The sequence below is a fragment of the Falco cherrug genome, chromosome 14 (genome assembly GCF_023634085.1).
Source record: "Falco cherrug isolate bFalChe1 chromosome 14, bFalChe1.pri, whole genome shotgun sequence".
Classification (NCBI taxonomy): Eukaryota; Metazoa; Chordata; class Aves; order Falconiformes; family Falconidae; genus Falco; species Falco cherrug.
In genome coordinates, this window is record NC_073710.1 from 17,576,372 (window position 1) to 17,638,417 (window position 62,046).

A 62,046-nucleotide genomic window follows, 5' to 3' on the forward strand; every position below is an offset into this window, starting at 1 on the left:
CACCCAACATGTCCCCTAATCAACTCACTTTAGGAAACAAAGAAACCCCACATTTACCATTTCATTCTTACCCTCTTTCTCCATCAGATAAATCATATTATTACACTAGTGCGTCTCAGCTTCAAGATTAAGTTAGCAACATAACTCCTAAAAAAAAAGGGGGGGGGGGGGGGGAGGGGCTGAGGAGTAAAACCACAGGACTCGATGGGTCATCTCGTATGACACTACTAGTGGGCAATCAACAGAGAAACAGAAGGATGAACGTGATCAAACTTCCACCAAGTAAACAAAGTTTATCTGTAAAATAGATTTATTGCTAAATGTAGTTCAAAGTATCAACAGAAATTGCACATGCCATTTGATACCTCATTCATTAAGCACATTGATCTTTGAAAACATGATTCTGACTAATAAGCTGTGGTAAGTGGCTCTTGGATTCTTTGTTGCTATTCTAGTGAAAGACCTGGACTCAAAAGCTGAAGAAAGAAAAAGCTTCAGTGCTTCTGCACTCATATCAGCTTCTCAACCTAATCACTAGGACAATTCTCTATTTATTTATTTATTCAAAGATTACAAGTATCACCACATCCTATTTATGAGCTTGACTGAAGTAGATTTTGTCATCACAAATGGAAGAAGGATCAAGGATGCAAAGTTCCCGTTTAAGGAACTTCACTATAAAGTGCTCTTCAAAAGTATTCTGAAGGGTACCAATAAAAAGACTGCACCGCTCCCAACCGCTCAATTATTTATCTCGAGTAACGCATCGTATACTTGTTCTAAGAGAGCAGACAGCATGCCAAAAATGCAGAAACAATTGCTTCAGTTTTTCTTGGAATTTTGACTGAAAAAGTTTGCAGTTAAGTTCTAGCAATTTCACTGGATCCATCCAGGTATTGAAAAATAAGTAAAATTACTCTAATTAGTCTTTCAAAATAGATCACAAAATACAGCTTTCTTCCAAAAATAGGTGCATGTACTAATTTCAAGATTGAGTGTCAACTATGGTTCGTGCAATGTACTGTAGAATAAATTGTAGAATAGGCATCTTTTTTTCAAAAGGTTTCAAGACAGTATATCTGGCTGAAATTATTTCTTTTAAGTCTTTTGTTGCTAGGTAGAACAGAAAAGTAATTTAAAAATAAGGTGAATCCAGCAGACACCCACAGAAGCAGCTCCACCACTGCACAAACCAACACACATATGTTTTAATATCAAATCTTGTGAATTTAGACACTTGTTGAGGACTTTCTGCAGTTTGATAGCAAATAAACAGCTCTTGTAGGCTAACGAGACGACTTGGTTAACACAATACTACTTGACTTACCTAACTGAAAGGCAAGTTACTTTCTTTCACTTCAATGTGAGTTTTCTTTCAACAGCAATAGGCATAGCTTGACTTCATGGTTGTATCAGAGTATGTGGAAGAACTACTTAGCTTATATTTTTGGCAGCACTCCTCTTCAAAAATTACTCAGCACACATTAATTGTACTCCACAAAAATCAAGCCAAAGCTTTGTAAATCCCTGGAAATGTTCCATTCAGAGTTTCTAAAGCTGCTTGCTCTGGGTATGACGAACAAATTGTCTTACAACAGTCTACTCTGTACATACGGCTGGCAGGAAGGATTTTTAATCTTCTCAGTGGAAGACTGTAGTTTCATAATTCTAGCTCCAATAAAAATACTAGAGTTCCAATTATTAATTGATAGGCAATTTGCAATTTCAAGCCACATCTGTTTAAAATTTCTTTTTACTAATTCGTTTAAACGGCGTTATCACAACACTACAAAGAGTGATGGGAAAAAGTCATTCAGTTTTGCAAGGAAAAAGAAAAAAAAAAAAAAAACAAAAACCAAGATACAGAAGAGAAACTGCTAAGCACAAAGAAATAAATGCAACTATACACAAGGTAGGGAATATAGCAGCTGTGAATACATAATACTCCACACACATTGATTCCTCATTACTTAACAATCATAACAAAACTATGCCTGAACAAAGACTTGCCACAAGAGGGGTATTTTAGAGGTCAAAAATTAAGTTAACTTCTGAGTGGCCTTTTCTTACATATTTTTTTTCCCACATTTTTTGCCTTGTTAAGAATGAGTATGTATTAGGTGCGTTTATTTTTTCACCATTTCACAAACCACAGGCTGAGCATAGGTGATGGGAAAGAAGTATTCTGTCAGCTTCCAACAGAGTCCCTATCGAGATGCAGCTGTCCAACTACAGTACAGCTCAATTCTCTGAGTTTTTGTGAGCATTAATTAGTCTTCGTCGCATCTCCTGGTTCCTGACCCTGTTTTCTTCATACTGGAAGACAGATAAGGAAATTAATAGATCAGCTGTTATCATTAAACAGGTAAGTTAAATTTAAAAGTGTAGAGAGCATTTATTACTGAGGAACAGGAACTATCTTTGACTGTTGCATTACAAATTCAGTTCTTGTTAGTACCTATATATTGGTTCCTTTTTCCTTTGAAATTAACGTTGATTTGATTAAAATACATGTTTCTAAGTTTGAGGTTATTAAGCTAAAGAGTATTAGAACATTCTAGTAAAGAAAATTCCATTAATATTATGGAGTAACTTAATTATACAGCCATCTTATGTATGACAGCTACACTTCACACATGAACTAGGAAAAACGTTGCACTGGTGCTATTCTAGAGCACAGGTCAGGCTCTTTTCCTTTTAAAAGATACTGATTTATGTAAGGGTCTCTGCCTTCTGAGGCATTAATTTGTCATCACAGACTTGGTCTATTTTTGATCCTGGTCATTAATTACACACAGATAAAGTAGTATACCAAGATGAAAGGAACAAAGGGAAATCCGGATTGAATGAGGGTAAGGCTTTTTTGCATTTTTTATGGTTTAGAGAAGAAACACAACAGACAGGAGTCCAGTGTAAAACGGAACCAAGAAAGCCTTCACAGTTTAGACACATGCAGAAGACTACCATGCTTTCAAGTATGCTCCTGCACTAGCAAAAGCCTGAAAAGCCTAACTTTCCTTCACTGCAGCCGAAAAGGAAACCTTTTCATAGCTAAAAAGTGAAAAATTAAAAATCAATGCATGATTTTATATATATTTCATGAGAAGCAAATTATTCTTGGCCTTCAGTTAGAACATATATTTGTTCAATTTTTTAATAACTGGCATCAAGAATAAAACCCAAGTAACCCACAAATACTCAATTCTCTATATAATGTAATAAACTGCTAAGGAGATTGATTTTTTAAAGGATTTGCAATTTTTCACTTATTATACTGACTGGCTTGTAACTGAAATAATTGCCCAAAACATTACTTAACATTTATAGAATGCTTAACTTTTTCCCATGCTAATATTTAATTTTTCAATAACCCATCCATGTTTTTACATAAAGAACAACGGACCTTTAAAAGCTACATCTTTACTTATTCTATACTTCTGAACAGCCTTTCAGGGGCTTCCTAGTAATGGCATATCAATGCAGCCATATATTAAGAAGGCAGACAAACACAGACATCAAGAACTCCTTTTAACATAGGGGCTTCAATGGAACAAAGGAAAACAAGATTACATGGAAAGAAACTTCATTATTTTACACATCTGTGCTACAGTTTTCACGGGGCAGAGGGTGGTATTTGACACAAGCAGATTAAATAATTTCCACAGACTGACAGAGGAAGAAGAGCGGTCCCAAACTGTTTGGCTATCATCCCCTAGAAGTTTCCCTTTTTAGACATGATTGTGAAATTTATGTCAAAATTGCTAAGTACAATTTCAAGTTAAAAGGAGTGTGAGCAGTTCATTTACGTGTTCTGTCACGTAGGCATGACAACCACAAACATAAAGATCAGTTGTTAGTGTTCTGAAAATGTGCCCATTAGCTACCTAATCTATTTAAACTCCTACAGTCTTCCATTCTTTCTATGCAGATGTAGTATGGCAATGAGTTAGGTTCTAAGCATCAATATTTTCATTTTGGACCTAACTCAGCAACTCCTCAAGCAGTTTCAGTCAGTATAACTGACTTCAGAAACAAGTGTTACTCACACAGAAGTGAACTGTTACTGCTTTATATTCTATTCTGTGTGAATAGTACTACAAAAGAAAAAAAAAAAAAGAAAAAATCAAAAGCAATCTGTGAAGTGTCAGTTCCTATTTGCCATATTTGTTTGTTAGAATGAGTATTCGCCTATTTTTGTACATCCAAAAATAGATCATGGTATTTGTTAAAGCCAGACTTTACCTAACAAATTTATAAAAAAAAGTTTAAATTGGGTCTCAAATGCCCACTCCAGAATGTGCTTACATTTATTCCTTTGTACTACTTAGTAAAAAGCAACTATTTCTATCCCATGGACTACTTTTTTTATTAAGCATTTAATCATAGTAAATTTGTTTCTTACCTCTTTCTTTAAGCACTTCCGCATCTCACGGTCAATATCATTGCAATGGCCAAAAAATTTCAAAATGTTGTGCTGATAAGTTAGGGAGAGAAAAAAAACTTTTACAATTCACATGCTTTTTCCTCTGACGCTCTAAATTTCTTAGAAGTCACTTGCATTGTGCAACATATCCCAGTCATCTTCTCCTTTTCTTTTTGAGAAAAACAATGCTTTATAACTTTTTTACTTAGCAGCTAGAGAGAAGTTAAAGCTACTCCCAAGCCTCCTTTGAGCCACCCCCACCTTGCTGAAAATTGAAGGTACTCACCATGTTGTACAACCAGACTAAAATAGGATACCTAAGCTGAAGCTATAAAGTCTAAATGTAGAACATATTTTACTGATCTAGGAATCAGTCTTGCAACTTTCACTCACGCTAGCTTCAATAATGTAAAAAAAAAATAAAATTAAATATTCTGAACTCCAGTTTGTGATACAGAAAGATATAGGGAGATCTACAGGCATCCTGTAGGTAATGTCCTCCATGCTTCATTTTCATTATTTCTTCATGACCTAGAGAGGCAAAGGACTTGATGCTCCATCATCCCAACCACATGATGAATGTGGTGTTGGTCCAGAGATGCAGGCACTAGGCTTAGATGACGGAAATGTTAGAACCAGTATAAAAAACAGGGGATTAAATTTCTCCAGATCTTGAGGTTAGTAATTAAGATGCATTTACCATCTTTATGACACAGCTTAACTGTGGGCCTTGTATGCATACATAAGTGTTACTTAGTTTCTGAAAACCTGCAGGCATTGTCCTTACAAAGGCATTCCCCAGTTAACCTGATGATATTCGCCACAAAAATCTGTCCTCTTAGCCAGGATTTCCTGAAGCGATTTCATATTATCAGCCACCAAATCGCTCTCAGAATGCATTCTTCTAAAAGTACTACTTTCTCAGAGATGCTTGCTGCCATGCCAGAGTCTCATAGTAGAATCTAGTAGCAGAGCATCCAAGCAATTCAGAAGATTTGAGGGAGTCAAGGTTTTAGTAGATATTTACAACTATACAATCAACAGAGACAATTCCACCAATCTTTTAGAGAACTAATTAATTAAAAAATAAAGAGACCATGAAGAACAAAGCAGAGGAGAATGAAGGCACTTCCATATTTCAGAGGGAAACCTATGCACACTTCTGTAGCTGATGAACTAGCTAGATGGGTTTATACATGTAATACAGGAACACTATCAAGAATTCAAACAGTGGACAAGATTTCAGCCAATAGAACATGGCTGAAAGTTGGAGCGGGTTAATAAAGATTATGACAAACACTTAACTATAGCAGTGCTATAATTAGCTTGTTTATTCGTCTTTGCTTTATAAAGGGCATCAGATGACACTCTGAAGCAGTTGCATGTGATAAATGGTCACTTTACTGCAAGCTGATCTTGCTTTTACAGCATTTTCATTTTAGCTAATACAGACTTAATTTTGTATTCTATTCTCATACCTCATGTTAAGTTTCAAGGTGAGTGCTCACATTTCAAGCTAACCTCACTCTTACTAGTGCATACAGTAAGTTGAATCTACGTTTATTTAGCCAGATTCCTAAGCTGTCAACTTTTTGGCTCAGATGATGAGGAAAAAAGAATCCGTTTCCCAAAAATAATTATTACACCCGTTACAGTAATAGGATTGCAAGACAATACGCACTTCTTTTAGCTGCCACCTATACAAATAAGTCTCTTTAAAGCACGTACTTGGCACCAGAATGGAGTTGTTAAAAAAAATTTTAAAAATCAAAATGATGTCAAATAGGAATCCTGTTAACGTCTCCTCACTAGATGGAAATCTTGATGTAATGGGCAGGTTCTGCATTAGAAATAAATTAAATCAAACATTTGTGAAAATGCACACACAGGATACCCAATTAAAAAATAATGCTTTTCATCCCTCAGGAATATTAATTTAAATTGTAGATGAAGGTTCTTAGGACACTTTGGCATAATAACAAAACAGCAGGTAGTCACTGATAACTGATTAAGATCACCGACTTCAGATTTCAGTTACTTCCATTTTAAAAGGGTATTTCAGCACATTGCCCTTGCATTTTAAATTAAAAGGTATTGCTTCCTTTCAACCGAGTGTGAAAGAAGCCATCTTCACCCATTTTGTTTTGAGACTGCTAGCACAGATACCCTCTTACACATAGTTCAGCACAAGGCTGACAAAAGTAACTCCTTTTCATGTAAAGATCAACTTCAAACAAAACCAAGAGAATATAATTGCTGCTCCTAGTCCCTTCGTAAGTCAAACTGGCAACAGATTCCTCTGAATCACTTGCTGCCAAGGAATTCAAGTACACCTTTTAGCTCCAGTTCCCTCCTAAACTCAAGGCAGTCTAAAAAGCTACATTAAACAAAAAGCCTTGTATAGTAACATTGTTATTAAAAAACCAAAACACACAAAACCCCAGTCAACCATTACTTTCAAGTAGTAAATGAGTCTGTCTGGATTCTCTAGTCAAATCGTTGAAAGCCCAACTATATATGTACCAAAAAGCAGGACAAATCCAAGTGTATTTTCTTTCCTGATTGGATTTTTTTTTCACAATTATGTGAAATTAATGCCAAGATTTTAATTTTATATTGCCTATAGAAGTTTTATTCTCCTCTTAACTGACAGTCATTTTAGTTCACAACCCTTTTGATACTACCGTAGTTAATGTACAAGGAGAGTCTTCTCACCTCAATTCTAGCTACTGAACACAACATTAAAGTTGTTTCAAAAAAAAAATCAACTAAGGAAAATATAAAAGTCCCTACAATTTCTCAAACTACGTAAAGCATTTTTAGGCAAATTAAAATCTTAGAACTCAGAAGAAAAGCATAACTCTTACACTGAATACATCTTTTAGTTTTAAAGCTTGTGGATGTTCTCTGTAAGAACCTCTGTAAGAACTCTGTATCTTAGGTTTAAAAAAATCTAGACAGTACATAGGAACAGACAGGCAACGGTATTGGGAGCCCCACCTATGAGGTGGCATCAACAGGTTCCAGCGTGCTTACATTTCAATGTACTGCTCTACAAGTGCCAACGAAAAACAATTAAATGTTGCTGACATACCCAGTACAGCATACTCATTGTAAGTGAATTCTAGTATTAAAACTCTGCTCCCCTCTTTGTTGTAATTTAGAAATCATAAGAAAGTGTGGTACCACAAGATTTTTTATGTTAATTTAGCTACTTTAAAATCTGCAAAAATATTGTTATCCTCCTTTCACGCAAAACATCTTCTCTCACATTTTGTGTCCTATAAGCATTGTTTTTCTTTCTGTAGTACTTTTGCAAAGAAAAATCTAGATTTTTCCTCAACATGGTAAAGCTAACATATGTTTTGTCTTTGAATTTATGGATAACTGCATTACAAAAAAAGTATAAGCATCACATCTGAACATGGATGTGAAAATATTGTAGACTGCATGAAATTATGTAAACCATTGCTTTCCCATTCATACCCAACATCTAAATAATTTTTTGTCTCAGCGAAAACTATCCAATTGAACTTTTTATGCACTTACACAGACATGTATCTGTACAGAACATCTGTTTAGAGTATACAAGAGAACTGAGAAAATAACTGAAAATATTGCAACAATGCTGCAGATACCTTTCCTTGCAGGGGCTGATTCTTCTACATCTACAAGTTTACTACACAAATTAAAAAAAAAGGTCTTCCAAATGAGTGGTGAAATTTCTGTCTTCTTGAAGCAAGAGCCTCAAGAAGCCCAAAGACAATTTGGCATTTTATATCCTTGGGTAGGTGCCTATTAAGAAGATGGAAGTCAAATAGGAATTTAGCTCTCCAAGCATTCAATGTAAGGCATGCTGCATACCCAGACCCCCATCAACACACCTGCTTGTAACACCAGTGGACAGCTGGAATATGACAATGCTGTCAGCATACAAAAAGAAGACTTTTGAAGTTGCATTTTGTTGTTTTTTGCAGGGCACACAGTACTAAAAGGTACAGAAGTTACTTCAGTTCTTAAAATAGGTCTATACTTGCCAAGCTGCAACACAGGAAATTTTAAGACATGTTTTATTTCCTAAAGAAATCACTGGCTAAATTTTACACAAAGTCATCAGATACCTCCTTCAGTGAAAACGTACTAGCTACGTTTCATGGCTGTTCAGCCTAGAGGAGGTTTTCCTCTAAGATCATATAATATTCTCACTAATTCATCTGACACTCATTTCCCCAACCCACCCACTCTTTTCTCTGCTTAAAACTGCTTACCTCTTTGTGACACTTCTTGAGCAGACTGATAACTCGGTTACATTCTTCAGTGTGCAGATGAGGAGACAGGTCTGGATGCATCTTTAGTTAGGGATAATTTTAGTAGTATAAGAACAAGAATCTGACAAAACTTCCACCTGCCAACATTAAAATATGAAAACATAATTAGAAATTTCAAGTTAACCATTTCAGATATTATCACACAGTATTATTTTAACAAAAAATACTTTAGATCAAAACACAGCTTAATATGTGTAATTTATATTTGTACAGTTAAAGTAAATAAAACCAGCGTATGTCTGTTCTCCTACACAGCCCAAATGTTAAAAGTTAACTATAAATTTATATTCTTCACTATCATGAACATAAGCATGTATTTGGGATTTTAATTTTCAGGGACTTTCTAGTAACATTAATCTTTTTTGAACTGCAGATTATCTTTTCACCTCCCTACTTCAGTTTTCTTCTTTCTAGCTTTAAATAAAGCTAAGCATATGTAATTTTTTTTATGCCTTCCACAAAGATGTATCAGAACAAGAAGCACAATATTTCATTACAGCACTCCAGAAACTGGCATCTACATGCTGTTTAAAAACCTCCTCATCCAAAGCATTGATGATGCTTTAAAAACCAGTACTTAATCACTTAAAGCAGCAATGATATTTTTCAATTATGCCAAATTGGAATGTCCCTTCTTGCAACTTCACATTGTTGTCTCTTGCCCTTCCACTGTGCTCCTCTAAAAAGCATGTGGACCTGTCTTCTACATGAATTCCCCCCTCCTTCAGGTAGTGGAAGACAGCATTTAGGTTTGCCTTGAGTCTTCTCTTTTGAACGCTAAAGCAGCCTAGCTCCCTTAACCTTGCTGCATATGCCAGATGTTCCACCCTCCTGACCCTCTTAGTTTCCCTTTTGCTGGACTCTTTTTATCATCTCTGTTAGGCTGTAGGACCCAAAGATGAACACAGTATTTCAGATGTGGCCTCAAAACTGCCAAGAAGAGGATAATAATAACTTCCCCGTATCTGCTACCTACACTCCCAAGGCAGCCCAGTGTGCTGTTAGCCTTTGGTACCGCAAGGGTGCACTGCTAAATCACGTTTTAACTTCATGTCCACCAGTACACCCAGGTCCTTTTCTGCAGGGTTCTCTGGGGCAGGAGCAAACGTCACTCTAGAAATACTTTTTTTATATTATCCCCCATTTAAAAAAAAAAAAAATATTCCCAGAAGTAATTTTCAAGATCTTTTGTTGAAAAGGATGAAAGTGTCATATGATAGTGGCTGAAACAAGATGACATCTTTGTTGTGGAAGATCACCAGGGAGGGAAGAAGAAAAGTCAAGTTCATACCAGGACAAACGGACTCATCTTGACAAAATTCTACTTGCATGACTCATACTGCCACTGAATTAAAGAGATGCTTTTTTGTGTTTGTTTACTTAGTATTTTGTCATTCCCCCTCCTCCCAAAGAGATCCTAGCTGCAGTACATCAGGCAAATACCTCTACAACTTGTACTAAGTAACCATCACTGACTCAATGCTTCAGCTAAATACTAATAGCCAGTGGTGAGATTTTACAATTGCAAAATCCCAATATTCAGGCTGCAGTGCCGACAGCTATAATCTATACTGCTATTCCTAGAATACTCAAATAATATATTTGGCTCGAAGAAGTATGTACACTAATTTACCCAGTATTTTCCACCATGTGTTCAGCTTAACAAGAGTTACATTCCCACAAGCAAACTAAATTTTAAAAATCCAAACAGATTTAAAAGCCTCTTGAGACGCATAAGAATATGTTCCACACAGTGTTACAAACACACGTAGGAATTTCTTTCAAAAATCTCGAAGTCTAATATTACACTACATATACCCTTAGCACAGCAGAAGTTGGAAACTGTACAAGTTGCTTAAGCATTCCATTCAACAAATTAACAAATGAACCTTTAGAAATATGACAGCAGGAGCACGACTGTAACAGCAAAGTGATTAAGAACCCTGCTGTGTTATTGCCATCAGCTTTTGATTGCATGCCACACAAAGTCAATATGTTTTAAATTTATCAGATTTTTTTTGATAGCACTAGAGTTAGCATTCCCTTGAGAAGGTGACACGCTCAATGACTGCACATTACTTTAACATGTGTGAACCCAGCTGATTATTAAACCTCTTCATCATTCAGCCTCTGACCGCTCTTCCTAAAACTGTCATCTGAACTGGCTGTCACAGAAAAAGGCAAGACCAGTGCCCTAGTGGAACAGGTAGCACGCACACCAATACAGGCCAAAAAGTCAAATGGAGCATTTCAAGCAAAGAATCACTATTTCTAAACTAAGTTTAGTAATCACTGCCATTGTTTACAAAATTATTATCAGATAAAGTGGATGAAAGTTATCAATGCCCCAAATAAATCGGTGACAGTGCATTTCATCAATTAAAAGCCTAACAACTCAAATGAACTTTCCAACCAGCAGTCCTAACAGTCACACCAGTTCATAGATCAGTACTCCTGAAATTCATTTTCAAATAACATTCGATATTAAAATCTTTCAAGTTCAGTAATAGATACAATACTCAGTTCATGTAGGTTATGATGGATTAAAGTAACAAAACATCTTCCAGTGGTCATGGAAGGCTTAACTAGAGCCTTTAAGAATTTCATGAAGTTCACGACTGAACAGTGTTATCAGTGCTCAATATTATATTAATGTTTAGGAGGGTCAGATTAGACAGTGATCTATGATCACAGAAGGCTAAAATATTTTTGTGGGAGGGAAATGACTGATAGACAAAAGAGTTCCAAAATTAACAAAAACACATATGAAAAAAGGACAGCATGAGCTATTGGTTTCCTTAGTTTCTTTTTAATAATATTCTAACCTAAAATAAAGATAGCAGGTTGCCATCTTACCAGAAGTTAAATCAACATGGACATAATTTTATATAGGTGGTAGCTCATAAGGAATTGAAGTATGAAAAAACACCGGGGGGGGGGGGGGGGGGGGGGGGGGCGGGAATGCTCAAAAACATTGGGAATAAGCAATATAAATTGCTCTGAGAAAACTACTAACAGAAACGCTGTATCAAGAATGTCAAGGTAAGCATACAATTTCTGTAGAAGAAATACTAGCAAGTAAAGCAGAAGAACAATATTAATAAAGTACAGGAATTGCTTTAGGAAGAAAATGGACCACAAAATGCTAAGCAAACTTTAGTTTCTGAAGCAAATATTTGGAAAGAAGCATTTAGAGGAACTCTTGACATAAAGGCACTGACTGATTTCACTGGGTTGCACAAAAATGGTCTGCCCTTTAATGTGTTTTATATGAGATTTTGAATTCTGTGCTGTTTTTCCTTCCTGGTTAAAAATTATACTACATGTGTATCTAAATGAATTGGTTGAAATGCCTTAAGAAGTAACTGCAAAATTCTATAAACCATTAGCCTCTGAAGGTCGAAGACATGAATAAAGATGATTGATCTTTTGACTTCCTTAACCAGTTTCTAAATCTACGATATCCTTCAGGGGAAAAAAAAGAATTATGAAATTGTCTCGTTCCAGTATCATGTTCTGTGTAGTTTATCTTAAAGTGGGAAAAATAGGGGGTGTTCTACCTTTACAGTTTACAACACAAACCATTAAAAAAAAAAAAAAAAAGAAATCAAAACCTAAACTTAGAAATTACCTGACAATGATAGTAATTTTCCAATACTAATATTTTTGTTTAGAAAAATAACACTTAGAGGATAATTCCTTGCATAAGCAATCCTAGACACTATGCATATCAAATTACTAGATTTCACAACAGGTATCAGCATACAAGTTATCAAGAAGCGATACTCATTCCTAATCTAAAAGGTGATTTATACACATGTTCAATACATTAAATATTTAATTTTAATGTACAAAAGGAACCTGCATGTATTATGGAATTCACAATAAAACTGCAGCTACCTAGCAAGTAGGCAGAAACCAAAAGGCTGCCCAAAACAGCAGGCAAGAACACTGGATGCATTTCATTCACATTCCTGTTAGACACCAAAATTTGGGATAAAGTGCTTGTTTCTCTCCTGACCTCCTTATGGCAAACAGCAACAAAAAGACCTAGCCGCGTGGAAAAGTCAAGGGTTTGGTACATTCCCACTTCTTTCTCAAATGAAGCACGAGATCAGCATGTCAGGAATCTAGGAAAGTTCCTTCTTCTCTCAGAATCTCCCATAAACATGAAATAACCAGTTTGGTGATGCAGAAGGAAAACTAAATTAGGTTGCTTTAGTCTCACTGATTACCTTAATGCTTAGTATTTCCATGTTTGGGGGACAACAACGAAAGAAAGGTTTAAATCTAGATAATTGTTTTCCTAATATGCTTTTTTCCATATTTCGTTAAAACATGTTAGAAGACTATTCTTTAAACCAAGTTTTGCTAATTTTTCCATTTAAAACATTGCACACAGACGTCTTTTTCCCCCCCCCAAGTTTCCAAAGTCAATGGTAAAAAAGAAAACCACATGAATTCACACATTGCTCAGAAAAATTACTTCTTAAAGCAAAACGCAAATCCTCTTCTACCAACCCTGAAGATGAAAAATTGCATCTGAGCATCTACATTGCTAATCATTAAGCTCCTTAACCAGCAGAGTATTACAGAACACACACATTTGCTGCAAACTCTCAAATAGTACCCACGAGATGGCAGCACGACCGTGCAAATGAGGACAGGTACCACTAACAAGAGGGAAGGGCAAACAAATCCGCACATTCCAATAAAGCCACTGTACTCACCATGTGTAACATTTACTATCGCACTTCATTTCTCTAACTTGAGTAAGGCCACACATTTTGAGTTTTAAGTTTTCAGTCACATAGCATTGTTCGGTTTGGCTTTGAAGAAAAATACAATCCAAACAGCTCTTTGTTTACTCGCGTCATTAATGTTTTCCATCAGATTATAAAAAGTTTTAGCATAAGAAAGGATTCAGCTCCACACCTAACTGGATGGTGTTACCTGAAGATATTATTCATGTCACTTCAGCAGAACTTCTGAATTCCTATTATCTTTCATACACAATTTATAAATATTTTTGATGACAGTTTAGAATACTCAGAAGAAGATACTCATTTCAGAGTCATTCAGTGAAATGAGAGAACACAATTGATGAACACCATGTCAAAAACCTAGGGAACTCTAAACTAAGGGCTCTGTTTCTAGCTTTCAATGACATGATTAATGTCTTCCAGATCTAGGTATTAAAGCATCATTCCATGCATTCCATGCTGCTATCCTTAAGGTTGTGATTAGGCACATTGAGAGTGTGCCCTAACTTTCCATTGTTCCCAAGAAATTTAGAAATTCACTTTAATAAACCAAGTTTAGCTGACTCTTATAAAATCTAGTCATAACCTCTTGAATTTCAGTCTTCAAAACTATGCACTAGTTTTCTAGTATCACACAGGGGGCAGCATAATTTAGATACAGATCTATGAAGACTTGCAAATAGTAAAGAAATGCAAAAAGGGGTAAATTATGCCTACTTTTAATTTTTTTATATAAAGTATGTAGATTACATTTCCTTTCCCTGAATCTAAAGAATAATAATAAAACCCCCTCCTTGGTAAATAAGATTCACCCTGATTTTAACTGGTTTTTTTACATGACCACTTTCTGCCAACAATTCAACATCCCTCACAGCAGCAGAATGAGCACTCACCTGCTACTTTTAGTAAGAAGTATCCGATAAAACTACATCATACCTGATGTTATACTTAGTAAAGCAAGTTAAGATGATGTTAGTCCTACCTAATGAATAAAGCAAGTCGAACACCAACTTGATATTCAAATAATTTCAAGTTTTATTTGTGGCTAAAGTCAATGATCAAGTAAAGCACAGTAAGGTATTTTCACCTTCAGGCAATTATTTAAGGGCAGATTCACACAACAAACATCAGCAGTTACAGGACAATTAGTGGAGTATTTTTATTATAACATGCAGCAAGTCAAACTGCACAATATTGCGTTATATCAGAAAAGATTACAGAAGCCACCACTTTCTAATCCTGCTACATCTATGAAGATGGCCATACACAGCTAAGAATGACAAGACCCAGCCAGTATAAAAGTTAACACACGCTGAAGATGAGGTGCTGTCACCAAACCCACAGAAGCTGCACAAGCTATTTTTGTACTTCAGCATCCACCAAACCAGGCTTCATTTCACCAGTTTCATTCATTTCCCGATGAAGCAAAGAACACTATAAACCTCATAATGCTAGTGGAATTGCCTGGCTTACTGTACAAGTGTTTTTTTCCTTTCTGAAAGGGGATCACACTTCGCAGTTGGAAAAGACAGGGCCTCATCCCTTGAGCGAGCCTCCCTGAAGAAAGGCACATCGCACTTAGCAGAAAGTGAATACTATTGGTGTAATACAGCTTCGCTATCGGGTGCTACACCGTTATCAACAGTTAAGGCAGACGAGGAAGCCCACTTAACTAGCGTGCACTGCTTTCTGTCTGTAGTTTCTCCATGTTCTTAAAATAGCGACGGGATACACACAGACACAAGGTAAAGCAAGCATAGGCCAGTCACAAGGGAGGGCCCCCTGTTCCCACTCACAACAGCCGCTTTAAAACCCCTCTTTGAAGCTTGAAGAAGGCAGCAAGGTGAGCAGAGAGCCCCAGAAGCCAGCACCGAGCTCAGGCACGGTCCAGCACGGCTGCCCCACAGCCGGGCGGCAGGGAGGACTCCGATACGTGCCCCCTTTTCTTTTTGAGCGAGAAAACAAGAACACTGCGCGCTGGGGTCCGGCCAAGGCCCCCCTCTTAGCCACCCACACACTTACTCCAGTCCCCAGAGGACGAGCCCAGCCAAGGGAGGCAGGCACCACAGCAGGCACGCCGCCCACGCAGGGCCAGAAAGTGCCGCAGGGGACGGAAACAGCCGGAAGTGACCTCAGCACACTCCGCAGCCGCGGGAAGAGCCCTCACGGCGGGGCGGGAGGCGGGGCGGGAGGCGGAGCGCATTGCGATTGGGTGGCTCAGGCACCGCGCGGAGCCTAATTGGGCGCTTCGAAAGGCGGGCGGCGATTGGTGGTTGGCGGTTGAGCGGGAAGATAGGCGGGCCTGGCCAGGCAGTGGGCGGCTGCAGCGGGTAGGTTACGGGTCTCTCTCTGCTCGGCTGCGTTGGTCGCTTGGCGTTTGTCCCTGTGGCCTCCTCACAGGTACCCGGACAGGTAGTAACAGTCCTGGGTGAGGGCTAGTGCCCTATCCCTGTCCAGGAACTCATACCAGGTCTCCGTCAGTGAGGGAAATGAGGTCTTGGGGGTAAAACGATCGTAGAAAGCCTTTTAAGTTGTTGGTGCCCAAAGCGCTGTTGTTGGTGCCCGCCGAGATCTGCGGTAATGCTATGCTTAGGACTAATGCCAGTCTTCTGCTGGTCGTGCTTAGATACAGATTTGTGCGCCTTGCTAAGGGAACGCATCTCCTGGGCCTGCCTGTGCCTTGATCTTTTCTCTAACGTTTCAACTTTTTAGGTGGCTTCGTCATGGATGAAACTGTTGTTGAGTACATCCGAAGAACTGTACTGAAAATCCCACGAGATAAAATCAAGGCAGTGCTGCAGGAATGGGACTTTTTGTCAGAGAAACAGCTGCAGACCATAAAGTTCAATCAGATAAAGGAGAACATTTCTTATGATGTTGCTCAGCTCTGTGAGGTAATCCTTGCGTTCGGGAACTGCTTGTCTGTGCTATACAGGATGCATGTTGAAGCACTATCAAAAAACCATTCTTATGAAGAAATGAATTTTCTTTGCCCGTAACACAGAATCAAATTGCAGTTTGTAGTCTGGAAAATATAAAGCTGAGCTGGTAATACCATCGATTTTGCCTGGCTGATAGGAGTGCAGGATTGACCCTTACCAAGTATGAAAGTGTGTTTTGAGCTCTAAGTTGCACAAGGTGTGTTAAATATTTTTAAAAATGGGTGTATTTCTACATTGTAAAATAAAGGCATGGATGGAGATTTCCACGCATTACAGAGGGCTAATTTAAATCTATTTAGTATGGGTAACGATAGCACAGTCATTTTCTATCTTTTCGACTTCCTCGATATTTTTGAAAAATTTCCTTGGCCAGAGCAGCTTCTGTTTTGAATACTGTAAGCAAAAAAAGTTTTCTGATCTTCCACTTGAGCACTCTGATTTTGGTGTGCCAGGAATCTTTTACATGTACCATGAGTCTTTCTCTGTGGTATCATAACCCAGATAGATATGGTTTTTACTGATATCTCTTAAATTCTATAGCTTTTTATATTGTTTCATTTGAATTTAATACTCGAAGATTAATTGCATGGAGTGTAGATCCAACTGTAGGCAAAAAACTGTGAAGTTATTCTTGTAAGAGAGCAAATGTCATATTTTAAAATAGCATTTGTTTCTGAAACGTTCTTATCTGTAACAAGTAGTGTCATAAAGTTTCTTAAATTTTTTTTTCATGCTGTGAATGTTAAATAAGGAGGAACTAAGCACGTTAAAATTTCTGACAGTGAAATACTAACCAGTGTTGCATAATGTCATCAATACACATTAATGTTACTTTCAAACTGCTTGTACTGTAAGGACAGTGTTCTTGCTGCCTCTGCAGAGGCACACTTAAACCTTGCTGAAATAGCTTTTGTTATCGGTTTTGCAAAACTGTATTGTGTCCACGTTGGGACCAGGTGTGGTGTCTTTGAGGAGTGCCTACATGCTGTGGACTTAGGTGCAATGTAATTTAAACCGCCAATACTGAGATTTTTCACTTACTAAACAGTGTGATAAAGCATTCTGTACCTGCAGTTCACCGTGCACATTCTTCTTTCTAGGAAAATTTTGCAGACATAAAGCAAGCAGCTATCCTAGACATAATTTGTAAGTAAACAATTACTTAAAATAACATTTATTTTTTTTAGGAGTAATTTGATAACACAATAATTAATTACACAGCAGTTGCCCTAGTGAGCTATGGATTATTTGGTGTAAACAGATTACATTTCAGATGACAGAACTTACTAGATCTGACCTCTTTTAAAAAATTTTCAAAAGCTCGCAATCAGCAAAAGCATGTTTGCTTCTTCTGAGGTCTGAATATATGTAAACTGGTAAGCCACATACAGCACAGAGTTACAAATATAGAGAGAGATGTTTGTCTCCAGTATTCACTGAACCCTAAAATCAGTAATATTGTGCTCCAGTAGGGAGTGACATAGGCAAAACTCAGCAAATACTCCAGTTGGAACTCTTAACTCCAATATTAATTCACAACTTGATTATTTAATAGCTTAAATCTCAAGGTTTCTTTTAGCAGTCTACCCTTAGTTTGAGTTTAGACTGAGTTTTGGTAATTTTAGGTAAAATCCTTCTTTAAACATTAAGCAACTAATAAAGGGTATCTCTGAGGTTTAACTGCATTACAAATAATCTTCCCATCTCTTAATAAAACACTATTTTGCTTCTAGGTATGCTATAATTGGTAGTTTAAGAATGCTGAATAAATTATATTGTGTTATCAGAAGTAATTTTTTTAAATAAACGTCATAAAAGTATCGTAAAATTATTTCTTCCTTCAATTACCATTTGATAATACACTATGTTATTGAGCAATTCCTGTTTTTCTTAGACAACTACACCTACCCAAACAAAAGACTGTGGAGTGTTTACCAGATGAGAAAAACAGGTAAAAATGTCTTTCCTTGCTGTAATCTCACAGTTCTCAGCAACTTAACTGCAGTGCTGCTTCATATTGTACAATTTAAACACACATACAGTCTAATATGTTTTTTTCAGTGGAGAGATCTTTAACATTTAACTATAGTCTAGCATGGATTTCCCAATGGAGTTGTTTTGTTTAATGTTTTTAGAATACTTTCTCTTAACTTCTCAAGCAATTATTAGAAATTAGTAACTACTAATTAAATATTTTCCTCTGTATGGCAATAATGACGATCAAATTTAATATACAGCTTTTTGTATAAGGCTATGCAACTTCAGCCTTTTCTTCTTAATTTTGTTTTAGTAAAACTAAAAACATCTCCAATCTAGGTCTTGTAAACACAGTTCTCTTTTTTTTTTTTCTTCTGTGACAGGGGGAGGAACAGAAACTTTTGACTTACAAGTTCTCAAAAAAAAATTTAAGAGACAACTTCGGTCAGTCTTGAAAAATGTAAGAATAAATGCATTGTAAATTTGTTACAGAACTCTGGCATCAATAGGTTCTTTTTGTAACTTTAGCGAGGTTTCTTTTTCTTACAGTCTACATCAGAAATTAAATGGAATTATTCATTTGGGAATGGTAGGAACTGCATGTGAAATAGGAAAAATGTATTACATATCTTTTCTAGAAACTTTACAATTATGCTGGAGTGAAATAAAATTTGTTTGCCTTAAGATATGACTGGCTTCAAGAAAGGCAGTATATTTGTTTTCTATCAAATTTTTGTCCTATTTGAGTGCACACACATTGCTTAGGTAAGTTGATGTTGCTTTGTCCTGCTACCCAATGACAATACCCAAACAAATCAAATCAGAGTATAGAGAGAAACTGATGTAGCCAGTAAGCAGGATAAGAAATTCAGTTATTATGATTCAGATTAGTAGCCAAATTGTATCCATTTCCTTTTAGTTCTGTTCTTGAAATGTGATGGATTTGAGAATTTGGTCCTGGTATTTCATTATATTACAATGACTGAAATACCATTGTCAATAGCAAGAAGCCGTTTCTAGACTACAGAAATGAACATGGTAAGAAAAACACGGAAAGGAAATATGATCATCTCACTTTCTGACTAAGCAATCTGCAAAAACCTTTTCTTGCTTCAGCTTAGCAGCTTCATTTAAGCAAGGTAATAGAAAATGCCTCTGGCTAGTTAGCTGTGCCACTTCTTGACACACAAAGGATTCCCACTGACAAGAGTGGATAGCAACAAATACAAATCAGACTATCAAATAATCAGCTGCAGTTTATATAACTATTATAATACAGTTGCAATATTTTCATTTTATCCACAAAAACTTTGGGAATTGATGTTGGTCCAGCAATTTAAATGGTTTGACCTAGCTGGACTAAAAGCTTGGCTACATATGCTTCAGTCAAAGGGAGGAAGTTTTGGTGGTGTAGGTTTTTTTAAAGGAAGTTTTCCAACTTTTAAATCACTCAGATTGAGTCAAGTTAAAAAGAAATAACTGAGAGCAAATCGACATGAACGGGAAAGGGAATCTTCAAATTTCTGATTGTGTATTCGTGAGCAGTGATAAATACTACATTCAGGTCTGAAATCACAATTTGATCAAATGTTTAGTATCTCAAAAATTGGGCATACTGGAAGTATTGGCACTAGCCCTCCATGTAAATAGGCACCTTTTTGTTGTGGTGTTATTTTCCCAAAATATTTTTCCCCAAAAAAAGGGGCTTTTGTAATAAGCTATTTTTATTTTCACCCTTCAGAAGAAAATGAGTATCCAACAGGAAGAAAAGTCATATTGGAGTTAGAAAGGTGATTTCCCTTTCTTCCCCCCCGCCCCCAGTTTGTGAGGTTATAATTTTTTCTGTGGAAATCTGATTTAATTACAATCCTGACCACACTAGTGGGATTTGTTTCTTATTCAAGCAGTAGTGTACTATAATATGTTTGGGTCCTGTGAACACAGGGTGAAGAGATAACATAATCTTTATAGATGCCTGAATATGCTGGTAAATCGAAGCTTTTCTTTTTCTGGTAGGTCACCATCAACTTCAGAGAATATGAGGATAGTGCAATCTGGATCAGAATTGCCTGGGGAACACCATATACAAAACCAAACCAGTACAAAACCAGCTATGTTGTATACCATTCACAGACTCCCTATGTCTTCATTTCGCCCTCAGTGCTGAAGAGCAACTTGCCTCTGCTATGCCAGGTACAGAATAAAACTGTGTCCCTGACTTCATCACAGTCACGTAGAGCTGCAACTGTGTTATCTTTTAAGAGGATGGGTGAAGATTTGTCACTTAATGTAATTTACTAATTTAGATATTATTTTCTTTTCCCCTTAGTTCATGATAACAATGGGGCAAAAAACAATCTTTGTGACCTTTGGAATGCTACATAGTGAACAAATTCAGTTTATTGAGATTTTTGCTGACCTTGAATGGTTCTAATTTCTTACCAAGGCAATATTCAGTTAAATTGTCTCAGAAGTTAAGGAATATTCCATCAACACAGTTAACTTCAAGAACTAAATGAATGAGCTCATGAGGGAATCCCATTTATTAGTTTTAAAAGAAGCTTTCTGTCAACTCATGATCACCATTGGTAGTCTTTGCATTTTTTTTCCTTATTTAGCAGACTTCTGTACTAGTAATTTAATTATTTTATTAATCTGACTTTATAATTTTTTTATTTTTCAGCTGATAAGGTTGTAGGGCTTATCTGATTAACTGACACTTAATAACAGTCTAATCGGTATTTTTTTCAACATGAGTCCTGCTAGTTAAAAGGGAAGTTGCTTACCTTGAAACAAAAACTTCTCAATGTCTAAAATACCATATTTTTTCCATATTGTAAACACAGTGATGATTAAGACTGATGTTAAATCAATTTCAATTTTTATTTAAAGGCCCTCGTTGTTGCTTCCAATTACCATGACATCTGTGCAATGGAGCTTCGAAGTCATTCTTTAAATTCCCTTAAAGATATTGTGTTTAAGACATATAGCCAGGTGAGCCACTTCACAAGTATATCCGAAGATAAGTCTTGCTTTTTGTTTCAGGCCTAGTTCTTGGCCCTAGCAGAGGGGGAAATTCACTTCTTCCAAGAAACCATCAAGTTAAAGTAATATTGAATTACTGAGGTGGACAGCCTCTCATTAAGGTAACGTTACAATAGGAATGTAATTACTTGGTATCCCACCTACTCTTTATCATTGTTCCTGATGGTTAAACTCAGTCTAAAATTGTATGAACAATTCAGTCCTGGGATTTTTTAGCATCATTTCACTAGGCTTCCCAGAGCAATGAGTGGAAGTCTATTAGAATGGGTATTTACTTTGTTCATCCATGTAAAACTTGTAAATAGGGAAATGTACACATGTAACATAGGATGGGCATTCTTTTCTCAAAGTACTGCTGGGAATTCTGAGTTCTAGCAATTGTCAAAAACTGGAAGAATACTTGCTTTCAGAATAAGAAGTAAAAAGAAATGTGGAAAGTTGTTTTCAGCTACAGCCTCTAAAAGTGGGAATGAACTAAAACTTTTTTTTTCTTTTCTCTCTCTCATTCTCTCAATCTAGAATTTCCAAACTTATTGTCCAAAACCTATACAAGAAAGGAATGTAGCTCCAGAAAGTGGTATGTATATTTTAAATTAAATAGCAGTTTCAGTGTCATTACTGCTGGCTTATGAAATGAGATTTGTAGTCGGAAATGTACATCTGTTACATACATGTTACATGAACCATCCTGGTGGGGTGCCATAATACTGGTTTGTCACTAGGAGAGGTAGGTATTTCCCCATTACTGTCACTGAAGACAGTTACGAAACCAGAAATACTTAATGCCCAGTATCTCCTTTGGTATTGGCTTGGGGTTTTTGGGTTTTTTTTGGTAAGAACTGGAAATATAAATGATGGAGACAACTAGCTTATGAAAAAAGATCATGAGGTATTCTTTAAAGTTAATATTTTCAGATTTTCACTGGAGTAATCTGATCAGAAAACCAGTATTGTATTAGCTGACAAATTGGTCTTTCTGGCTTTCTCTCTTCTCTTCCCTACTTTTTTCCCCCCTGTAGAAGATTTAAGGATAATTCAAGAAAACAGAAGTGAGAAAGAAAGAATAAAGAGACTGAATCGGGAAGTTTTTGGTGATGGTCCTCAACCGCAACTTGAATTTGCACAATATAAGGTAGTAAAAGCAACAAACTTGGGGATTTTTTTTTTTGTTTTACGCTTTAAATGTAGTAGTAGCAACACTAAATTGGAAACTGAAGAAATAGTTTTTTAAAAAACTTTAGGGAGGACATTTAAAATAAATTAGTTAGAAGTATCTTTAAGAAATAATTTGCATTGAGGTTTGGTCAGACTAGTAAACCATGTTTCAGTCTTTCAGCCTGTGAACCAAGCATTTGAACTTGTAAGTCTATCTCTATTACAAAAACACCAGCAGTGTGTTGAAATGTGAGAAACTAGGGTTATTTGAAGTACATACAAAGCTCATGTGCATATAATACCATAATTTAACTTGGATTATGCATAGATTTTATCTGATGAACACATACTGGAAATTCTAAGAGATACTTAACATATTTTCCAGTATTACTAAATGAGCTGCCCCTTTCAGCAGAAAACTGCTTACCACATGGTGGCACCCTCTGATTTTATTAAAATATTCCTCCAGCTGGAATAATATTAACATTACAAATAAGATACAGTCTTATTACATACTACGTTTTTAATGTTATGTTTAAATCATAACATATAAATTATAGTCATTGCTTATACTCCCTGTTCAATTTTGTGTTAACAGCTTGAGACGATGTTTAAAAGTAATCCTAAAATGGATGTTTTAGATAAAGAACCATTCAGATGCCTGGTCAAGTTTTCTAGTCCACATCTTTTAGAATCACTGAAATCCTTGGCACCAGCAGGTAAGTGTTCCAGCTCTATAAAGTGGAGGAAGAATTCACAATTTAATGTTTTTGTCATCTTACATTTTGCTTGTATCTTGCATAAGGGAGAACCTTTACAGTTTTGTTTACTAGAGTAAAAATGTTACCGCTACAAAAATTTGTCTAAATATACTTACCAGTTTGTTCCTAGAATTACTGGTTTGTACACAGATGCTCAAGCTGTGGTTTTAAGTTTTGTAACAGTTATGAAAGGCAATACTGGTTGAGTTAAGCTATAATTATCTGCCTCTTTCTAGGTATGGCTGATGCAGCACTTTCGCCGCTACTTACATGTATACCACACAAAGCTAGGAATTATTTCAAGATTAAAGAGAAGAAAGCTTTCTCTCCAGAAAGCTTTGTGACCCGTTAATTTAAAACAGATTCGTAGAGAAATATACAACATGGTGCAGCACAAGAAGAGTTAACAGAAGTCTTTAACAGGAGAAATGGAGAACATGGTTATTTTACCTGTAAATGTGATGACTGCTCTTAACTGTATTTTTAATAGTATCTGGGAAGTTAGAGCTTAATAAAGACATAACAAGACAGCTCTGGCTATTCAGTTTAGTATCATAGCTATGGCTTGCTAAGATATTCTAGGTGGCCTCCTTGTTTCAGCTCCAGTTCAGCAGTGTAACAAAACACGTGCCCTGTTTTGAACACGTGAATATTCCCATTCAAATAAGTGGGACTACCCGTCTGCAGGTCAGGCATGTTTTTACCTTGCCTGTCTTTGAATATAATCTTCATCTGCCACGGGGGAAAAGGGGCTCTTGGAATATTGAGAGTGAAAGGTTTCCATCCAACTTTATTAGATGTTAATTCAGATCCAGAGTTTTTACTTGCCAAGGGCTACAGTCGATAACAAATACTTAAAAAAAAAAAATCTGTCTGTTGGTATTAATGTCTTAAGAAATTTTATTTTAGAGGAATGCAGTGAAACAGGTGATCATTTTCTTTTGAGGAAGTCCATGTTTTGGAATATTTCAATTAAGATTTGATCCTTCTGCAATTTGATCCTTGCACATTACTGCTTTTTTGTGCTTGGGGACGTAAGTATTTTAGAATCAAGATGGCAACATTCACTAATGCAAACAACACCTTTGCAATGGAGTTCTTCAGATTTGGTAAACTAATTGGTAATGTATATATTCTTATGTAACTTGCAGTTTAGGACTATCTGCTAGTGATGCATGTTTAGGACACCCACCTGCATGATTTAAGTGTTAGTTTGACAAAGTACTTAATGTTAGGATTCTGAAACAATTGCAAACTTTCTGTGATAAGATATTTAAGATTTGGCTCTTAACATCTCTCACTCATACACCCTCACGGAGCCTTCCAGGCTTCAGCGCCATTAGGATTCCAACATGCGTTTCACTCTGCGACTTTTTCTTCCTAATGCTCACTCCTAAATAACTTGAATGCCTGAGATGACAATGATTTACCATAAAGGTAAAGTTCCAAAATACTCTAAAACATTGTGAGTACCTGGCCTACTGCCTGCTCTGCCTCATTTCTGGGAAAAGCCAGCTCCATCTCCTTTTTAACAACCAAAAAGTTGTGTCTCTGATTTTTTCAGATAAATATTTCATCTCTTAACTTCCTGTAGCCAAGGCGATCGTAGGAACGATGTGGCACCCCCAGGCCAGCAGGCAGGCACGCCCTTTTTCATCACCAGCAGCAGAACAGTGCGGGCGAGAAGGCAGGGGCTGTGCCATGAACGCGGGGCCCCAGCCATGTCCCGGGAGCTGTGGCTATCGTGCAACTTCTCCGGTTAATGGGATGGTACGTTTTTATTTTCACTGGCCAGGCAACTCTGAATTGTGTCATTCTAAAGAAAATGTCAGCCTGCATCAATGAATAAATGTAATATAACAAATGCTGCAGCCCCCTCGCTACCCGCGGGAGGGTACGAGAAGGTAAACACCAGCGCTGTGTTGCATGCCCCCGCTCCGTCTGCTCTCTAACGGCTACACCGGCAGTCTTTTTTCCTTCCCCTTTTTTCTCTTTCTCCTTTGTTCTCTTTCCTTCCTCTCCTCTCTCTCTTTCTCCCCCTTCCTCTCTCCCTTCGCTGCCGCAGCTTTCCCCTCTCCCCACCGCTGCCGCGGCCGGCCCGCCCCGGGCTCCCTCCCGCTGCGCCGCAGCTGCCGCCGGGACGTTGACGTGGGGGGCGGGGCCGCGCCGCGCGCGCGCTGCATATTCAACAGCGGCGGTGACTATTGGCGGCCGCCCCGGAAGCGGGGGGCTGAGCAGCTGACAGCAACATGGCGGCGGCGGCAGCCGGGCGGCGTGGCGGGGGGCTGGGGCGGCCCCCGGCGCCGGCGCCTGTGCCCGTGGGGGACCTGCCGCCCGCCGGCGAGCTGGTGCGGCCCTCGGTGACAGAGCTGTCCCAAGTGAGGACCAACATCTTGTGCACGGTGCCCGGCTGCGGCAAGGTCCTGCCCAACAGCCCGGCCCTCAACATGCACCTCAGCAAGGCCCACCCGGTCCAGGTACCGCCGCCGCCCCAACTCGGGCCCGCCGCACGGTGAGGCGAGCCCGGCCCCGCCGCACTGGCCGGGCGCCTCCCTCCCGCTCAGCCCCGCGGTGGGGAGGGGGCGCGCCGCCCCTCACCTTGCTCTGCGGGGCTCTGTAATGGCGCAGCTCCCTCTTCCGCTCGGGGCCTGGGCCTGCTCCCGCCGCGGGGGCTGCCGGAGGGGCGGCCTGGGCCTGCTCCCGCCGCGGGGCTGCCCCCAGCCGCGGGTGAGGGGATCCGCTGCTGCTCGGCGGGGCGGGGGGGCCGGGGGCGGCCGGCGGAGGCGGTGGCTGCCTTCGGCGTCGCTGGCGCGGAGCCTGGGGAGGGCGTCGCTCCCGGGGGGTCCCCAGGCGTTTCGCCTTGTCTCCTGCTTTCACCTTCCCCGCGTGAAAAGCGTGTGCAGGTGCAGGCGTGAACACGCGTGTGCGCTCTGCCCGGCCAGCCCAGTGGAGAATTCCACTAAAATTCCTTGCGGGAAATAACCCGGTTTGTAGCAGCGTTAAATGTAACTATGGCAGTTAAAAGTTTTCTGGGGCCCAGGTTCTCTTATTTCACTTGCTTGTCACTCCTCTTTCTGCAGGAAGACATTATAGCCCTGCTTGCGAGGTGCTATGCAAACATACTGCATTTCCTACCCGGAGCAGTTGGCAAGCCATCGTAATCCAAACGCCGAGTGCTGTTATGTTGGGGTTTCTGTTTGTTTTTTAAAAACGTCTGTGAGCCAAAAAAACCCTAGATGGATGCCATTTTGGAAACAAGCCCTCATTAGCATAGTACTCCTGAGAAAAGGCAGCATATACTGGGGGGGGAGGAGAGCCACGGTTCAGCAAGCATATACTTGAGTGTGGGCCTTTCTGAAAGATGTCCTTTCTTTTTCCAAAATCGTAATGCTAAGGGTGTGAATATCCTATTCCTGGCAAACCTCAAGTGCAGCATTCGTAGCTGCAATCTGAAAATGCAGCCCCAGCAGGCAAATAATAAACGCACTTGTTTTGTGAAATGGCAAATTACAGAACCGAGCGTGTTACGGATGGTGGGTGGTGGTGAACAAAATGAAATAATCTCAAGAATACTTGCTATTTCCTATCTTTTGTTTTATTTCATTTTCTGATATGTGCTAACAGCTTTGGCATGTATTGTATCTCACGCATAGGTATGAGTGGAGGTGCAGAGGTTGGAAACATTCGTTCAGGTTCAGCAGGCGGTCATTTCGGTTGTGAGCCTGTGCTGCGAGCTGACAGGGACTGCGGCGAGTGGGTTATATAACCTGTGTGCAGGGTGCCATGGGTGAGGAGGTGCTGCTTTCTCACCGGTTGCCAAGATAGCTATTAACTGTTGGTACCTTGCGGGTTTATAACGTATTTCATACAGCTAATTACTAAATCTTGTGATAGCTTTTAGTATTTATCCAAATACTGAAACATGGATGGACGCAGGTTTTCAGGAGTATCTGACTTCTTCCAAGGACATTGTAATGGAGAGTAAAATGAGGGAACCTCATTTTTCTGTACTGTCTTAGATAAAATGCCTCCAGTATTATGCATGGCTGAGAATGCATCCTGAATTAAAGGATAAAGATAGGAAGGTAAAAAGATGTAAATCTAGGTGTGTGTTACTCTGTTTCTCCAAAAAGAGATGGACTTGGACTAATAATTCAGTATTGATATTTCCTTTTACAAGATAACAGATTTCCCCAGACAAAAATAATTTAAATTGTGTTAGCAAAACATGAGGAATTAGTGAAGAGGTGACCTTGCACATGGGACAGTAAGAAGCTATTGGGGAGGGAGAGAACGTAATAGTGCTGAAGAGAAGGGAGGTTGACTTGGTTAGTTTTCATTAACAAAAGTAGCACGAATAGGTTCTTTTAAGACCAAAAACTGCGAGTCATTGTTGCTGCAGTGGGAGTATGTCCACATAGGAAAACAAGATTGCCCTGTAAAAACAGAGCCAAGTGCAGTAGTGGAAGGTTGTAGTGTTGTGGAGCGATAACAAAAGATTTGATCAGTCCTGGTTTGTAACAGAAGGAACTGAGATGAGAAACACTTTCAAAAGCTGTTTGGTCATAGCATATGAGCTTTTATGGTAATGCTGCTGTGAGAAGGGCAATCCTAAAATACATCAGAAGGATATTCTCTGTCACTGCTGCAGGGGAGGAATCTAAATAAATAAGCTAAAGTGAACCCAGAAGAGGTGTAGAAAAGGGCTGTTAAGGGTGATAAATGGCAAGTGTGTCTGACAAAGGGAAATGAGAAGAATTTGGCTTGTTTGGCCTAACAAAACAAGATATGATGAAGTGTTGATACTTAAGTGTTTGTTTTCTGGCTCCTTAGCTTAAGTAAGCCCATAAAAAATGAGAACAGTGGGTATAAACTGGCACTTGATATATCAGGATTTGATTTTTTTTTTAATCCTTTGGTCTTTGCATTATTTTATGGCGAGAAGGGGGAAGACCTCTGTAGTTTAAAAATGAAGCTATAGGAGTTCATGTGAAAGAGAGGGTTCTGTGGATTCCTATGATAGCAGGGAGGCTGTCATCAGTGGTGAACTGGAAAGGGTAGCTTACCCAAACGCAAGTATTACACTACAGCAATATTTTTTACAGTAAGAGTAAATGCACTTCTCTCCATGCTATTTAGTAAAGAAATACATGGTCTTCTGTTGAAAAAAAATGTTTTAACATAGCTGGCTACAGTGTACTGTAATTTAATGTTTTAAATTAATCCTTTGGAGTAAGCCTTTCTATTGTAGGAAAGCAAGACATCATTAAGCTCACCTTGAGTAAATCACTAGCAGGTATTGTTACTTCCCATTTCCCATGGTGTTGCTGCAAGCCCTGTCGGAATGTCAGCATTCCTTACAATACAAGCATCTGCATTGTGAGAAGTTAATTGCACAAATATCTGCCAATAATTTTGGTGGGTGGGTATTGCAGAAATACGGGAAGTAAAATCAGATATACAAGGAAAGGACTTGTGAGAGCATCTGAAATATGACTGGCCAGACCGGTTTTTGAGAAGATATAAGATTAACCATTTGGAGCCAGGAGGACTTTGAAGATGGTCAGAACAAGATTACTGTCTGGATAGGGTTACACTTACATGTTTAGAGTATCTCTCAACTTGTCACAACAAATTTATTGTGATCTGTGCCTCCAAAGTCTATGTTCCACCTGTTAAAAAAGCATCTTACTCATGTTTATATAGCTTTTAAACACTTGGTGTTGTTCTACACGTTCATACTTCAGTAGTTTTAAATAACCTGTCTGTGGTTTACCTGTTAGGTGCCTGAACCTATTTCCCGTATTACCCTGTCGTTTCTTGGGTGGTGCCATTTAAATATAACACACTTTGGCGAACTCCTTCGTTGGGAGACATTAACGCCAATTGCCTCTTACTACACGTACTGATTTAGTCTCCAGTGGGAGAAACCAAACATAGTTTTGACTCAAAGGCAGATCTTTTTTTCTTCTGAAGACTTTGAGACTGGTATCTGGTCAGAGTGTTTCTGGGTGAACTCAGGGTTAAAAAGTGTAATTGGGGGTAGTGGGGCTGGAACAACTGGATTTCTTTTGAGTCATGTTCCTGTTTTGGGCAGTGGCTCTAGGACCGTGGTTATTCAGCAGAGATAAAACAGGCCTGTTTATGAAATGGTTTGTCCATGGGAAAAACTGCTGCACATAAAAATGCTTAGAAGGTTAAAACATTACATGAAAACTCACTTTTTAGAGAATTATTCTAGGTTTTCTTGATGAAATAGCGGCTGGTGATTTTGGTTCAGAGGCTCTGAACTTGGTTTCTTTGAGCATGATGGGTCATGAACAACGAATTTGTGGCATTGTCAACAAGTAGCAGTGTTGAGCGTGTGGAAATATAACTTGAAATACTGCTTGAAGGGGTTACATTTTACACATAGTATCTTAGATTGAGAGACTATTTGAGGAAAAACAAAAGCATTGAAATGTCCTATTCATCTGCTTCATGGTATTCCTGAAGCGTGGCGAACTGTAGCTAGGTAAGAAGTAGGGGTGTGAGCAGTGAACCCCTTTGTGTTCTGGCAGCTGCCGTACCTACTTTCTGTTTGCTTCACACAGGACAACTGTTGCACTTTGTGAATTCTTTATGTTTGGTCTAACCTGCGTAAACACGCAGTAGCTGGAAATATGCCTGAAGAAGGTAGTTAGGGAGTGACTGGTGTAAAATCAAAATTCTCCCACTTACTGTGCTTACTGTCACTGTTGTCATGGTAAGGAAAATCGGGTGCAGAGCTCAAACAGGGCATGCTCTGTTAATTCTTCCCTGAATAATCATCTTGGGGATGTCATTGGGGCTACAGTAGCTGGCTCTGGGGACTGGGTTGGCCTCTTACTCAGTCTCAGGATGTAAGGAGACTCACAGCTACTCTCAGCATCACGTTTTTAATAGTTTACTTTTAAGTTTTTACTTGGACACAGGTGCCTGATGTTTCCACTGAGACTCTTTCAGATAGGATGTGTCTGGAGGGATACATCCTGTGGTTTCTATGTCTGTGTCCTCAATAGGAATAGGTTCTGTGTGGTGGAACAATCCAGACAATCCCACTTGTGCGTCCTGTTCATAGGTTTTTTTGAGGTCCTCTGAGTAACTTATGTTGCTTTGTTCTGTTGTGTGCATGTGATGGTCAGTGAGGCAGATCACGCGGAAAGCACAGCTATACCAGTTGTTTGATGTCTGGAGGTTCAGGATTGGCATACCAGTTGTTAGTTTCATAGGCTTAACTGAGGTTTGGTTTGTGATCTGAATTAAGTGACAGAGTGAGCTTGGTGTCTTTCCTTTAATTACAGGTAGATTCCCAAGTAAAATCTAAATAGTGCCAACTGAATTCCAACATCAGAAAAGTGTTGTGTTACACAGCGTATGACTAATTTTAATGGACCTCCAAGTAGATTCTGCTACTAACGAGTAAAACCACATTGAATTGGCAGTGTAGTGAAGTATCTGTAGGGAAAGCTTTTGGGCTCAAGTAACACAAAAGGCAGTTGTATTTGGCTTGGGGCAGCAAGTATCTTGGTAAAAGTAAATAGTACAGTACCACTACTCTGCAGAGCTTGCTGTAATTTCACTTGGTAATTTTCATGGTATGTTTGCAAAGTAGCATCCACATAGGTGAAAAACTCCATTTGAACTTTAAAATCACTTAAGAAAGTGCCTTCAACTCATTGAGGTGCGTAAACTCAGTGAGCCAGAGTTGGCGTCTGTTCTGGTTGTTGTCTTTAATAGGCAAACCTGTGGAATTAGCTTCTCAACTGGTTCTTTTTCAGGATGGAAAACGTAATGCGCCAATAAGGAAGGGTTTGAAAACATCACAGAAATTCTACTGCTGTCCTATTGAAGGCTGCCCTAGAGGACCAAACAGACCATTTTCCCAATTTTCTCTTGTAAAACAGGTATTCCTATTTCCTAAAGTATCATTTTCATACTGATTTAGTCCTGACTGTCTCTACTCCAGAAAGTGTACACTTTTGCATTCAGATATGAGCAAAGCCTCTCAGCATATATCCAGAAGTTGAAGAATTGTATGCGGAAACTCCACGTAGGCATACGGTTAATGAATTTGCATGTTGATGTTAGAGGACTTGAACCTTTTGATCAAGCAGATACCAGTGTGTTCTGCTAAACTAGAAGACAGCCCCTCTCCAGAAATTAAAAAGATGGACAAAGATCAAAGGGGTGGGGAGAATCACAGTAGCAACCAGTAAAGGCTTCATATGTGACTGATGCTTTTAAACTACTTTTTCAGCTGGTGAAGAATTAAGAGGTTTTCTCTGCTCTAGTCTCAAAAGGCATTTGCTTACTGGTTACCTATTTAAGAAAGCATGTGAGAATTGTTTCTGCATGAGTGAGTAAACAAAGCACTCGGCTGCTGTGGGTTACCTGTGATAAGGTGGGAAGGCCATAGAGGTTGAGTGGCTAGCACTTGGTGCTGTAAATGAAAAGGAAAAATTCTGATGTTTGCTCTGAAGTTGACCTGTTTGACTTGAGACTGTTTGCTTAGTTGTAGATCTTCAGGAGTGTGACATGTTGCAACATGTACTTACTACACTCTGGCAAGATTTGTCTATAGATTTATTAATGTCCATAGGAAACCTCCAATAGCATTAGGGCACATGAATGTTTATTATAATCTTTGTTTTAAGATGCACATAGCACAAGCAGATTTGCAAACTTTGAATTCTGTTGATTTCTTTAAGCTTGTAACTTATTCCTAATGAGACTTAAAATTTTTAATTCTGCTCTTCAATCCTATTTAACAGATAGAAAAATGCAAGTGTTAATGTCTCCCAAAACATGATATTCTGTTTTTTTTAATCTTAGCTGAAGGCTAATGTTTACTTTTCATTGTGTATTCTAGCACTTTATGAAAATGCATGCTGAAAAGAAGCACAAATGTGATAAATGTAGTAACTCATATGGTACAGAATGGTACTTGAAACGGCATATAGAGGTCTGTGGCAAGACTTTCCAGTGTACTTGTGGGTGCCCTTACGCCAGCAGAACAGCATTACTGTCTCATATTTACAGAACTGGCCATGAAATTCCTGCAGAACACAGGTAAAAGTGAAGCCGTTAAGTATTGGTACTTAAATTCTCACCAAGTCCTCTGTCTCCCATGTACTGGCATTTTGTCTCCTTTCTGTAGATTAAATGGGAAATAAGTTCACATTGTTTTAGCTGTAAAGCAGTTTGCAGTTTCTTTGCTTTGTTGCTTTTAGTAGTTTCTGTTTTGGTGATGATTGTCTAATCAATAAGATCAGGTTTCTCCATGTGTAAAATAAAACGTACTGATGACACTGCACTGCATGGCATAAATGCTTGTGGTTCTTTTGCATCTGCTTTTACAGTTCTGTGAAAGCAGAGATGATTTGAAAATGTTTATAGCTGGTAGCTGTGGTGTGGAATGCAGTTCAGTTTATTTTCTTTTATAGTCTAGCTGTCTTTGCAAGTATTAGTGCATTATTATTTTTTTTTTAACGCCTATGTATGCATGTTTAGATTTATAGTTGTCTTAACGTGTACATGTATTTCATAAAGGGCAATCTGTTTCCTGAGGCCTAGCCCATCTGTCTTGGAGATTAAACTGCTGCAAAATTAAGTTTTGTGTGAAGGAGTGCAAATTGTATCTTCAGTTTCCATGAGAGACCTTTACCTGCATGGTAATTTTAAGAGCACTGTCCCTTCAATGCTCAGTCTCAGTTAGCATCAAAGTAACAAATTAAACATCTTCAAATCAGGGTGCCTAATGTACGAGAGGGAAGAAACCATCTAAACTTCCACCTCTGTTTAGAAATAGGTCTCCATAAAAGAGGTAACATTGTGTTCTTCTTTAAATGGGAGCGTGAGGAGTGAAATTTTACAAAACTGATGTTCCTGGAGTCAGTTTATGTTTTTAATCAGGATTAGTTGTCTTCTCATATCCAACTTCATCTGTGACTTCAGTTTATATTTTCAATGCAATGACTCGAAAGAATGGAAGGGAGATGCTTTGTGCTTGAAAGGAGTATAAATTATTGATCTCATGTTCACAGGGATCCTCCTAGTAAGAAAAGGAAAATGGAAACCTCCGTACATAATCAACAGTTGGCAGAGAAAGCAAATGAAGCATTCATCAATACACACAATAACAATCCTGGCACTCAGGAACTGGAGTCCTCTGAAGTGAAACTAGTGGCCTCTCTTGAAGGCTCCTGCAGCTCTAACTTGACAAACCAAATGCAGCCAAAAGGTACACCGAAGATGCTTTTACCAAAGCCCAGGGTGGCTTTGGTTAAACTCCCAGTGATGCAGCTTGCTCACTTGCCTGTATACGTATCTGCAACAGACTCTTCGGTCAAACCTGCTGTAGTGGCTGTTGATAACCAAGGTCCAGTTGTAAGTACTGTTCATTTACTGCCTCAGTCTATAGGAATTCTGATTCCAGCACTGGAGGCAGAAACACTTGTATTTAAAGATAGTATGCCTGTTTCAAAAGTGACAAATTCTGGTGATCACGAACCGGTAAGTACTGGTGTACAAGTTGAGTTGGATAAGGTTACACTGAATGACACAGGGCAAGAGCTGGGGAATGCTTGTCACAAGAATAAAATTTCTTCGATAAATATACAGACGGACTTATCTTATATTTCACAGAACTTTGTACCAGCTGCAGCCTGGACTCCCAGTTCTTCTGTATCCTCTTGCTCTCAGACTGATCTTTCATTCAGCTCACAGGTTTCATTACCCATCAGTGTACAAACACAGACGCTGCTGCCTGCTTCCAAACTGACTTCATCCATAGCTGCTCAGACTGATGCTTTTAGTCAGGTTTGTTTTCCAGCGAGTGGCATTTCTAGGGAGACTCAGACTGGGAGGACAGAGGACACTGTTGATGGAAGAGTGCAAATGGACCAGGCTGTAATGTGCAGTGACATCTTTGACAACGTTCATTCATCATATAATGTTTCTACTCACATTGAACTTCCAGAGAACAACTTAATGCCTGCAAATATTGATCAAACCTTGCTGCAAAGGAGTAATTGCAAGAGCCTGAATCAAGATACGGTGAAGTCTGAATCCCTTATTGGCTTCAATACACAGACTAATATACTTCCACCTCAAAATACGATGGATAATCAAACCCAGACGATGGACCTACTAAGTGATCTGGAGAACATCTTTTCAGGAAACATGTCTGGCCAGGCACTGGATAATCGTGGCCTTTTGTCTGAGACCAGTTCTAATGCTGACACGCATCTGCCACCCGGTCCATCACAGAGCACAGGAATAGACTTTGATATTGAAGAGTTCTTTTCAGCATCCAATATCCAAACTCAGACTGAGGAGAGTGAGCTTGGTACCCTAAACTCTGAGCCAGTTTTGGAGTCGCTGGACATTGAAACTCAGACTGATTTCTTATTTTCAGATAGCGCCACTCAATCGTATAGCTGCCGAGGAAATTCTAACTTCTTAGGTTTGGAGATGTTTGATACACAGACACAGACAGACTTGAATTTTTTTTTGGACAGTAATACCCATCTGCCTTTAGGGAGTATTCTGAAGCAGTCTAGTTTCTCCATGAGTACGGACTCATCTGATACAGAAACCCAGACAGAAGTGTATCTGGCTACTAAAAATAGCCCTACTCAAAATATTGAAAGCAAAGTCCAGCTCAGTAGCGCTGAAACACAGACTATGGATAGCTGCTTTGAGAACCTAGGGAGTTTATTCCTCACCAGCAATGAGACACAGACAGCAATGGACGACTTCCTTCTGGCTGACTTAGCCTGGAATACAATGGAGTCCCAGTTCAGTTCAGTAGAAACACAGACCTGTGAAGAGCTGTGCTCCTTGTTTCAGAGCTCTGGCAAGCCCAACCATTGAGTACTTCATAATATAACTTTCCTGTGGTTTGAAATTAAATTATTGGGGTGGGAGAGATGGCTTGACCAAGTTATTCACTTTGCGTTACTGAATGTAGTTATTGTGAGCAGTTGGCCTAAGAGACTTCTCCTGCTGCAGGTACTCTATTGAATATGTAACTTTACATAAACTGTGTGTGTATAAATGGGGGAAGGGGGGGCTGTAACATGTTAATGTACATTTGAACCTTAAAAAAAATTGTGGTGCCTATGTTTTTTCCTCAAACTTCTTTACAAAGCTGATACTGCTTTCATTTAAACAGAACTTTTTAAGTTGTCCTGTGTATATGCCTCTCTGTTCCTGGCTTATGTATAGAGTTCCAGGGTGCTGAACCAAAGCCCTGACCTGTCCGGTTCAGATGCTTCCCTGAACTTACGGGGGAGGATTCTGTTAGTGTAAGCTACTTCGGTTTACTTTTTTTAGTAGCTTGAATTTTAAATCTGGCATGAACATAGTAAGCCGTATGGTCTTCCTTTATGCCTTCACAGCTTTCTCCTGCATAAGGTGGCATTTTCCAAATACCTGTCCAACACACTGGACACAGACTCTTGAATTGTTGAGTATATTATCAAAAAATATGTAGACAGCAGTACCTTTTTATTTTTTTTCCCTGGGTGTCACTGATGCCCTTTGAAGGGTCGGAAAACCATTTGGAATACGTAATTATAGGAAAATGAGCATGTCGCCCTTTTAGCTAGTGTAATAAACGGGACTAACATCTTTAGAGTCTTCGGGAGGGATTTGCTTAAATTATTTTTAAGATGCAAATACTACAATGTGTGTGCCTGAAAGACTGGACTAGTTTTCACTAAAATTCTCCTAGCTTTATTAAGATATAAGTTGAGAAATGTTACAGTGGTTTATACATCTGCTACCTTGACAGAAAATCTTGAGAAACGGGATATTAAATTCTCTCAGATACTTACTCACCCGGACTCCTGGTTTTGGACTTCCCGCTTCCAAAACCAATTGGAACCCATACAACAGAGCGGGGAGATCAGCTCACAAGCCCTTTCAGAACAACTGTATTTTGCTTTTGCATATTGATCTGCAGCCCTCAGTTCCTGCAGCTTTCAGAGAGTTTTTTCTGAATATAGTCAAATTCAAACCGATTTTTCTGAGAGGAAATGTGTGACCTCTTGGAATTTTGTTTAATGTTCATCTTGCCCCTCATACCATTGTTTGCATTATTTTTCATTTGCATGGGAAAAAAAAAAATTAAGCCAGTTGTGAATGTATGTTGGAATTTGGCCTTAGCTAATTTTTATCTCTTACTATAATAGCCTGCATAATATAGGCCTCTGGTTTTGTCCTGGACAGGTTTTAGTTTCTGTTACCTTAAATGAAAAGGAAAACCTCTTCATGTCAAGTTCCTGGGCCTGTAATAGACTTTCCTTCTCCACTGTGAGAGGGAGGCATTGGCTGCGTGTTTGCTAGGCAGCCCACCAATAAATGTATGTCCAAGCCTTAGCTTTTGAAGACTCACTATGCTTCGTGCTTCGTATCCTCAGCTCAAGGATGTGGGAGTGAAGTTACTCATCCATTGCAGCAAGCTTGTTTTTTTGAAAATGAGCAATACCTTTTTTTTTCTTTTGTCTTCTACCACTCTTAAATTGCCATAGTTAATGCAATAATACAGTAAGTGTCTCTACTTTTACTGGAAATAATCTCTTTAGATTAACCCTGAAACTTTTATTTTCCTCCTGAAAAACTCCTGAAACCACAGCTGCGTTGCCTGTTTTAATTCTTCAGCATTTGTAAGTGCGAGTTCTTCTGGTCTTTGGCTGAAGAAAGGAATCTTGCAGTTCCCCCCAGGAGTACAGTAATTCTGCTTTGGGGAAAGCCCCCCCAGTTTTCACAATGCCTAGAGTTCTGATCTTAAGGTTGGGATATATTAAGAAAAGGAAGGCATCGCTTGTCATTCTGTTTATTCTGAAGATAGGACTCATTTGTATTTACCTGCCTACTTTGAGATTGGGAAATAAGATAAATGACAAAATTAGGTTAACTTACTCTATTGCAATACTTTTCTAGTAATATTGCATCTTCAGGTTGTAAAGTGTTTTTCCTTCTCCTTTCTTCCCCCTGGCTGGAATACCAGAGAACATTTCTTCATACATAGGCTTCTGTGTTTCCCATGTGCAAGTTTACTGGTGCATGGAAGAGAAGCAGTTACTATAGATCTGGTTGGGGAAGACTGCGTTTTCCACAGTTACAGAATGCAAAAGTGAGAAACTGTTCATGACCTCTGAATTTAGAAAGTCAGTCATTTTTTCGTAGGTAATAAGGAGAAGAATTACAGAAGGCTTTGAATTGTAATCCTCTGAGAGACCAGCTAGCATTTAAAGAACTTTGAAACTGGTTTACAAATCCGAATGACAATTGCCACATTCTCATGGTGTAAGCCAAAGCTCTTTGCATCAGTGACTATCAGAAAAAAACTAGTTTGTGTGGATGCAATCTTACAATGTAATCGTAACTCATTTACTGTACTTTGTAACTAAGAATATTTATGAGCTTTGTGTGTTTTATTATAACATGCAAATACCATTCCTTTCCCTCATCCTATGGGTTTAAAATAGTTTGAACTTTGATTAGGTCAACACAGTACTACCACATGAAATTATTTAGTGAAAGTACAGTATTAAAAAGTACTAAATATGTCTGCATTGTCTTCGTGAAGTGGCTCATTCTGACCAGAATTAACTTGTTTCTTCACAAATTTGGTTCCCATAAATTATTCATAGAAGTCAGAGACAGGTTTGGATCCTGTGTTGCTGGCATATGTCACTCACTTTGGATTTATTAAGTATTTTTGTGAAAATGTGAAGACTGCACCCAGACTTCACGGTTTGCTGAGTCCAACGGTAAACCTAATGAAACCTGAGCTGAAATACTGTTGCTGAATAGTACAAATTCTTTGTATATGAACAAGTTCTTCAAAATGGCTACTTTTCTGTTTTGGCTGTTGTTCTAAAAATAAACTTCAGTCAGAACTATGTCTTGGTAGTACTAAAATGACACTTATCTCCCTTTTTCTGCAGTTTGTCTCTGATTTGATTTTCAAGGCACTGTCTCTCGTAAGTATTGGTCAGCAGTGACTTACTACTTTGCTTATTCTCTTTGTATCCCCTAATGCCATTTGAACTGTTGTACAGAAAGTAACACCAGATTCTCTGTAGCCTCTTAGCACAAATTCTTATCTGGAAGTTATACTAATGTTACTTGTATTACTCTTTGTGTTTCCTGCTTAATTCTGGTACACTGTGATTGCTGGATCTTGATCTGGATACCTGTGTAATGCTACTCTAAAATTTAATTTGCACTTGTGTAGTTTCACTTGAGCTTTTCTTTAGTATATAAAAAAATCAAAGAAACATAGCAAATTTGGGACACAGGTTGTATGAGGACAAAACAGCTGAAAAATGAGAGGTCTGTCTTGTTGCCTTCCATGTTTGTTTGTCACAATGCATCACTGTATGACAGTAGATATATGTTTCTTCTTTTGGCTTTATTTGCATCCATCTCCACTAATATGCTTGTAAATACTTCTTTCTGCTTTGGGCAGGGAGGGAATCCTCCCCCAGTTCTTCATGTCTGCCTAGAGAAATTCGTAGTTTATAGTCAGTTTACTTACACTACGCATTCTTAGCTATGCAAAGCTGCTTGTGTCTAGAAAATTTTAACTTCCAAAGGATATGAAGTCGGGGGGGGACAAAATTGCATACATATAGATATATATACACACTTGCAGCTGTAAATTAAACAGCTGTAAAACAAGCCTGGTGAAACCTCATTTAGTTTTGAACAATTCAATCACTGTCTGTAAAAAATAATGTATGTAACTAACACGCCGTACAAATTACTATCCCAAGATGCACGTGCAGTCATTTTTTCTGTTGAAAACAAAAGGCTGAATTTCCTTGTTTGTCATATGTACCTTGGTTGTGTGGATGCAACAAAAGAAAGAAAGCCTTCCACAGTTTTAAATCCTTGTCCTGCTAACACATGCTTAGTTGGTTCTGAATTGTTTTTTCTGTGAGGCTGGGTAGAGGTGTGTTGGCAGGATTGGGATCTTAGGGCGTTAGGGGTTTTTTTAATAGCCTCTCAAATATAGGGTAAGACAATAGGACTCATACATACTGAATCAATGTAGTGTGCTCAACTTGCAAAAGTTACTGAAATGACAGCTCAGAGGTGAACCAAATGTATTGGCCTTTATCATTAAGGTTGTACAGTTTCCTTTGCTTTAATGTATTTCTGATGTGTTGGTTTTTTAAACATGATCTTAATGTACAATTTAGTGTTCCAAATACATTCACACCAAAGCGTTGTTAACATTCTGGGCCTCGCAAGCTTTCTTCATTCATGTTTGGGTTAAGGTGCTGCTATGCTTGAGTTCCTGGTAGAACAGGCCTACTGTAAACAGGCTTCCATCAACAACTGTATGAACACTATGAAGATAGGGTTGTTTAATGGTAGCAAGTTTCAATGCATGGTGCAAACATGCATCTTCTGTTTCTTTTGTTGTTTTTTAACAGTTGATGTGAATTTAAATGTGTGCTAGAAGGATTTGCTGCTTAGAGCATGACTGAATTTTCTTGTTTAAAACACCATTGCTGTGCAATGAACAGAATCGAGGAACTACAGCATTCAACTCTGCATTGCCTTGCAGTCAGGGTGAGGGTATGTTTGTGTTCATGTACGTGACTCTTCCACTTCACTGAAAATGTAATTGGACAGCCTGAAACAGTGGAAACTCCTGAAGGCACTCCTGAGTTAAAAACCAGAAGTCCTTTACTTCTGATTCTTTTTCACGTACTGGCTTTACAGCAGTATCTTCACCATAGCTAGCAATGGGATATAATAGATGACTTGTGATGATGTAAACTGTGCGTTTCACAACAACTAGCGCTTTACATGCATGCTTCAAGCACTTGCATGCAGAGCTAGATTGACAATACTTCCATCTACAGATATTTGCAAGTGCATCTATGATAAAGCTAGATATGAAAGATAGCCATATTTTTTTCAGCTTACAGAATTCAACACCTGATTAGCATCCAATTTAAGTCTCATTCCCAAAGCATGTGTGAGTTAATCTCAATAAGGCTGAGAAATTGTCTTTAAAATATTTTTCTTCTCATCACTGGTGGGATTTTGATCTAGTGGGAAAATTTAGTTTTCGAAGAATGTCCATGTTTAGTTCTTACTATTTAAGCCAGTACACTTGCAATGAGCAGAGAAAAGCAAGCATTCATTTCTTAGACCTGTTTTACAAAAGACAATCCCAAAGAAGGAATGTTGTCCTAGTAATTGTGAAACTTCTAAGTAATGCATGCAGAGAAAACCTTGTGCCAAAATACTGTTTAGTATTTCCCTCTGTTGGAAACTGGAGTGTTACACAAAGCTACTAGTAAGTTATTCACAAGTATTGAAATGTTTTGTTCACAAATGAAGCACTTAGTCCTGTAAATTATACGTATTTTGGAATAAAGTTAACTTCAATCCATTTTCGCCTTCTGTTTTAATGGCTGTGATCTCCTGCCTGCAGAGACACGGGTGGGGTGTTCAGTGCCCACTGGCACCCGTTGCTCCTTAACATCTTGCCTTTTGAAAGCTAGGTGTCTCTGGAATTGGTAGAGGTTTTTTAAATTAAAACTATCTTAACAACGTCAGGCCTTCATCTCCAGAGGTGGAAAAAGTTTTCCTGTGTAGTCCTACTTCTCTAAATCCTAGGAAGTTTAAACTTGCAACACAAATGTAATCAGAATGTCAAGATGCTACATTTCATAAACCTGAAACAAATCCACTTGAGAGGCTCCCTGCTGTAAGTGAACCTGTGTGTAGGCTTTTGTGTGGAATTTGATGCATGCAGGGAGGGCTGGATTCTTCTGACCAGCAGCATCCAGGCTGCCTGCGCTAGTGGTGCTCCATCTCAAACCTCTCCGCAGCGTGTGCAAAAGTTCATATTGAATTAGCTCGTGTGCACAGCAGAATACCTCTGCAGTTTCAGTTCACTGACAGATGTCTTCCACAAGAGACTCGGGATGGAAGGATTACTCTGCGTTCTTCTTCTACCTTGCCATCCACCCCTCCTGTAATTTTCAAGATCTCTGGAGTCATAACATCAGGTAGAAATTCAACTGCATTATGATAATTAGTTTTCAAAGTATCCTACTAGAAAATTACGGTCCTCTCTAACAGCTTATATTATTTTGCAGGTTTTTTTGTATAACTGAGAAAATAATGTTTGTCGCTATGAATATTTAAAAGAAAAAACTAGAGTAGGTTCATTTGGAATATGGACCATACTTTGTCCCTTGTCTTCCTGTACAGTTCCCAAGCTTAGTAACGATCCCAACGTTTTCTGTTAGTTGGAGGATAGAAAATGCTGATTTCCACTGTTACCTGTATACCTTAGATAATTCAGAGTCGGTGAATGAGCAGATGCTCCTTGACTGAAAATTCATCTGTTCTATTGCCTCAGCTATAGCCGTGCATGAAGCAGTCTCTGCCGTGTAGCAGGCTGCTGTTTTCAGTCCCATCGTACTGAGGTGAGTGTTCACACAAGGCAGCGTTCAGCCCTAGAGGTAGTAAAATATGGAAGGTATTTCCAGAGGGGAGTATGTCGTAAGTACCTAGAAGCTAAATTCCCCTGTTCAGAGCATTTAAAATTGAGTCAGATGTATAAGATGCTGACTATCCTTTTAGGAATAGTAGCCCTGTTCCCATTGTAGGGATGATTCTGCTTGGTTCAGCCGTTATTTCAGGTTTTCCTTAGAACAGATTTGGCCCATGAACAACAGTCTGATGCTTTGACAGACTGATCCTCGTGAAATTTTCACAAACGGTAGACAGTGTAAAAGGCAAGACAAACTTTAAATCGTGATTGAGAACACGAGAAGAAAATGGCTGGTTAGAGACCAGAGAAGACTCACGTATTTTTGAGCTACTTTCTTGCTTGCTGTTGCTGAGAGTTCACTTACTACTGGCAGTGAAAGCATCCCTGACTGGTTTGTGTTTAGTTCCTGAATTTCCTTCACTTAGAGAAATTGCATGCTGGCAAGCTGATTGTTTTCTGACAAAACAATGGAATTAGAGGCAAATTTTCTTTCTGGCTCCAGGATTTGACAGCAAGTTCTCTGGAATCAGTCCTTTGGAAGTTTGGACCTAAAACAAAAGGGGGAAAACCTCTGATTTAACTTTCAGGTGTTCCATCACTGTATTTTTACATTGTTGTCAACAGTTCCCTTTTCACTTGCTTTGTTTTGGCACCTTGAATACAGGAAGCACTTCTAGCTGATCTAGCCCCTGAGCTTATTTCCTTTCCTTGAACGGGAATTACTTTACTCTGGAGAAAATTGACGCGTAAACAAGAAGCTGCTGTTTCCTGTGCCTGGAGAACCTGGTGTATTCAAGGGCACTTAACTTGGTTAAACTTATGATGGCTTAAGTGTCTTTATGTTCTAGGCCTTCAGCTAGCAGCTTTTCTGGTCTTCTGCTGCGGGTCTTGTAGCAATAATCTGCGAGTGTGGTTCTTAGAAATATCAGCTTGTAGTAAAACCTCTGTCTAATCTGTCTGATTTGACAGTGTCAAAACCTCAGCAAAAATCTTATCTGGTTTGAAACACTGGAAAATGTGGAAATAAAGTTTATAGTTTTCGCTGCAACTTTAAACATTTTTTTTTCCTGTAGTCCTAAAGAATTTACTTACTGTCTGCAATGGCTGCAATTTATAGTTACTATAACAAGCATGTTTGGCTTTACTTACTGTTACTTGGTAATGCAGTTCACTTTTCAGTTTTCTCACTGAAGCAGCAGTATTTTCAGTTGTCTGGGTGGGAGGGAATAGTTCTCTCCTTCTGGACTGTGGAAAATGTTACTAGTTACACAGATACGTACATGTTTGAATTTTCTGTGTAATGAAAAATGGGACTGAAACAAGTATATATGGATTTGTTTGAGACTGAAACAAGTACGTGTGGATTTTTTTATGTAGGGGCTATTTGTGAAGAATGCTTCTTTTGTGGAGCTTGCATTTTATATCTAAATATGAAAAGACAGAATTAGAAAATAGCTACCATAAGGGGAAGGCTACAAAGGAGGGAAGAAAATGATGTGTTAGTGTCTCTGTTCTGTGAAAATGATATTGCATGTGTGTAACTGTAGCACCATTGTTGACAAGTTACTACAAAAAAAAAAACAAAAAAACAAAAAAACCCACCAAACCAAACCCACCCCTACATTTCCTGGAAACTAACTATGAAGATAGAGCTTGGCTCCAGATAGTTGCTGGCTGTGATTTTTCAGATATCCAGAGTACTGAAAGATATAAAAGATGCATATAGGTCATAGTATCAACTATAATGACCTATTTATTTAATAGATCATTGTAACTTTTTAATAGATTCCTTATAACTTTCCCTCTTGACTTGCAACAAAATACCAAATGGGTACAAAAAACTACTGCCAGTTGAGATTGAAAAGTTTAGCTTTTGTTCTTAGGAAGAGTGAAGGGATACAGAAGACATTAATCCTGTCAGCAGCCTTGTGCTGTTTCTGGTGTAGGTGCTTATTTTATTTGCGGTTCAGTAGGCAGCACTCTGCTCGCCAACAGAGGTACCGTCGCTTGAAAAGTCAAATTTGCTGCCAGACAAATGGTGGCCCTGTTCTAACCTGCAGTGCGATGGTTCTCATATCCTGCACCTCAAGCTGCTATGGCACTCTACTTAAAGATACCCTTCTTAAAGAATTGTAAGATCCTGGGCGTACAAATTAGTGTTCTAAAAGATTTCCATGTTTCCCTATGGAATTCCCAGGGAAATTTGTATTAGGAGACAATGCAAACTGCACTGGCACTCAGCTCCTGCATTCTTCAGAGGTTATTTCACGTGAATATTGGGTGAAGACATGAAGCCATGGCATCCTTCCATTTTTTTAAAGGAATGAACACGTAAGTGTTTAGATACATAGAATATGTATCACCTACTTACTGAAACTATGCCTCTAGAAAGTGGTAATTCTTTAGCTCTGATGTTGAGATACCTGAAGATGAACACAATTAACAAACTGATACCAGAAAACTACAAAAAAACCCTACATTTATGCATGTTTATTAGTAAAGTAATAATTTTTAAAAACTGAATTCCTCCATCTTTTCAAGTGGTAACTACATGTTATTGGGAGCCTTGCACCGTTCCCTATTCCAAATTTTTTATCAAAGCATCAAAAGAAGGGAAGGGTAAGTTGCAATGAAACTCTTGTCCTGAGTGCTGAATTGAAATGCAGTTACGTATGTATCTATGGAAAGCCTGCTGGTTTACTTTGGGGTTTGTTTAACACAAAAGCGAAAGAGAACTTGATGTGAACATCCCTCCATTTAGTACAAGATAAAACAAGAATAAGTGAGTATCGGAATGCACAGAACACATTAACAGAGTTAAACAAATGGATCTACTTACACAAATATGGAAAAAATGACTGTAAATACCTGTCAGTCCCACCACTGTCTGCTTTCCAGGTCATTTCCATTTCTTTTAGGTGCCAAATTAGCAAGGAATGTACACAAATGTCTGACACTCAGTAGGGTTTTAGCACTAAGTTAAGAATATTATTAACTGCCTTGCGGAGTAGGCATGGATTTAAGAATGTACCTAATGTTAGGCTTTGCTTCAGTGCTCAGCAGTATCAAATACCCAATTACTGTGCTAGGCTACCACAGCCATTGAGAGTGAATCTAAATGAAGAGGTTGCACTTCATCCGCAGAATAAGCTATTTAAGGCTCTAATGAATCTATCTTATGGTCAGGAAGAAACTAAACCTACATGAAAGTAATTGGCATTCATCAGCTTATAATTCTTTTAATAGCATCTACAAAACCTACAAATACCCACATTGCTTACAAGGAATTTTTATTTTTTTTTCCTCACAGTCGAACAAGCTTTTAAAAAAGCATAAAATTACGGTTCCACAATACAGAAATGTTAGGTCAGTCTAGACAGCACTGCAGGTCCCGCAGCCTGGCTGACTAAGGAAGGTAGTCCAGAAAGCAGTGGAACCTCCTGCAGTTTTTCTTCACTTCCTGCCTTGACCTCAGCATTCCTGTTCCTGACATTATCTGTTAGAGAGTCCTGGGTGCCATCGTGTTTTGTGTGTTGGTTTTGGTTTGTATGTGGAATCTGCATTCAGGCAGGATGGCTGTTCTTTTTAAAAGCAATAGAATTAGAAACAGTTGCAATACTTGTCTGATCTAAGAGCACAGTGCCAGCATAACTGCTCAGGATCTTCTTATAGGAATGAGACCTCCATATGACTTGAGATAAATGATGATTCATGAATTTCTGGGTTTTGTCCCCTCACTTCATCATTCACAATGTCAGCTCCTTTTTCACCCTTCTGCTCTGTTGCTCTAGTATTGTGACTACAGGAAGCAACCTCAGCTGAAGTACCACTGAGCATCTTCTGAGAGATTATGGCTTTTGTATTTTTCTAAGAAGGGTGTGAAGTATCCTTGGGAGTGGCATCTTCCACAGGTGGAAGTACACGTGAAGACTGAAAGATTCAGAGCCATGGGGAGTAAGCACATTGAGCACATTCATCCCTTTATGCCATACAGCTTCTGGATTTTTCACTTCTTCCAGGTCCCAGGTGCAGTGTTCTTTTTATTGGCAGGTTCTTCACTGCACCCTGGAACATTTGAAGTTTTAACTGGTTACATATTTCCATTTTAATGCTGTATGTTCTAAGACAGCAGTTAGACTTAATAGGATGGGTTGAAATCTCTTCCTTTTTCTAAAGCTGTATCAGCTGTGCCATCTACACTTCACTCACCTTCTCCTTCTGCTTGATTTTGTGTGGTCTTGGCTTCTTGACCTGTGGTGTTGACAAGAGATTGCAACTAAGCAAAACTGGCAATTGTTGCAAGTCCCATTTGCCATGCGTTTCCTGGCTTGTTTCCGCAGCTGGAAGCAGGCAGGGAGGGAGGCAGTTTTACCTCAGCCTTGCACCTGGTGATAGGGAAAAGTGTGAAATCTAAACCAAGCCAGAGCATTGTAGGAAGAAATACGTAGAAGGAACAGTGTGTGCGGATGTAACTGGACACTCAGGTATTTGCATTTTCTTATGAGTACAAGGGAAGAAGTCACTGTAATTGCTCACAGGCTAAGGGTGCACTGCTGTTAGGGTGTGCAGCGGAGGCCCCCCTGAACTGCAGGAAGGCCCTGGGGCGCCCCTAGACCCCCCGGGGCGGGCTGGGGGTGCCGGTTTCCCCCCGCCCCCGCCCCGGCCGAGAGGGACCAGGCTCATCTCCCCGCTGGCGCGGCCCTGGCCACGGGCGGACGCTGCGCCCCACCCCCACCCCCCTCAGTGGCTCGGTGGGCGCTTTTCTCCGCCCCGGGTGTAAACCGTGCTGACGAGAACAAACGCCCCGATCCCAGCAAAAGGATTTCAAAGCGGCCGGACGTGGCGGTTGCCGTCGGCTGACTGCGACCCCTCACACGCGCACCCCCGCCGGCTCCCGCCCCCCGCCCCGGCCGCGGCGCCCCCGCTGAGGCGCCCCCGCTGCGGCGCGGCTCGGCCTGAGGCGGCGGGGGGCGCCTTCCCGCGCCCAGCGGTTACCGCGGCAACGCGGGGGGCGCGCGGCGGCCTGTGGGGAAATGGCGGGCGAGGCCCGCTGCGGCGGGGGGGCGCCCCCTCAGGGGGTCCCTGCCGAGCCCAGGTTATCCCGTGGGGCCTGGGGTTCGCCTGGCTACGGCGGAGCCTCGTAGGGGGAAGGGGGCCGCCGGGCTGAGGCGGCTGGGGTGGGGGGTGGCCGGTGGGGAAGGGCTGGGGGGTGCAGCGAGGGTCTGTGAATCGTCAGTCTAGGAGCGGGAACGGGGGGAACAACCGGGGGTGCTGGGAGAGGCCGAAGGGCGGGAGCGTCCACACAGGGGCTGAAAAACGTGAATAGGGAGAGGAGCGCGGGTGAGAAAAATGGGTATGAAATGACCAAATCAGAGGGAAAGGGAAGAAAAATGCTGAGAAAGGTGAAGAACCAAACAACAACAACAACAAAAAGAGGAGACAAACTGATCTTACGATATAAGGAATCCAAATAATCACAGCGAATCGCTGCCTGAACAACAGATCTTTAAATTAAAAAAAAAAAAAACGTAAAAATTACAATCGTGCATACAGTGAGCATATTTTTGTGTCTCAGATCATTAGCACTACTGAGACCGCCGCCTGCATTTGCTAGGAAGTCCTACGGTTATTTTCTAACATACATGAAGAGTGGGACAGAAGCACTCTTAGCAGGATGGGATCTGGGGACGTCCTGAAGTGCATTTATTCAGCTATTTGCATGAAAATCTATGTCAGAAGTTCTAGAACTGGAAGAGTGCCAGCCCTGCTAGTTGTTACTTAATCCTTGGTAAAAACATTCAATCCTTTTAAAAATAGCTGAACTATTTATATAAGAAAAATATTTTAAATGCTCTTTATCATCTTCTCCACAAATGAGATGTATCTGTTCAGTTGGGGTTTTTTTTCCCCTTTTCCACTGCAGTCTTAATTGGGTCTTTTTTTAGCTTACACTCTCTCCAGAAGTCTAAGCCAATGACTTAGGAGTCAACAGAGACGGTTAATGCTTTCCTAATAAAATTGTGTGTGAGCTTCGTCATACAGAAGGCAGAATCACAAGGTCATGAACTGAGGTAAACTCTCACAATTCTATTTTGTTGTTAATACCGTATCTTCATTTAGATCCTGATACTTAAAAAAACAAAACCAAACCAAAAACCAACCACAAAGCACCCTTTCCAAGTGTCACATCTCTGTTTAGCAGAACTTGCAGCTTTCTGGAAATTATTCACTGATCTTTGACATCAAATGTCCTTGATACAACTGTGTGAATCACACAACTTTCATCTTAATAGATAAAGACTGCATATCCTGGTTAGGTAAAGATAAGTTTTGGTACTTTGTTCTTTAACAGACTACTTAATTTTTTTATATATATACACCTCAGGTATATTACCTAATTCTATTACCTGGCATTTCTCTGAGATGTGACTAAAATACAGTGCGAGAAGGTATTTTTAAAGTATAAGCATGCAGAACCAGTGTATCATGCAAGGCTTTACACACTGTCAGTGTAAATACCATTGTCAAATTCATGTAGTCATGTCAGATTATTGAACTTGGGTGATATTCTAGTGTAACACCCACATAACTCATCTGCTTCAGAAGAGCTGCACAAATGAGAGTAGAAGCTGACCTTTCCAATTCACGTACTGAGTCACAACTTCATCTCAAAAGCTGATGTAATCATAATGCACTTTGCCTTTACATCCATTTTATCTTCCTACAGTTCTCATTACTAAAAATAAATCTGTTGTGGAAAGTTGAAGTGGGCATGTGACAGTGGCCACTTTGGATAAGCCCCAGTGCTCAGACACTCCTCCCTATTAATGGTTCCATCGTAGTTCTGCCTAACGCTCCCCAGCACTGGCACCCACTCTCTCCTAGATTACCTGGAGTCAAGGCAATGGGTAAATGCAGCAGAAGAAAGCTCCCAGTTAAATTTCCTCCATTGGTTTTGCATTTTTCTGTGCAAAGCATTTAAATCTCAACAAAAGAGGGGACAAAACATCTCTGTTCAGTTAGTTGGAAATTCTCAGGCATCAAACGGATTTGAAATGCATTTTGGCACAGCAGAAATGTCAGGGTCACTCAGCACTACATAGGCAGAATGAGGCTGTCTAATATTTTTTACAATGTCAGCTGGAAGATGCAGAGACTGGTCTACAAAAATGTTATTAGGATGAACTGTTATCTTATGATCACGCTATTTAAATCTGCAAAGGTAGAGGAATCTGTAGGAATGGAAACAATGCCTGAGTGCCATTTTCTAAGCCTGTTGACACTAACTGTAATGTAAGACCTGCTTTTCTCACCTTATAATTGAGCAACACTGTATAGCTCTAGAATTTACATTAATGTCTGCTCTATTCCTACTGGCACCTTCAAAATTATCTTGTCATAATAGTAATACTATTTTCCAGGGAAAAGATAATGGGTATTTCTTTAAAGGGGCTAGCTAGGTCAGTACTAATGACTTCGTTATCAGCTTTGGTTTTGACAGTATTATTTAGAAAAGAGCCTTGGATAATGTCCTTAATATAGCACTATAAATGAACAGTCAGATTAGACTTCTAAACTTACGTGTTCAAAATTTTGTGAACTAAATTAAGATGGAGAGGGGGGTGGTGTATGGATGCCTACCACTGCATATATTTCTGTATATATATATATACATAGTTTCTGTATGTGTGGTAGCGCTTGCTCGTTTCTAAGGATTGAAGCATTTGCTGTGTACAAATATTTATAGCAGGCAAAACCAAAAGAACTTCCTCTTACAAATGGTGTCTGATGCTTCCCATTTTGAACTCGTACCACAGTTTCCACATCACAGAAGGATGCACAAGGCTGCAGGCTATTTGAGGAAATGTCTGCGTGTGTTTGTTAAATTTCAGTGCTTGGAACTTTCATTTACTATCTCCATCTTAAATTCATCAGAGGCGCAAGACCAGCCTAGTAACAAGGACACCCTCAGAAGTGAAAGGGTAACAGTTCCCACAGCTTCACCCCTGGCAAGTGAGCAAGAGAGTAAAAAGCAAGCATCAGCCTACTTCCTACGGTAGATTCAGCGAGACATGTGGGAATGTTCAGATCAAGAGAAAGAAAGTGAGAAATACCTTTGCTAAAGGTTCTGCCGGAGTTTACATGGTGACAGGGCTCAACGAAGGCAAGGCTGAGGTGTCCCCCACGTGTGCCAGAACTTGAGGTGTCTGAGGGAAAATGCAGGTGAACGTGTGAGCACCTCCAGGATTAGCTGGTGAGTTGATGTTTTGCTGATTTAAGTACCGTTTAATTCTGATTTTTTAAAAGCCTTTAAGTGGCTTTCTTCTACTATATTCCAGAAGGATTGCCTGTAAAGTTATTTACAGTGAGCATGCTCTTATAAAGTCTCTTTCTACCCTGTTCTCCACTCCTGACCTGCCCATACAGTATTCTTGCTCTCTTGCAAGGCTGAAGAGCCATCAGGTTTTACCTGATGATGACAAGAGCTGAACTCAGCTGAAATTACTGAACTTTGTTCAATCAGTTTACATGGGTGTTCATCTGCATCTAATGTTGCCTTGACCTGGCTAGTCCAAAGCTTATTGTGTTGGTTTGGGGTTTTTTTTCTTTCTTATCACAGGATTATCTCACGTTTTGTGCCAGTCTTGGGTTTACTGACTTTGGGGAACCTGTATTTAGACCTCAGTTACATGAACTGCATCACCTACAATCACCAGTGAAGAAAGGAGTTGGGGTTTTTTTTGTTCTGTGAAATATTACCAAGGTTGTGGGAGAAAAGAGGTGGCCTGAAAAAGCCCCAAAGCAAGAGTATTACACAAGTTTATGATAAGAAGTTAGGCAACTAAAATTACCAGAAGAGGGGAAGTTCAACTCTACTAAAGCACCCTGACTGTGTAAGGTCGTGTTCCCTGTATACACCATAAAGACACATCCAGAACTGACTGAATATATAATCAGGTTTAAACCAGTTTAGTTTATTAGTTCTGACAGTCACACAATAGTTTAAAAATGCAAGGATCTTCCATATTAAAGTAAAAAAATAAAATTCTTACTGTTCACTGGTTTTAAAGTGAAATTAACATCAGCAAAAACAAGTGTTAATTCCTTAGAAAACTGTCATCGTGACAGATAGAAATTACTAAAAAATAATTCAAAAGCATGTAGCCTTAAAGCCTGTTTGAACAATTTTTTGGCTCTGTTCTTTTTCTCCCCCAAATTAGCATGAGTTGAAAAGACCCAAACATGAGTTCATGTTATTTTCCTGACGTACTTATTTTTGGGAGGGAAGCACGCGAAAGAGGCCTAACGAATCTTTCCCATAGTGTGCGTTAAAGGACAAGTGAGACAATTTTAAGATCCTGGGCTAATGAATTCAGATGTAATTCCCTACATTATTACTCTTTGATTTTTCAAAGCCTATGATCATTCTGCGAATGTAAGACAATGACACGACACATCATCTGGAAGTATAATGGTATCAAATTTAACACTCATGGGCATAATTTTTCATGCCCTGTTTATGAGCCATCTGTCATTAAAAAGATTTGGAACCCTGCAGCAATAACCTAGGAGTTATTTTCATACTTATTAATAAAGGAGTTAAAGCTGATGGTTCTAATATGAGACAGTGGGGAACTTTACCCCGTGTTCTGGTGGCTTGCTTTTTTTTTTTAACTCTTGGTCCTTATCGGGTTTTCTTGTCCCATTCTTAATCTCATCAGCGGCATTTCCACTGCCAAGACTTTCAAAGGAACGCCAAGTGCTGCAGGTGAAACAATGAAGGTGTAAAATCTCCTGCTCAGAAGCTAAATCAGAATCACATGTCAACACAGTTCAGGCTCAGTCTCCGGCAGGACGGCGGGATCACTCTTTTTAATGCAATTTACTAATTAAAAACGAGTACCAGATTACGGAAAGTCTCCAATGAAGCGGCTTACTAAAATAGTGTTTTAGCTCCTTGAACTGGCTGCAACCAGTCTGCTTTTCATTAAACTATAATTAATTCAAATATCGCTCGGCAATTAGTAAACGCTCTCCTGCGAAGAACAAACGCGGTCTGTGTTTCATAACCAGCCCTCCGTGTTTAGACCGGAGCCGCTTTTACTACCGATGGCAATCTGTAGGAGGGCTGCGGCAGGTGTATTTTATTCAGCAGATGCACTGTAAACGCATTACAGCAGATTAGCTGGATTTCTTCCTTTAAATGTACACTGCGAGATCCAACTTGCAAGCCAGCTGTTTCTTACCGGCCCGTTTAATCTCCCCGAGCCCGGCTTTGCTCCTTCCTTTAGCAGCTATTTCTGTAACGGATCGGACGAGCGAGCGCGCCGCTATGAATTTTAATGCTTCCACCGGGGAATCCCTCCCGCCTCCTCTTTTCGGCTGAGATCCTCGAGGAAAGACCCAGAACATCAGCGAGGAGGAGGAGGAGGAGGCGGAGGAGGATGAGAGGGCCGGCGTAGGCGCGGTATTGGGGGAGCCGGCGGGAGAGGGGGGCCGGCAGCCGGGGGTGTAACGGGAAGGTGGCGGGGCCGCCAGCGAGGCGGGCGGGGAGCGCGGAGCTATGGGGGAGGAAGGATGACTCGGGGCGTATTTCGCTGCCTGACCCCGGCACGTCAGCAGCGGCGGCAGCCGGAGCGCCGCGGTCCCGCCGCCCGCGGACACATGCACCCGCCGGCATCCGCCGGGGCCGGCCGCGACGGGGACGCGCCGAGGTGACCGCTCTGCCCCTGGGTGCGGGCGAAGGCGAGAGGCAGAGCCCGCGGCCCGGGCGCTAGACCGCCCCGCCAGCCGCACGCCGCGGCCCGAGAGGAGGAGCGCCGGCCGGCCGGGACGCAGCGGGGCGGCGGGCCCCGGGTCGTGCGCCAGCCGCCGTCACGGCCGCCGGTCCCCCCATGGATAAGGCGGGCTCGCTGCACACCTCGGTGCCCGCGCCGCCGCCCCGGCTCTACCTGCCGCGCAACTTCAGCTGCAGCGCCTGCCTGTATGGCAGCCTGGCCGAGCAGTGCAAGGGGGGCTGCAGCCCCGACGGCGACGCCGCGCCCCCGCCCGTGGTGCGGGAAGCGGCGGGCGAGAAGCCGCCGCCGCCGCCCCGCGGCCGGGAGCCCTCGCTGCCCGCCGTGCCGCCTAGCCCCACGCAGCGCCGCCGCGCCAAGTCGCTGCCCACGCCCGGCGACCGCAGCCTGCGGCCGGCGCTGCAGCAGAGCCCGTCTCGCCGCAAGACGGTGCGGTTCGCCGACTCGCTCGGCCTGGAGCTCACCTCCGTGCGCCACTTCTGCGAGGCCGACCTGCCGCAGGTGCCGCCGCCCGCCCCGCCGCCGCCGCGCACCGCCGACCTCTTCAAGACCAGGAAGCCGCCGGCGCTGGGCGAGCTGGAGCCGGTGCTGTTCGGGCCGCCGCCGCCGCTGCTGGAGCCGCTCTTCCCGCCGCAGCCCGGCGCCAGCCCCGGCTTCGCGGAGCGGGTGCGGCAGCACAAGGTGAGGCTGGAGTGGGTGCGGGCCGAGCCGGCGGGGCTGCGCGGCGCCGTGCGCGTCCTCAACCTGGCGTACGAGAAGGCCGTGTCGGTGCGCTACACGCTCAACGGCTGGGCCAGCTGCGCCGAGGTCCCCGCCGCCTACCAGCCGGCCGGGCCGGCGGACGGCCTCACCGACCGCTTCGCCTTCCTCCTGCCCTTGGGTGCCGCCGCCGCCGAGGCCACGCTGGAGTTCGCCGTCCGCTACCGCGTCGCCGGCGCCGAGTACTGGGACAACAACGAGGGTACGAACTACCGGCTGCGCGGCCGGCAGCGCGGCCCGCCCGCCGGCGGCCTCCCGCAGGACCCCGACAGCACCGCCTGGGTCCACTTCATCTGAGGCGGGGGGCGGCGGGAGGCGCGGAGCCCGGCGGGCCGGGGGCGCCCCCTCAGGGCAGGGCTCGGCGCCCCCCGCCGCCCTGCCCGCCCGGGGGTCTGCGGCCCCCCAGCCGCCTCTCTGTAAGTCGCCGGCGGGTGTGCTCCCCAGCCCTGTTTACAGACGATAATTTATATGCTCTCCTTCAGTCGCGGGGTGGGGGGGCCCTGCCGGCCGGGACGGGGGGCGCCGTGGCTGCTCTCGCCGCCCGGGGCCGCAGGGCTGCCTGGTCACCCCACAGGTGCGAGCCGGCGGCTCCCGGGGGCCGGAGGTCGGGATCGGCTGCTGTCACCCCCGCGGGGCCGGCCGCGGTGACACGGAGGGCAGTGTCACAGGGCACCCGCCCTGCCGTCCTGCTCCGCTAATGCCGCTTAAGCAAAGCCAGGCCCGGCGGGGCCGCTCCCGGCCCGCAGCCGCGCTGCCTCCCGCTAATTGCCCCGCGGGGCGACGGGCCTGGCAGGGCCGGGGCCAGCGGCACGCAGCGGGTTTGGACCCAAAGAGCCACGAGTACAGGTGCCACCAGGCGTACCTGTGTTCCATCGTGCTGTCGCAAATGGTGGATCGGTTCAAACAGAAATTTTTTAAAAAATTTGAACCCTCTTTCAGGTGTCTAAACATCTTTAGAAAAGCAAAACAATGTCGCATACTCATAGGAATGCGAGCCACTGAGAGGGTTTAAAAAGCAAGTGTTCCGTTTTAAAATTCACCTGGTATGTTGTCGTAAAGGTTTGTCAGGATCTGATGTTTGTGTCGGCAGGGAGGGGCCCATAAAGCTGCTTGTGTCAGGTCAGCAGGAAAGTCGTGGAACATGCACCAGAGGAACTAGAGATGGCAAGAGCTGAATCCATAATTCTAGTCTGCATCCCAAGCAACGCTTCCAGTTCTATTCCTGTTAACAGTTTAATTGCATCTCTCATGCTAAGGTATCAGTGCAGGAGCCTGCTTTCTGAAAAACAAAATGCTTCAAAGTTTTCATCGTCATTTCAGTGACAGATTTCACAAAACTGGCTAAATTTAGTCAGACAAACTGCAAAAAGTTGTAGCTTGCCGTAGAAAAATACATCAACAAGAATTACAGAGCATCCTGACTTCTGCCTTCAAAAGTATATTTTAAATTACATTAACAGTAAACGTAGTCTTTTCCTTTTGAAACTTGCTTTTTAGGAGTTCAGCTAAATACAGGTGCTGGTGCCAAATCTGGGTATTGATTTTCCAGGATCTAGGTGTGTATGTGTTTGCAAGTGAGGGACCTCTACGAATATGACTTCTAAGAATGGTACAACCGATGTCAGTGTCATCATCTGCTTATGAAGGACTGTAAGATCAGGCCTTTGACGTTTTGGATCTTTGGTAGATTGTTTAGGAATGGAGTGTGTTTAACTGCATTTTTCCAGGTAACCCTCAAAAGGGTTAAGTGTCCCAAGCAGCTTGAGTAATGTCGAGTTCATGGAACCTTTTCACTTTGGTGGGAATTGAGAGCACTTTTGTCTCCTGAGGGTCTGGTTCAGTCAGAATAATTAAACTTATAAATTCGAGGGGGGAGGGAAGTCTGGAAACTTGATGGAAAAAGAGTATTTCATTTAATTTCTCTAGATTACTGTTTCTGATTTAATAGAAACAATAGAAAGACTTCTCCTGTAGTATTGGTAGCTTGGTTTTTATTTCTCAGTTTTCTAATCCCCATGTTTTTAATAGAAACAGAATATAAATGAAATTTACTGTCATCTACTGAGGATTTCACATTTTAGAGTATCAAGGCCCAAATCTTCTAATACAGTAATCCTCTGTATTGCTAGGACACATTTATAAAGCTACAATTGCAGAATTAGGGTCTTAAAATGTGATAATTAAAGCATGTTAAGTGGTGTATTTGGTAAAGAAAGCCCAAGTGTCTTTTAGTTAAAGTCATTCTTTTTATAAGAGCCTTAATACTGGAGAGAAGGAAAAGGACTTGTCTCCATTTGAAAGCACTTTGAAATCTGGTGGAAATATAGCCAAACACCTTTTTATGTATGTGTTAAGCTTTCAGAAACATTTTTTTGCTTGGCCTTTTTTACCCGAATAGCGAACCAACAACTGTTACAGAGAGTGATGAAAAGGCTTGGAGAAAAAAATATAGTTTCTATGCATTTTAAACTAACTGATACTGCAACTTTGCTTATAAAGACTTCACAGGATTTCCTGTTTGCTGTTTTAATGGCTTTAGAAGCACAAATGGTGCTAAAACCATTTTTAACAGTGAATAACTGTAGAACTTCTTTTCCAGTGAATGGCAATGCTTATTGCTGTTTGATTTATGCAGCATCTGCGGGTCTCTAGTCATTTAAAAAACTCCTTATAGCATCTGTGGCTTAAACTCTTTAAATCTGGAATACCTAAATGGATGTACGTGCATCAAGTACGCTAGCAAGTTGTTGTAATTACCTTTCTGGTTGTTTTTTTGATCATGACTAAGGTGAAATTACTGTTGCTCTCAGTTGAAATTTTGTAGGTAGAATTGGGCTATGGCTTTATAATACTGTTCATATATTATTGCTCTTTTATTTGTGGCCCCTTTCATCAAACACGAATCTGAATATTAAACCTTTTGAGGATGTAGCATACCAGAAGAATGTTTTGAAAAACAGAGTCTCCTGAGCTTTCAAGCAGTTAAGCCTGTCCTCAGCACTAAATTTGGTAGGCTTGAACTTGATCACAGGTTATTGATGAGATATGTGCAAGTCCAGTAAAAGACACGGTCTTCTAGAAGCATTTATAAACACCTACTTTTTAAAGCCTGGAAAGGTAAGGTTGTGGCCAGTCAACTTTGACTAGAGAATGCTAGTGATGAAATCTAGTGGGAGAGGTTTGAGGTGTTTTAATAGAAATCTATCAGTGGTATATGCCAAAGCTCTGCTATGTTGATTACACTTTTTCACTAATATCACGTTAAATTATCTCCAAGCAAGATCTAGCTAGATCTCCAAAAACATCTCTAGTTGCAATGGCTATAAGTATTCTTTCCACTGGCAGCCTTTGTATACGTTTTTCCAATCCTTTAGAGTTCAATCTGATGCCATCTATGTGTGGCATGCTAGAAGCATTGTGATTAAAAAAAAAAAAAAAAAAAAAAAGTGATGGAATAAAAATCCCAAATAGTTATTATGTAATATTTACATAAATTATGACTTTGAGGAGAAAGACCTGTGTTGAAGAGGATAATTTTCAAGTTGGCGGGACATCAATCATTTCAATGGGAGCAGGAACAAAACAACTTCTTAAAATCACATGTCTAAAGAACACAGTTCCACAAAATGAACTTTCAGAGGCAAAGTAAAATATTTTTAAATTTTCAAGCCAACTTTTTTTCTGGGGGAAAAAAAATGTCAGCTGTTTGTATTTTTATTCGCATGAATAGAGCCCATGCCACCTTCCTTTCCAAGTGATACTAGAATGGTTTAGGCAAGGCAATAATACTTAGGTCGTGTACTTCACTTTTAAATCAATTACTCATTGCTTATGTCTCTGCAGATGTAAAAGCGTACCTGTCATTTATTGTGTAAGGTTGTAGCTTTATGAAATGTGCCATGTTATTTTATGTGCACTATAATGATACTTTATACAGTGAGTCAAATTGTAGTGTATGTCTGATATACGTTGGTGTTTGCTGCTTCACCCTTAAACTGGTAGATCTTTTGCATGGGGTTATATGCCTTTCATGGCAATATTCTTGAAATCTACCCTAATTATTAGAAATCCTAAACGGAATTGGAACTATCAAGTGACTGTAAATGGAATTTCAGCTAGCTAAACGTATTACTATTTATTAGCATTAAATCAGTAACTGAAACTGTCATACGTATTTTCAATATATGTACATAATTTCAGGTAAATTTTTTTTCTCCTCTTGCCATTCACAAGTAACTTTTTAATGTAAATATGTGTGCCTGGGTATCTCGGTGAAGAACAGAATAAGTGCGCACTCTTTGTTGTTTCAGCATATGTGAGGGGAAAATGTATCACTTGAATGAACAAATGTCTGTTCATGCATAAGCATGATCTCTTTATGGATACATGAAACCTTTTTCCATAGCGCCAACAGGCAAGCATCTGCTAATTCTATATTTTAATGTAAAGTAACTTACAGAAATATCAGAATCAGCTTTTTAGCATGTCATTAAATATATATTGAAATTTTTATGTGCCTTTCAACATTTCTTAGGAAGAAATCCCATGTGTTCCTTAGCTCTCTCACCAAAAGTCCAATAATGGCTTTGTCGTTAATATGAAATTTATACTAAAAATAATCAATTCTAGTTCCTGATACACTTACAGCTGTGCCAGGAATTCTGTGTCTGTAGCAGCCAGAAGAATTTGGTAATATTTTCTCATGTTACAGTGAAAGAATTTGCAGTCAGAAATATGTCTTCCTGCTAGACCTCAACATTTATGTAGTTAAGTAAAAAAAAAACAAAACAACCAACCAAACAACTGTGACCATAGTTAATATAACAAAATATATTTATTGTACATATTCACCTCTTACACAGATATTCTAAATATATATTCTATCTGAAACCAGAAGTTCTAGTTTTTTATGAAATGTATTTGTGGAGACATAGTCTCTTCAGCTTCTATTGTTATTTATCTGAATCTGCATAATATATATCGTTAAAACTTTTGGATGGATTTAATGTGTCTGCACGGTTTGTATCATGAGAGAAAAGTGCTTACCGTAAGGAATATCTGAAGAAAATGACTTTTACCTTCCAATTATACTGCATGGCTTTTTGGCAAATCATCAGTAATTCAGTTTCCTGTATGCACTTTATGTGTACGTGTTCTGGATATATGAAAGGATTACTTGCTGAAATGAAAATATTTTTGAGCACTGAAATTAAGCTTTTTTCAAACATAGTTTAAGTCAATTTTGCTGTAAAATAAAGCCCCCTAGCCTTATGTAGGGCTGATCCGTATTTTTTTGAAATGAAAAATGGTGACATTTCAAAATGAAACATGTTCAGGGAAACATAGCTGTTTAAGTGGGAAGGTTTTCTCACGTTCAGCTTATATGAGAGGATTGCCCTATAATAGCTAAGTGGTAAGAGAACTTCCTTAAATCAGCGTATGGACTCGAATGTAGATCTTCCATATCAAAGAGAATACTGAGCTGTTAAACTATTGGCTGTTGGTTGGACTCTTTCTTTATCCACCTTATAAACATGACACTTAAATTATTTTACAGAGAGGATTTTTGACCCTGAATTTCCCCATCTTGTACGAATATCCTCTTCATTCAGCTATCTTGGCTTTTGTTTAAGCTTTTGGTTATTGAGAAAGGTCTGATGTTATTTTTATGCAACATAGAATGCTTATTTTATATTATGTGCTTTGGGAAGAAGGCAGAAAAACTCTTCAATTTTAGTTTTTTAATATTAAACAATAGCATGCAGAATAAAAATGTGCTTGAAATAACACATGCACTAGCGATTCCAAAGAATATAGCTAAGAAAAATGTCAAATATGAGATGAGATGTGCTTTTTTTAAAAAACATATGTACTTTGATCTAGTAAAGCAGGGAGAAGGTCCTAATCTCCAGTGCAAGTGTATTAATACCAGGGATTTCCTTCTATGCAATATAATGGTGCACTTGGTTTATTTTTAGGATTTAATTTGATTGGTATAGTTGGTGTATTGGTGTGTTGTGTATAGAATATTCTGTTAGAAGTGTTGTTAAGGAAGCTGTATGTCTTAAATAGTGTTGTATCTTTAGGCTGTTTTTTGTCCAATCTGACTTCACTAAATCATAGTCATACTCCTTTGAATAACAGTAACAAGACAATTATTTCATGAAGTGGCATAATGAAGTCTCGCACATTATACTTTATTTTTTATCACCTTCTAGGACAAAAAGTTGTGTTACTGTTGTGAGTTTTAAAATTTTTGTATTCCTGTATCTTAAAAATAAGCCAAATTGTATTATACTTTTAAAGTCCAAGAGATAATATATATGTTTTTAAAGCTGATAAAAAGTAGTAAAACTCAAATTGGTTGGGATTACTCATAAGTCCAGTTCCTGAACTCTGGTGTATCAAACATTTGTGTACATCCTGTAACACCTTCGTGGAGGTGCACCCTGACGTGGAGCTCACGCATTTTAAGGCTGGTACAAAATGAGCTCTACTAGGGTGCAAAACCTGTCTACATCTGGACGTGAATCCATGTTGTAATGGAGGAAAACTGACTGCCGTGACAGAAAATCACTGGTTTTGGAATGGCTTAAACCAATTAACTCCTCCCTTACAGCGTTACACAATTTATTTCTCTCTGTAATGGAGATGCTGTCTGTTGAAGGCAGCGTTCTTTAACATGCAAGTTTTTATTACTGTTTCTTTGATTTACCTTGACTTTGTTTAAAAAGAAGGAAAAAAAAAAATGTTTCTTAACTATGTACTTAACTAGTAAATTACTTTTGGTTTTTGTTGTAGTTTCTTCTGCAGTGTTTATATTTCACCAGGTAATATTTGTTAGTAATGTTTGTTTCTAATGTTTGTACAAGTAATCTAATATCACCAAAAGTTCAAAATCAATGTTTTCTAATAATGCCTTGTAATTTACCTAGCCTTACAGTATTTCAGACAATTTTCCACCAAAACCGCATCTAGTCACTGGTTGTCACAATTATGAAAAATATATATTTATAAACCTGTAGCTTCTCGTTGTCATTAAAGATTAATGATAGAAATTATGAGCACATGGTGAATATAAACGTCTTTTATTTTTTTAACTGACAAACCTTGAGTTGTTTTCTGTGAAGAATGAAACAGCTATGTTCCAGTTCATCCCTAGTGCGTGTATGAAGACATGTTGGGATGGACCTGCACCTCTGAAGACAAATACCTAATATTTGGGCCAGATTTTCCAGCCAGCTTGTCTTCAGGCAGTCTGCATTAAGGGTGCCCTCAGTGGAAGCTGCAGTATACCGAGTGATGCTGGCAATCTCATCTTCTGAAGGGTGACCATCTTTCAAGAAGATAGGATGAGATTAGCGGCGTACGTAAATGTCCGTAGCTGTTTTTATAGTCTTGTGTTGGTAACGCAGTTTCAGATGTAGTTTAGCAGTCTGTAGTTTAGAAGGGGATGCCTGTCCTTCAGCTGTTCGTGGCTTTACTCTTTCCTGGCTTTGCATCGTTACGCTCGCTAGTAACAGTTGAAACAGTCTCCAAATGCGATTCAACATTTAGCTGCCAAAAAAGCCTGCGTGATGTGCTAGAAAGCACAGTCACCAGTCTTTCAGGAGAGGAGGGGGTGGCTTTCATAGAGGGGAGAGATGAGGTATGTGAAAAGAAGGGTGATTTTTATTTTGAAAAAAATAAGTTTAAATTTTTCAGTGCTGAAGGACTAGGAGGAACGTTCCTAAGCCTGTGTGTGTTCAGCAGTAAGTGCAGTCAAGCTGTTTCTTTAACCAGCACTTGGCTTTTCCTCCAGTGGTGACGCAGAATTGAGGCTATCTAGGTATTAGCTAAATTATTCATATGGACTCTTCCATATATTCTTTCTCTGTTAATTGCTAAGTTCAAAATATTTGTTTCTTGCATAGTTATAATGTGCTGGTTTTCTTAGCCTTTCACTGTAGGCAGCATCTTACAACGTCAGGAACAGCTTTCAGTTTTTCTTTAACACTTTTTAATCCTCTTTTATAATACAGATAAAAGCCATATAGCCATAAGGAGAAAAAACGTTATGTGTTTGTTCACATGTAATTAGAACAATTTATTTTTCTATACTCTTTCAGAAACATCTGCTTAGCTGTCTCATTATTGTTAATAGTAATAATATTTCCATGTGGTTTTTTTTAAAGGGCAAAGTAATTAAAACGTAGCCCCAGATTTCAGGGTTTTTTTTCCCAGAAGCAATGTGTTCTGATTTAATGTTTATCTAATCTTTTTGTTCAAGTAAAAATGAACTCTTAGCTCACATAAATTACAGAACCCAGAAGTCTTTTCTTAGGGTACCATAAATATTAGACATATATTAAAATAATAGTGTAATTTCCATTTTCTTTTTGGTAAGGCCTATGGTTTGAACTGAAAACTGCTGTTATGCTTGAGTGGTCCTGAAGTGGTGAGATTTTTGAAAAAAGGAACAGTTTTACATTGTTCTTTTAGTTTTGGATTAATTTTTTTCTTCAGTCTTACGTGGGACAAAATATGACTACAGTTATT

At 40.1% G+C, this 62,046-nt stretch overlaps 4 protein-coding genes across 7 annotated transcripts; 3 read left to right on the plus strand and 1 right to left on the minus strand.

Annotated features, from left to right (window-relative positions):
- Positions 1-292: 292 nt before the first annotated feature.
- Positions 293-15,679, minus strand: CMC2 (C-X9-C motif containing 2). Its single transcript, XM_014278661.3, has 4 exons — positions 15,537-15,679; positions 8,692-8,828; positions 4,403-4,474; positions 293-2,316 (listed from the first exon to the last, which is right to left on the minus strand). Exons 2-4 carry the CDS (start codon positions 8,770-8,772, stop codon positions 2,242-2,244), a joined length of 228 nt encoding a protein of 75 aa, XP_014134136.1. The 5' UTR covers positions 8,773-8,828; positions 15,537-15,679; the 3' UTR covers positions 293-2,241.
- Positions 15,680-15,788: 109 nt separating this feature from the next.
- On the plus strand, positions 15,789-23,922 carry CENPN (centromere protein N). 3 transcript variants are annotated; one of them, XM_027803011.2, is made up of 11 exons: positions 15,789-15,844; positions 16,227-16,408; positions 17,557-17,602; positions 18,351-18,407; positions 18,817-18,893; positions 20,450-20,626; positions 21,326-21,427; positions 21,998-22,055; positions 22,498-22,610; positions 23,232-23,352; positions 23,631-23,922. In XM_027803011.2, the coding sequence occupies exons 2-11, from the start codon at positions 16,238-16,240 to the stop codon at positions 23,744-23,746; spliced, it is 1,038 nt and encodes a 345-aa protein (XP_027658812.1). In that variant the 5' UTR covers positions 15,789-15,844; positions 16,227-16,237; the 3' UTR covers positions 23,747-23,922. The 3 variants fall into 3 exon arrangements, with proteins under 3 accessions (XP_027658812.1, XP_027658828.1, XP_005432435.1); XM_027803027.2 differs by having other exon boundaries at positions 15,801-15,914; XM_005432378.3 differs by having other exon boundaries at positions 15,811-15,926.
- Positions 23,923-25,610: 1,688 nt separating this feature from the next.
- Positions 25,611-40,840, plus strand: ATMIN (ATM interactor). Of its 2 annotated transcripts, none has more exons than XM_055726989.1 (4): positions 25,611-25,871; positions 31,194-31,319; positions 32,285-32,484; positions 33,459-40,840. In XM_055726989.1, the coding sequence occupies exons 1-4, from the start codon at positions 25,644-25,646 to the stop codon at positions 35,287-35,289; spliced, it is 2,385 nt and encodes a 794-aa protein (XP_055582964.1). In that variant the 5' UTR covers positions 25,611-25,643; the 3' UTR covers positions 35,290-40,840. The 2 variants fall into 2 exon arrangements, with proteins under 2 accessions (XP_055582964.1, XP_027658839.1); XM_027803038.2 differs by lacking the exon at positions 25,611-25,871 and adding an exon at positions 25,889-31,096.
- An 11,980-nt stretch (positions 40,841-52,820) lies between these two features.
- On the plus strand, positions 52,821-58,303 carry LOC129737388 (protein phosphatase 1 regulatory subunit 3E-like). Its single transcript, XM_055726991.1, has one exon. The coding sequence runs from the start codon at positions 52,849-52,851 to the stop codon at positions 53,803-53,805; it is 957 nt and encodes a 318-aa protein (XP_055582966.1). The 5' UTR covers positions 52,821-52,848; the 3' UTR covers positions 53,806-58,303.
- Positions 58,304-62,046: the final 3,743 nt, after the last annotated feature.

Excerpts from the sequence above, each read along its gene's own strand:
- CMC2 (XM_014278661.3), bottom strand. The coding sequence starts at position 8,772 with ATGCATCCAGACCTGTCTCCTCATCTGCACACTGAAGAATGTAACCGA. Across the intron at positions 4,475-8,691 it reads TCAAGAAGTGTCACAAAGAG|CACAACATTTTGAAATTTTT; the intron begins GTAAGCAGTTTT and ends CTAACTTATCAG. Across the intron at positions 2,317-4,402 it reads GGAAGTGCTTAAAGAAAGAG|TATGAAGAAAACAGGGTCAG; the intron begins GTAAGAAACAAA and ends TCTGTCTTCCAG.
- ATMIN (XM_055726989.1), top strand. The coding sequence starts at position 25,644 with ATGGCGGCGGCGGCAGCCGGGCGGCGTGGCGGGGGGCTGGGGCGGCCC. Across the intron at positions 25,872-31,193 it reads GCAAGGCCCACCCGGTCCAG|GATGGAAAACGTAATGCGCC; the intron begins GTACCGCCGCCG and ends GTTCTTTTTCAG. Across the intron at positions 31,320-32,284 it reads AATTTTCTCTTGTAAAACAG|CACTTTATGAAAATGCATGC; the intron begins GTATTCCTATTT and ends TGTGTATTCTAG.
- LOC129737388 (XM_055726991.1), top strand. The coding sequence starts at position 52,849 with ATGGATAAGGCGGGCTCGCTGCACACCTCGGTGCCCGCGCCGCCGCCC.
- CENPN (XM_027803011.2), top strand. The coding sequence starts at position 16,238 with ATGGATGAAACTGTTGTTGAGTACATCCGAAGAACTGTACTGAAAATC. Across the intron at positions 17,603-18,350 it reads AGCTATCCTAGACATAATTT|ACAACTACACCTACCCAAAC; the intron begins GTAAGTAAACAA and ends TGTTTTTCTTAG. Across the intron at positions 22,056-22,497 it reads GAATGTAGCTCCAGAAAGTG|AAGATTTAAGGATAATTCAA; the intron begins GTATGTATATTT and ends TCCCCCCTGTAG.